Source organism: Pleurodeles waltl, chromosome 9 (assembly GCF_031143425.1).
Source record: "Pleurodeles waltl isolate 20211129_DDA chromosome 9, aPleWal1.hap1.20221129, whole genome shotgun sequence".
Classification (NCBI taxonomy): Eukaryota; Metazoa; Chordata; class Amphibia; order Caudata; family Salamandridae; genus Pleurodeles; species Pleurodeles waltl.
Genome location: NC_090448.1, coordinates 896725833 through 896797921, shown reverse-complemented (window position 1 = coordinate 896797921; position 72089 = coordinate 896725833). Strand labels below are relative to the sequence as shown.

The window sequence follows — 72089 nt, the reverse complement described above, 5'->3', positions numbered from 1 at the left end:
ACGTCTCAAATACAGCTCCTTCTGATGTTCCAGAATGCACCACTTTGAAGCGCATCTTGCTGCTGAGCACTTTGCTGATTACACGCGTGTGCGCGTCCTGCTGCCAGTACCTGCTTCAAACAATGGCAGTCATATTCTAGCCATTCTCCAGTTGTGACGTAACTGTAGGTTGCATGTGCATACCACACAAGCACTTGGGGCTTGCGTTCTTTGGCAGAATGTACACCGCACACCCTGAATTCCTTCCCACAGCACACACCATCCTCTTAGGTTGTTTGAAATACAAATGCACTGCATCTGAATGCTCATGCTCCTAACATTCTTCGAATGGGGTAAGAGTTAAGAATAATCATTTTAGGGCCACACACTACAACCCAAAGAGCAAATTCAGTTGAAACCCAGCCTGTTGAGTGCCCAGAGCAATTCACTCACTGCCAGTTATTTCTTCAAAATGAAGGCAAAGGCCAAATTAAAATACATGCTCAATTCCGTGGCAACATCTGGATCCTGTAGATATTGCACGCAGGGATCAATAGTGGATGCGCCAACTCGTCGCCAATGTTAAGAGAGTCCACACACACTGTTAAATTGTACCAGCTCTCTTTATTGCATTCACCACATACAGCACAGCCTTCTCTGGACAAGCCACAAACCAACTGATCCACTGGTTTTCCAGGACACCCCACAGTTCTGGATATGATGCCCCTAAGACTCTACAAGTTACATCAGAGTTAAAGGGGCTGAGACAGGTTACAACACAGCACTCCAGCAAATGTATGTAGAACAGTAATTAATAGTTATTCAGAAATTAAATAGTTTTTAGATTAGTCTTTGAAGAAACCCCAACGGGATCAGTTGTCCTACTATACATCTTAAACGCAGGTAATTCTTTCACATTACCATATATATTTTGGCTCACGTCTTCTACACGATCGATGAGCAATGTACACTTCATACTTTTTATCTTTCTTAACACATTGACCTTCAGTTACATCATTATATTTCAGCTTTCTCGTTTGACTGATTTGAAACATGTACAGCACCCATCATTCTAACTTTTCTGGTAGGTTGACAAGTCGAAACAGTGTTTTTGCCATCTTCTTACCTTTTTACTTGTTTTGGATACAGGGTCTCTTGTCTACATCGTTCGGTTGCGGTTTTAATATTCTCACACACAACTACTGCATGTTTACCTAAGCAGTCTGTTTTTGCACTTATATGACTCACCCTGGTGGTGTTTGTGGCTTCTCTGGAATAATTAAAATATGGCACCATTTCTCACCTATGCACCATTGTGGATATCTTTTCACATTTGGCAACTGAGCTCCATTTGACTTTGTCATGTCCTTATGCATTTGTTAACCATGCTCTCCAATAAGTACATACATTCGTCTCTTCGCAGCCTTGAAAAAGTCACTGTGTGATGAAAAAGATGCTGGCTGTTATTGCAAAGATTGACTGCGTGTTGTTACCATATGGACTGACTAGATGTGAATAATCTAAGTTAAGGAGGACATTTCTTTTATATAAATAAATCACGAGGTTACTACTAAAGAGGATCTTCATGGGAGTTTCTTCAAAGACTAATTTAAAAACTGTTTAACTTCTGAATAACTATTAATTACTGTTCTACACACATTTGTTGGAGTGCTGTGGTCTTAAGTAAAAGTGTAATGTGTATGGGAAGGTATTCATCACCTGGAAGCATATCACTCTAATGTAAAAAGCAAATACAAGAGCACCTGTTTAGGCGTGTGGTGTAACAAACAAGGAGCCCTGTGTATGTGAATAAAGTGTCAATATAGGTGTTGGGACATTTTTCAGATTTACACCACTTGAAATACAGGGATGGTATAACTCAACAGAACCTGCGTGTCATACCAAACTTCACTTTGCATATACATTAGGCACAGTGCAACAAGTTTGGCCATCACATTACAATCATTGCACAAAAGATTGATGCAGGAAATGTGGTGCCCCAACTTTAGGTGTATCTTGATTACAACCTAAAAAAACAATTGGCATCTCTCCATGTGGCAGTGCAGGGCAGTCCTCCCCCTGCACCAACATCCAATACCATTTGGACACTTTTTTCTTCTGCAGAGAAGTGCTCAGCAATTTTTCTTTCCATTCAGCGTGCCCATCCCCAAAGTTTCTGTGCTCCTGCCCAACTAATTAACTGATAATATTTGAACCTAGAAATCTTTATTCCCGTGAGCGGGAATAGTTTGTCCCAATTTATCAAAGTTCAGTCTTCTCGCAATTGGCCCCACTTTGTAATTCCAGCATCCCTTGAAGGTCTAGCTAATATGTCCTGTAAACATTCTGGCGTAACAGGGGAATGCCATATCAGGGCAAATTCACTGTAGTATAAAACTTTTAACACTCTCCTACCCTTCCCTGCATCTTCGCTGCATCTATGCTTTGCATGCCAGCCTCAAAGTCTTTAGCCTAATATTCTTAATAAAGTTTGGATGGCAGACTTTAAATAGAATATGTGCCCCTTTTTCCTCCAAATATTTTGTAAAGCCAGATAGAGGGGGGAAATCTGATGAAAGTCACCCCTTAATAGCAGCATTTACATTTTTCAATTGGAAGGCCCAATGATACAATTGGAAATCTGGCAAAGCAACCCCTCCATCTATTTTGCGCTTAAGCAGCTTTTTCCAAGCAATCCGCACCCCCTTATAAGTCCAGAAAAAAATACTCACTTCTCATTGGAGCTGGTTAAACCATTGTTCCTTTCTTGCCACTTATATATCGTATAGGAAAGGCTATCCTACATCAGGGGCATCTGACCCTCCATCAGAGGTGTCCAACTCAGACCTATGCAGAATGGAGTTGCAGTGAACCCATAAGAATGATTCCTTGGAAGCTGCTGGCATGTAGGGTAGATAATTATTTGAATGCAAAATTGTTACAAAACAATAGCTTTCAGCCAGTCTTGTGATCATTGTGAGGGCATATGTCCTCATGGCAGGGAAATTGCACTGTGGCCGAGCAGTTGTCAATCTGCATATCTCAAATGTTATTTATTGGATAGAGCACAGAATGCCTATATAATTTACGAGGAACCTATATAGCTCCAGTAGGTCTCAGGGCATGGATGCAAATGCATTGACCTATGTTTGGTCAGCAGGACATAAACACTAGAATTGCCATAATTTGACAACTCAATGCCAGCCTCATGGGCAGTTTCTTAACTACGGCGCATATTTCTCGCTCTTTCCAGCAGCGCAACTCAGCAAGCTACCTTTCTGCACTACATGAAAGGGAAAATGAAAGAGCAGGAATGCGCCATCATTTCCAATATACAACTCATTCTTGTCCCTTCCTAGTGGTGATGAACTTTTGGCTGCCTAGTACCAATGCAGGCTCCCTTGCGTCATGGGACAAGGGAGGCCGGCATGTAGGCAGAATAATGTTTGGGCAAAAAGGTGCACTTTCCTGCTCAGTCACAATCCTGAGAGGCATTTTCCTCTTTATTTGTGTGCTGCTGAATGCAGCATAGGTAGAAAGAGGTAAAACAAGGACAACTAAGAATTTACCTCCTGGTTAAGCCTCACCCAGGGAGTTGTAGCATTTTGAAATATTTCCAGGGTTGCCACCAAAGCTAAATCTGGGAAGTTGTCTAAATTAATGGGTCTGTGCATAGGGACACATACCCTACACCCATGGAATTTCTCCCTACTGCAGCCTAAGTCAAAGCAGCTGTTTGTGCTGCCTTGCATTACTCTAGCTTACCCAAGTTGTGCAGAGCCATACAAGGTGGCCTTGTGTATCTTAACAAAGCTCACTTTTGGCATTCCTTTGCCCCCTCTAGCATGGTGCAAACCCAACACAAAAACTTCATATATCATGCCCATGTTTTTTTTTTTTGCAATCAGATATCTGTATAAGTGGGGATCAATGTTTGATTTAAATGTGCAGTTGTATAACATGACCAAAGAGATTAAAATCACCCTATAGTGACCTCCATCTTGTAAGACTGGCATATTGTAATAGGAAATGTCATTGTAAGGAAGGCATATTGAACGTCCGTCTATACCACTAATAGGTGTACATATTTTTCTTTCTTTCATAACAATGTAAGTTATGTAAATAAGAGATGTCCATACAAAACATGGCCTAGTATGACATTAATTTTCTTACCCATCTTGCTGTTGCCTTGAAACGTTCAAGATATGGGTGCATCAAGAAAATAGCTGGTGGATTCAGGAAATTGGTGCGTACATACAAATTTGATAGGACAGCAGGACATGGGCTGCCTTTTCCATGCCCAAGGCTAAAACACACAACACCAGCAATGTCTGCCACTCAATTACCCACTCAGGCGTCCTCATAGACATTTACTTCTTTCTAAGCGTGTTGCATTATGCAGCACACTTCAAAAGAGGACACAACAAGAAGATTCATACATATGTCTCCTTGTTAGCCCTTCCCTGGGAAGCACAGCATTTTTGAAGGTTCCCTGGTCTATCCCCAATGCTAAATCTGTGAATGCAACTTAATTAAGGTGTGGATGTGTGGGAATACACATGCTGTACACATGTACTGCCTCTCTAGGCCAAAGCTGCTATTTTGACCTTACTTGCATTACTCAACATTTAAAAAGACGCAGAGGTCCATGCAAGTTGGCCTTGCACAGCTTGGTAAATGTAATTTAAGGTATTGTGTTGCCCTTGTGCCCCTTTGCATGGCACATGTGCAATGCAAATCAATTATAAATATGGGCATTAGTATGTGGCTAGTATTGGTTCCACAACCTGAGTCATGTAGTGATGAATTACATGTGTGGGAGCAGTGAGGTATACAATTATATAATTATGCTGAGGTTAGTATTTTGCAACACAGAAATGGATCAAAGGGGGAGTGAGTTGGTGTCACATACCTCACACATCCTTTTTGGAGGTGGTAAGCCTGTGTTATTTTGAATCATCTCAATGTGTGTCCATGAAGAAGAGGTTGCTTGTTGATTTACTCTGATGTCCAATAGAGGTACTATACATTGCTCAATCTACCATTGCAACAAATGTAATTGTAGTAGTTGCCCATTCAGTTTGATGTATTCCCCTCTGCTTTAAACTAAAGAATATTTCATTGTATTTTTGTAAGGTAAGTAAGAAGAGTTTAGAGATTGGACCATACAAATCTAGTCATCGTGTCAACATTGTTTATCATGAACCAAGTTCAGATTCTCATGTTTCATCATGTGATAAATATACCTTCAGCAAAGCATTAAATAGTGCCAAATCTCAATTTGAAATGATTCACAATACATTTAGCTAGAAATTACACTTCACATTTACATGTGTTACACATCAAAAGTGGTGATGAAGACATTGCCATTATCAAATATGGAGCTATTTGATGAGAACAGCTGGACAAGATCAAATACTTAACAAAAATAGGGTACTGTAGTGGGTTGCAAAGGAGGTGACTTGATGTCCCACAAAGGACAGATCATAAATTTGGCATGATTCAAAAATTGGGGAACTTCATCTTCCTCCTCAGATGAGTGTTCTGCTTCCAATGGATGCTGTGGTGTTGGAATAGGAGACAGATGGTACTTGCCTCTGAAATGCAAACACCCAAGGAAATAGATGTTATTCACAATTTATCAATGAGGTTTATGATGCCAATAAGACAGCATTGTAGTCCCGGACAAGGCTTACTGGTTGGACAACACAGTTACGACATTGCCAATGAAGGCACCTGTTGATGCTATGAAGGACTCCGTCTTGTCCTCCAAATGACTATCTAAGGTCTCCAGTCCTCTAACAGTGACTGGATGGATGAACTGATGGCTCCGAAACTGGCTAACAGATGTCTGGTGTCAGATGTTGAATGCTAGTGTTGTTGGTTCTTCTGCATCTTGACCCAGCAATGCCATCTAAGGAGACATCAATTACATGTATCCAAGAGCAGTTGTCAACATAGCCTTTACAACACCTTAATGGGGTTGAGACACCAACAGACTCCTTTGTGAGTGCCCACTATAGTCTGCACCCTCAACATGACTTCATCAACCATTCACTGCTGGACTCCTACCACTCACTATTGAAATGTAACTAGGGGGTCCTCAGAGTCCTGACTTGTAATATAATATGTTGATGGTCCATGTCTAGTCTGGGTTGGTTCATCTGGAGATCCAACAATGTTGTCTTCCCTTACCAAAACCAGAGGAGATGTTTCAGTGGTGTCCAGGAGTTGGTGGAAGATGTCTTTATCCATGGGGGGCAAGAGGGTGTCAACAACAGGTTGATCATCACAGACAGGCTGATCTTCAGGAGACGTTGTCTGTCCTCCTAGAAAGAATTAGGGATATGTTATAAATATTCCATGATTGGATCTGAAATAAGTGATCTGTCACACTTTAACATTATTTTCCTTCACTTTGAAATACACAGGGATATGAAGAACATTTGTTTCCTCCATTGAATATGCCCATGTTGTACTTTTGTCACTTTTCACATGTCAATACATCTACATTGATCTCACATGATCATTATTCACTAGGGGACATATTTCAGATATTTTCACGCAGGTCAACAAGCCACCTTGTAGCGACGCCCTTCGTGAACGGGAGAGGGCAGAAAGAGGCCCTTTGTAAAATGACATGGTGTATTCCTGCTCTCTGCCTGCACTGACACAAAAGGTGCTGCCTAGCACCAACACTAGCACCCTTGCACCATGTTGCGAGGGTGCCTGCATTTGCTTTAGGCATCGATTTTGGCACCAGTGCTGGTCGAGAGCTGTAGTGCACTATATATTGTCAAAAAATCCACATTAATTAATGCCCTCTAGCTTTCACAAAGCACAACACACCAAGCTGCCTTGCTGCACTATCTTGTATGCCGTTTGTGAATTTTAGCTCCTTAGGGCTCATATTTAACAAACATGCACACAACACTACATAGCAAGCCACCTTGGAAAGAGTATGAGTGTGGCATATTTTGCTTATTCATGGGACAATCCTTTACTTTCCTAGCGCAGTTTTGCCCGCCTAGCCCCATCGCAGGTACCCTTGCGTCATGGTGCAGTGGTGACAGTGCTGTAGGCAGGATTGTGTTGTGTGTATACAGGAGCACCTTCCTGCACAAAATCTCTCATGAGAGGCATTCTCCTCTTTCTATGTTTGCTTCAGAATGTAGCACACTTCAAAAGAGGAAATAACAAGGAGAGATATTGAGCTGTCTCATCATACCACCTCTAGTGGGGTGGCATACTATTCTGGTGCATTCCCAGGTCTAACTATATATGAAAATCTGGGTATGAGTCATAATTCATGAGTGGATGATAGGGAACACCCGTTCTTCATCCACGGCACAACTACCTGCTGCAAAGTAAAGCAAGGGAGAGATTTCTGCAGCCTTATGATATTATAGGGGCCATATTTATCAAGGTTTTGTGTCACCCATGTGGCACGCAAGGAGACACAAGAGTGACAAAAAACCTAAGTGAGATGTAGCAGCCCAAGCAAGGCCACCCTGCAAAGCTTGATAAATCTAGAGTGGAGCAAGGCAGCACAAATCACAAACAGCAGGGAGGTGTTCCATGGGTGGAGCATGGGTGATTCCCGCACATAAAATGTGGAAAATGCCTCTCAGGGTTGTTTTTGTGCAGGAAAGTGTCCCTTCCTGCACAAAACAACTTGAAAAATGACGCAAGGGTACCTGAATTAGCGCTGGGCTGCAAAACTGCACCAGTGCTAGGGAAGGACAAAAATATGCCATATAATGTTAAATAAGGCACATTCCTGCCCTTTCCCTTTTCGCAGAGCAGCAAGGTGGCTTGCTGCATTGTACTGAGTGAAAGTTTGATAAATTTGCCCCTCAGTTTCCAAAGCCACTCAGGGCCACGTAAGGTGGCCCTGCCTGTCCTGATGTAACAATTTATATTTTGTCTTGCACTTGAATCTCCCTGCATGGCACAAGAGCAATGCTAAAGACGGATAAATGTGCCCCTAAATTGTTGTCACAGCATTCAGATAGTTATTCCATGTATCTGCCTCTTATTTGGCAATTTATCAATTTGTCCTTGTACACTTCTCTGTGAAATTACACCCCTTCTTTCACTCACTCTATTCTTCTTGCTGGTCCTGTATTTCAGCACTGTCCTGACCTTTCAACTCCGGTACCACCTCTCTTGGAATGAGGGATGCCACCTGCTCCTCCAAAGGGTCCAAATCCTCCTGGACATTGGATCTTTCCCCAGTCCACATGGTCTTTAGATTCCGGGCCAATTTTTCCTTTGTCCTACATTCGTAGTTGTGCCACCTCTTAGATTGCCACATAGCATCCTTCTTTGCTAATGGCTATTTGGGGTTGACAAATAATAGATGTTTATTCTTTTTCATTCAAGCAACCTATTTCAGAAAAATCAAAGAAATCAATGGAAATAAAACAGACTAGGTAGAGAGACTGTAGATGGAAATCCTACTATCAGTATCCCCAATGATGTAGTCGCAGATCATCTTGGGGTGATATAGACCAGTGCACGGGGCCGTTGCTCTAAAAATGTGTGGTAGAAGAATTTTTGGTGAGCTTTTCTGGTGGGCTGTAAAACCAACATCTACCCTTTAAGAACCTTCAGTTCCTTAGAAATGCTGAAGGGTTTTTCATTCTTACAAAAAAAACAGCTTCTGCAGCATTTTGTGGAAAAATTGAGGTGGTTATTTAATGCCGATTAATTATTGTGTCTTGTACATTACTATGCTCTCTACAGTAATATACAGAAGAAACCTGGATATATGCATCTCTATACATACATATCTCCTAGTGGCTAGGTATGTGAAAAATCGCGAATGATTTTCAGTTGTTAATTTTGTGAAATCCTGAGAACATTTTCCACAATTATGCTTTCTGAGCAAAATGCTGCTTACTAATGCCTCATGTAAGTTTAGTAAGGTCTTTCGAAGTACTGGTAGCAGATTGGTTCAACAAGAACCTTTCTCTGAGCAAGACATTTTCTCACAACCATGTTTATTACGGGCAAACATTATATATGGAAATGGTTTAGTTCAAACCAATAAATTTCTCAAGTTTCGTGCTAAACAGAATACGGAAATTTCACAAATTTCACCAGCATAATTAAATTGTCAACCATTCCTCATTCTTATTCATTTATTGGCTGACATGCTTGACACAGGTGAGACTATTGTTTATTCAACGGTCTCACAACTTTCAATTTACGGTTTCACAAAATCAAATGCCCATTAATAGGAATCAAAAAAACTCTGCTCATTAAAACTCTGCCATTGTGCTATTCAATGTATTTTTCTATTCTACTTCTGCCTCCAGTGAAGGAAAAAGTACTCAATAACTTGCCTCACTGCCTACCATTCTTACCGGGATTTTGTTCTTGTGATGCATTGTTTTAACATCACCGAGCTAATTCCATAGAAGAGCAGATGTATGGACTAACTTTCAGTTCCATACTATCTTTTGCTACTGTAGAATTTCCCTGTCCAGAGAGACATAATGCATATGGTACCTCATATAATGAAAATGAGTGAAGTGTTCCTCTGTCCCTCTACAAATGAAATGAATGTCTTCTTCAGTGGGTGGTCTAGCAACAGCAGTCTTGAAATTGGTGCCCTACGGAAGCTGAACATTCATGCTGTAGCTTGGTGCACAATAAAGACACTGACAAATAGGATGATGACAGGCTTAGTTGAGATCCACTGGTGCACCACCAGGATACCGCATAGTACAATGGAAAGAGCCAACAGTTTGAGTGAGGAAAGTATTTGTCTGGTTTCATGAAGCGAGTGGTGGATGAATGCCCAAATTATAACCAGCAAAAGGGAAAAGTCCTAATTTATTTCAGTTAGCTTTATAACAATCTATGAGATGTGGTACCAGAATTTTATTGCCAGAATATCATCTGACATAAATATTTGTGTTCCAAATAGTGTCTAGATAGATACAGTCCCATTTCAGTAAATAAAAGAAAATCTGCACACAACAAAACACATTTTTTTGCAAATTATGTTTAGGACACAATATTTGTACCAAAAGTTATTTCCATGTACAACATTCTGATATGCAACTGCAAGTGTGTGGATTTTACAAAGAAAGCAAATAGAGGCACCAGCATTTTTTTTAAAAAAGGTGAGCGTTACTGAGAAGAGTGTTACTTCTAGTGTGATGTAACTTTCGAGGAAAAAGGTTTAGTGAGCAAATTCAAAAATAATGCAGGCTAAGCAATTCTGCATTGCTACACTATTTATTCTGGCATGCATTTTCAGCACATAGGGGTTTGGTTCTCATCTGAATGTTACCCAATCACCTGCAAGCTTTAATTCTGAAGCCCTTTTCTGACACTATAAATAGCCTAACTATAGGGGAACACTGCATCTGTGCACAACAGAGGACAAAGAGAAGGTAATTATTTACGTTACTTTCATTTATAAAATGTTTAATTTTCTTTGGATGCTTTATGTACATAATGCCTTCATATTACATAGGACAGTACTAGGTATGCCTACATTAATATTAGTACAGCAATGACTCAATTGATGTAAGCATGAAATGAAGATTCATCTCTGAAGGTGATAACCACTTGAGATTCAGTAACTCTATGTTGGATTTTAGGTGGATCTTTGGACTTTGGCATCTTATAAAACACACCTACACCATAATAGTTACATTAGAAAGAAGAACAACAGCCCCAACACCAGTTGGGTACTGTTAATCTATATACGGAACCCTGTGAGAAACGATGGTCAGTCCATCAGATAGTCAGATGTCTCCCAGAGGGGAATAGCGGTGGCATAGCTTAGTCAATAATGTTAGGGGAGGAGTGTACGATTTCCCAACAATTAAAGAGGTGGACACAACTAAAAAGGATAGAGCTGGCTGGGGACAGTGGATAGTGGGAATGGAGGTTATTAGGGATACCAGTTTTCTGCCCATACCCAAGTTCAGCAGACCAGGCTTAGGGTGGGTAGTGAGAGCCTGCCTTTAAGTAAGACAGGCCCAGTGGCAGACCATGCTTAAAGAAGAGACAAATCAGAAGGAATAGGCAAAGTGAAAGCTGCAAAATAGTAAAATTGCTGCAGAATACCTAGCAGTGTGCAGTGGTGATCTGCACACCAAGAAATCAGTTATTCATCGACCATTCTCCCTTTTAGTAGAAAATATAGGGGTGTTATCATAAATCTGAATTTCTAAAGGTTTTAGCCATATATTTATGTGCTAAGGATATTGCAGTTTGTTCTGTTTTATTGACGTATACAGTTGTCCATTATTTGGCTATATATGGTTGTTTCGTTTTGTGCTACATTTCCTAATTATTCAGCTGCATTTAGTAGGCATAACCTAATGTTTTCACAATGGGTATGTGGCTTGAAAACATGATGTCATTTGTCAGTAGAACTTGAAAGGATGTTGAACTGAGATAGCACAATGCAGACAACTGTATGGCTTTGACTATGCATAGTACATGTGAAGGTGACAAAACTGTGTCTAATGCGTACTGTTGTTGTAGGATGATGTGTGATTGTGGCTCGAGCTGGATAAACCACTGATCTGGAAAAAACGTTACCATCAGGGTGGCTTTTAGCTAATTGGCTGGCCTAGGAGTTGTCTCCTAACGAATGACATGAGAGAGGATACCACGATGCAATGACTTGAAGGGTGATAACAGAAAAAGTAGATGGAACCAGACTGACAATTGAGAAGAACAGAGACATACATACAATTTAAAACCCTCACTACCACCCCACCCCATGTGCTAAAGATGATGAGGGGCCTTTAGGTATACACAAAAGGAAAGGAGCAAGTAAGCGTGAAGGTGACACAAGGATATCTGTGACAGAGACTTTAACCACTAAACTATCATAATTAAAAGTGTAATATTACATGTAATACTCTAGTGCTGGTACATTAAACATCCATACTACTTTAAGAGGATTGAAACTGTGGTCAATGGTCTGGAACAGTATTTTGATGCCACAGTAGAAGGGAAAATAATGAAAATCATCACAATCCAATATGTTTCTCCTTTGAAATGTAAACATACACTAGCAAAAACAAGATGAAAACATGCCTAAAGTATTTAATAGTTTAGACTAATCCTAAATATTTTTTTTAAAGAAATAGAGGCAGAATTGCTATATTAAAGAGCAATTATACAGTGGATTGTACACATATTTTTATTTAAGTACCATATCTTGGTCTTTCCATAACCTCAGAGTACCTAGAACCTAGAAGTGTCCAGTATTTTTATATGAGAAAGGAGGCAGCCCATCTTGTAATTCCTCAAAAAACTGGGTACACTCACTGAATGCTCACAGTCATGGTTAGGACTCACAGCCAGATGCACCTCCATGGCACCAACAGACAGGAATGCAACAGTCAGGAACACAACAGTAGGTGTGATTAATACTTCTGAAATATGAGTACGGTAGCTTCACTACAAACCTTCCTTCCTCACAAAATAGGTATAGCACACCATCAGCAGTGCAAGCGTGTGTATGAATGTGGGTAAGCATGGATGGTTCTTCGGTGGAAGTGTGCATGTGTGTCCAGATAGCTGTGTATCTACATGGGTGTGTATAAATGACCTTGATGCTGCTGCATTTGGTGCTGCTCTCCATCTATACATATTTAGCTTTAAAAGGGGACTATTGAGTTTGAAAAGCAAGTACATCTACCTGCTAGGCAATGAAGCAAGATAAACCTCTGTAGTGGGGGAGCATCATTACAGAATCTCATCAAGATTCCTGATACTGCACAGTGACTTAGGGTTGCCTCATGTGCACTTACAAATCATGCCGTAGTAACGGAAGATTCTACAATGACCAATACGATGTCTCTGATATAACACTGTAATGTGTCACTACTGGCTGTAGAAGAAGATCATAACGGAAAGAATAACAGTCATCTCAGAATGATGTACGACATGCGTTTAACACATATGTTTGAGTTTGAAGGTCACATATGCAACTGTAACTCCAGCAATTGTGCTAACCATGTGCCTTGATTTGTCAGAACATATATATTATTTACAGCTCTTCAGAATGATACAACATAAAGCGCCATGGAGCTAATCATTGGGATGCTAATTAATGCATTAATTGGGGTCAGTAAAAACATCAGCTTTGTGCTGCTCTTTTCAGAGAAGATACAGACCCGCCAAAAACATTGGCCTTATGATCCACTGTTACACTCCGGAGACAGCTGCGTGACACTCCATGCAGAGCCTAAGAGAACTGGGTTATGAAGTGCGGGGTGCTTTAAAGACCTGACTTGGTATGCTGATACTACGCCTGATATTTCTCATACACACAGGAAGATTCAGAGAGAGGAAACCTGTGGCTGTAGTGAGGTACACAAAATTTAAGAGCTGAGTTTATTTGCTGAAGCACTGTATCGCAAGTGTCCAAGCAACACACACAAGGCCTGAGAGGGGCAGGAAACTCCAATGTTATGTGCTGATTGGATCACTCTGGTCATCATCTCAGGCAGCCAGTGGTTTAAGTAGTGACTTGGAGGTCTTATAAAGAGGCATGGCCTACGAAGTTAAGGGTGTGACCTAACATATGAAAACTAAAATCCTGTGCTTTGCAAAGCATGCCACCTGACCAGTATTTGAATGTCTTGTTATGAGTTTTATGTTGTTGCATTCAGACATATAACACAACATCGAACATACGCCTAAAACAAGCCTCGTCTATTGGCCGTGCAAATGGTAGTTAGCAGTATCAACACAATCATTTTGATTTGAATAATTTCGAATAATTAGAAATTAAAATTCTACAATCCTGAAAACGTGAGACTGAGACTTGATAAACATTAAGATCTGAGGAAGGTGAGGAGTTTCAATCACTTCTCTTTTTTTCATGCCAGTGTCCTCTGCCATCTCTCACTATGTGAGACACTTAGGGGCATATTTAAAAAAAGTGGTGCTGCACTGTGAGCAGCGTCACTTTTCTTGCGTCCTTTATCGCCCCCCCCCAACACCACCTTGCGTGTGCCGTATTTAAAATATGGCGCACCATGGCATAGGGTAAGGGGTAATTGCACTATTTTTCATGACGCTATTGATGTACTCTGCAGGAGTAGCGCCAAAATATAGGGGCCCATTATGACAATGGCATAATGTGCAGCGCCAGGCATAATGTATGCATAGGGAGCGTTCCCTCATTAGGGGGGCCGGAAAAGTGGCGCAAGGAAATCTAACAGATTTCCTTGCGTCATTTTGTATGGCACTTGTAATGCCTGTTCAGAGCAGGCGTTAAAGGGGGGCTCCCATTATTCATAATGGGCCCCTATGTACTCTGCAGGAGTAGAGCCAATACTTTGGCACTACTCCTGTAGAGTACATCAATAGAATCAATAAAAATGACGCTATTGTCCCCTACTCTGTGCCATGGGGAGCCGTATCTTAGATACGGCGCACACATGGTAGCGGTAGGGGGACGCTAAAGGGTGCAAGGAAAGTGGTGTTGCGCTGAGTGCAGTGCCATTTTCCTTAAATATGCTCCTAAAAAAAGTGATAACACAAACATGGTGGTCGAGCTCAGAGATCAGGACAAGTGAGAGCAGCCCACAGTATGCAACCGTGTATCAAAGTTTGTACTTTGTGGGACAATATATCGGAGGTAAGTACATCAGAGTCTTTACACCACATGTAGGTTTTCCAGATGTTTACTTTGCAGATAAGTAGATTTTTATTTGTTTAACTTCATCTATTTTATAAGTGTATAGGTGTATGTGCTGACATATGTTTATGTATGCAAATCTATACATACAAGATGAAGGAAATGACCATTGTTACTTGTTGTATCCCCAGATGTTTGCACTATCTGGTTTTGTTTTCTGTAGAACCCTGTGCACTTTATCCCTGCTAACCAGTTGTAATGTACCCGTGCTCTCCCTTTTAACGTGGTTGAATTGGTTGAATTGACATAACCCTCATTGGCATGTTTATCTTACCTATACGTTCTGGGTATATGGTACAATTGAACCTGTCAAGATAAATCCTTATGATAGGTCTAAGCTTTCATCTTAAATATAAATAGGTCCCATTTAAGTAGGCCTTACTGTCAATAAGGCAGAGTGGTATTTAAAAGAAGGACACCAAGAAATTAAATGTTAAACATTTACTTACAATAACTAGCACCTACATACTATTTTGACTGTATTCAAGGTCAGTTTTTCATAGAGAAACACTGGGATGCACTACTACATTTAATAAAGCCATTTGCAGATGGAGAACACCTAGAAATGCCATTCTTGGACTCTTTGTAATATTTCTTAAAAGCTCAATTTAAATATTGAGGAAAAGAAAGTTACATTTTCTTAAAGCCTCTGAAGGCTAATTTGCATTATGAACCAGTTGCAGCCTTCTGAGTGGTCAAACAATAAATGAGGTGTGAACATTGCTACCAGAGCACAGAGCAAAGAATAATGCTGGACTTGGAGAGGTGTTTCAGTTACTTTAACAAAATGTCAATTTGATCAGTGCCCAGGAATTTAATTGATTTCAAAAGGGTCGCTACTGACAAAGGCAGATGTCAAATGACATCTGCACAGGCTTTTTCTTTGCTCCCCCAGTCAGGCAGTCACTAATCCAAGTGGTGGGGAGGGAACTGCCAGAGCTAGTTTGAAGTGATGACAGAGGGGGGCAGTTGGTTTTTTTCCTGGCCACGCCTCTGGGGCGAGCACACAGGCTCTACACAAGGGGAGAAGGGTTTCACATCTTGGATTTAGACAGACAGGGCCACTGTAGGACAGTTTCCAGTATGGCACACAGAAAATGCTGAAAAGGTGGTAGCATAACCCCTCGGAACATTTACACCATTGGTTAGGGATGAGCCAGGATTTAACCACAAGCCACAATCAGGCATAAATGTGGCATCCTCTGTACCCTCCTCAGAATACTACCAGACCTGAGAAAGATCAGAAAAGGAATTAATCTGCTGTTTGAGACCAGAGAAGAGTGCTGAAGGGCTGGACAAATTGTTTCTTGTACCCAGAAGAAAGAAGTGGACTCCAGGGGTCATAGTTTTGACCTCCTGTTCAAGCTACAGAGACCTTTACTGAAGATTTCCAACTGACCCCTTTCACCTGGACCTGCTCTCGACCCTTGAGTGGTCTCTGCTGAAGTGAGTCCTTACCACCTAGTGCTATTCCTGAGATCCTGGGACCTGCGGCTCAGCCTGGGTAAACTTCTCCTACCACCTTCAAAAAGACAAACTTGCCAAACTAATCTGACCAAGATGAGCTGTCACTGGGCTGAAGATTCACAATTTTCACACTGCAGCAAATCAGTAGGACCTGGTGGAGAAGGTATCTGGCCATGTGGACCCCTTTTTGGCTACAGACTGGAGCCTTTCCCTGCTGAAGTAATCAGAGCTCCAAAAATGTTATGAAGTGTGTATGAAGGAATCTTGATCAGATGAATCTGTCAAAAGTATCTGGCCAGCAGGGGACATTCCTTGGGCATGAAATTTGAGTTTCTCCCATTCTCAGCTTTCCTGGCAAAAACCTTCACAGAGACTCAGTTTGAGGGCTAGCTGACCTCCTCAGCTGCTCTCGCCAACTAAAGATTTTTTACTTAAATTCTGAGACTAAGGGCCTCATTTACAAGGAACTGGCACATTGGCTCTGATACACCAGTTTCCTTGTGTACCCCGCACCCCCTAACAACACCATGGGAGAAATGTATTTATAATACAGCACACCATGGCACTCGTACTCGTTAGTACAACTGCATCACAATATTTGATGCAGTTATGGTGCTTTGCTGGACTAGCATCAAAAGTTTTGACATTAGTCCAGTCGAATCTGGTCCCTCTAGCCAACCACAGTCGCAGCTGGCCCCAAATTGCACCTAGGTCCTGGCCAACAACGACTAGTTGACTGTGTTTAGCCTTTAACACTATTTGGTGATATTCAAATTCAAAATTGTGAAAAATTCATAACACCGATTCCCCTTATTGGAAATTAGTTTTTTTAGTGTCTTTTTATTTATTACAATTTATGAAATTTTTCTAAATTGCTTTGGAATTCCTATAGTGCTGTGGTTTGACTTTAATATGGTCTTGGTACTGCATAAAAACTTTTACATTGCCTCTAAGCTTGTCTGCTTTGTTCCATAATTACCTGGGATTGAGGTCAAGTTAATTTCATGATTTTAGTGGTTCACCATAAAGGGTTGTGTTTATTGTTTAAGGTGGGTAGTCACCTGACATTAGCTAACAACCGAATTTCTTACATATATACATATACATAATTACAAAACATATACACATATATAATGATGAGAGAAGGTTATTTTTTTAAATGAATATGTTTGAATCAATTAAATTATTATAATTAATACTCGTAAATGTAGGATTGCCAGTAACCTCCTTGGAACACTACATTAAAATAAAATGTGTGTTATAGAATAAATATTAGATTAGGTAATACAAGATGGTAATATTCATTAATATGAACTATACATTAATGTAAAATTGTAAAATATTTAATTTAAACTCTGGGTATATGGTATTAAAAATGAAACTCTCCGTTTTAAAGAGTAGTAAGGAAGTTTTATGGTTCAGGTAGATTCTATGGGTGGATTGGGGTTTTTAGGGTTCAGAGATGGTTAGTTTTTTGGAGTGAAACAGAGTTCTTAGGATTGAAGGATATGTAATGTCTGGGTAGTAAGGAGTTCCTAGGGTTCAAGGGTGGGTAATGTATAGTTATAATAAGGCATTTTTAGGGTTCAGGGTTGGATAAAATTAAAGAGTAGAAAAGAGTATTTAGGGGTTAGTGATGCGTAGAGTTAAAGGCTAATAAGGATCTGTTAGGATTCTGGGATGGGTAGAGATAAGGAATACAAAAGTGTGTTTAAAATTCATGAAGGGGTAGTATATAGGGATTGTAAAAGTTTATAGGGTTTAGATATCTACAACTATACTATAGGAGGTTAAAAAATACTACCATACCTGCGTTGTACAGGCTGCACAGATGTAAGATCATGTAATGCAAAGGCGCTCCCAATGTAATGACCTTGATGTAATGTCATCACCTTAAAAATAGCGACTGATATTCACGAGCTAGAATTATGGCTCTAAACTTATTTCATTTGTGGCGCATAGAGATCAGATATGTATGCGATGTGACATTGGAGGGCATAATTTCAATCTTTCACGCAATACAGGACAGCAAGCAAAGTTGCTGCACTGAGTTGTGTGAAAGGGAGATAGCAGAAATGTTCAACATTTGCAAAGATATGGAGTATTTCTGCTCTTTCTTTGCACTAGCCCAGTGTTGAAACTTAGATGCCAATCAATGATCAACTTTAAGAAGAGTCCTGAGTGAAACATGTGTTGTACTTTAACATGAATAACCTGAAGCAATGTTGTTATCCCCCTGAAAAGACATTTCAGAACCTTTGCTTCCTTCACTTCCATCCATAGTAGTATTGGCCACCTGATGTGTTCTGGTTGAGAAGTAGCTTCCGAATTAGCTTGTTTGGAATCCCCATATGAAAAGCATAAATTTACACAATCCAAGTTAATGGCTCCTTTTATCAGAAATACATTTTGGGAAAAACAAGTAGAGAGATACTTTAGTTAGTATTGAAATCTGTGAACCAACCCTTTGCATGAGTCACAAACAATAGACCCCATGCTGAGATCTGAATCAACAAGGAGCCACTTAGTAGCTACTTTTCTCAGATGTTTTGTTCTTGTTCACTAATCGTTTCCCTTGGTCCCAATTACAAGAATCTGAAAGTGTTAGTCATGTTATGGGAATCTCCTGAGCAATCATTATTGCAAAGGAGTAGAGACATTTAGTTATATTCATAGATTTCTTAACAACAACTGCATTGTTTAATTTGTGTGGGTGATTGCATGTGGTGGGCACCGGCACTCTTCGCTGAAGAGCCAGACTTATTTTTATCATCAATCTTTGACCCAAAGAAAGAGCGAGAGAAAGGCAGAGAAGAGAAATATAGGAAAATAGTGATAAAAGGAGAAAACTGGAGTGGAAAAGCACATGCAAATTTGAGTTGATTAGACAGGATTTCTATGCTGGTGTAAGAAAAAGGCATCAGATAAAATCAAGATTAGTCAGCCCTCATACTCAGCAACCCCAAACATTCAGCAGTTATAGCAGTGGACTACTAAGTGAAAGTTTGTGAACCTGCAGGCCTAAATGTCTAAATGTACAAATTTGTCATGCAACAGTAGCATCTAAATTTGCTCTGCTGCATTCTGAAAAAGTGAAAGCAAATTGCAAGCCATAAATTCTAAAATTGGCCTGCTGCTGCTGTCATACTCTGTGCTGGTGAACAAACAGATTGCCTGGGATAAGATAACTCAACAGATTCACAATACTGTGCAGAAATTAGTGTGCACTGTCCACTACAGGATTTTTACAGTACGTACACTCATCCAATACAAAGTCCTATGAATAGACAATTTCACAAGATTTCCAGGCATCGGATGAGTGAAATGGCACTGCAACACTCATAAAAAGAGACTTTTTATGAGAACCAAACACATTTCCCTTTATGTGCACCTTCTTAAGTAGGCAATATCCCATCTGGATACCTTAGAAGACTGGCTTTGTGTCAAAACCCATGGGTGTTTGTGATGCCCCCGTCCCAGTAATTCCCCTTTGACACAAATCAACACAAAGCAACACAAAGATGTTTTGCACTAAAAAAGGGCCCTTTTCCAGTGCCAAGCACCTTTTATACTGGGTAGAAAATATCATGCACTGCTTTCTGCTGCTTTGTATAGCTTTGCATTAGTACCAACCTTTAGTAAATTTAGGCCACAGTATGAATACCATGAATGGGATTGGTGATCCGTGAAGGGATCGTGAAGGGATCGTTAACAGCTTTGACCTACTCAGTTGAAAACCTTGTGATGAAAAAAGGTAAAACTTTTAAAATGACTTCACTATTTCTTACTCATGGAGTACAAAGGGATGATTAGTTGCATTTCATTCAGCAGAAAAGTTGTTGTCTCCTATTTTACGTTTGGGCTGGTACCTAAGTACTCTCTGCTCTTCCTCCAGCTCCAATTACCCTACTCCAAAGTGCACACTAACTGTGATTTAAATCACCCAGGTGGTCTAGAAGCGATGCTTTGATTTTCTTCCAACTTACCATGGACTGTGCATCAGCCTAGGTTTTGTGTATAGAATTCATCTTATTTAAGGAGCAGGGACTAAGGTGGCAAATCATTAGTACAGTTTGTGTTTCCACTATTTTATATAACATATAAATTGGGTTATTGTTCACTTAAATCTCTGGAATTAGTCTCCCTTACCAGATCAGTTCATTTGTTTGTTAACTCCCAGCTTCTGTCACCTCGAAGTATATGACTGATTTCTCTGTCTGGCATGTTAAAACTATCAACACAGGTATACATGGCAAGTCTGTTCCAAAGGACATTAGGTACCAGAAAATGGATAGTAATAACTATAATATATAACACTAGGAAAGAACAAAACACAATGGTATCTAGCGCCATATTATAAAACATGTTATGATTATACTATTGAAACTAGAGTATCTACCCATTATATTATAGCGTTATTCTTCACGGGTGCAGTTAACGATTTTCTCTTATTCACAGCACTCAGAAGCACCACCAAAGTTGCAACTTTCCATTAATTTTTTTATTTTTATTTCTTTATTGCATTTATATTTCAAAAGTAGCATATTTCAGAAAAAAGGTACGTGCAAACTACACGTATACAGTCAACTACAATTCGCAACAGATAACATATGGGGAAGATTCGTAGGCAAGGAATACCCGTGTACTCACATTACAGAATTAGTGTAACAATTATGTATAGGCGCTCAGTAGTCTATTCCCATACACACATTTCTGATCTACATGCGCATACAGGAATGTGGCATGTCATGCGAAGTACTTTACGCTACGGACATTCACCACCCACAGCAGGGGAATTAGAGCTGAGCGGCGCATGCATCAGCGGATTTTAGAGGTCGATCAACATTAGCTCCCATTGTGACGTAAGAGGGTATTTGCGTAACCCCAACACATCTTCACGTCGAAGAGCAGTACGCTCCGCTCTTGCCCAGTCAGCGACTGCACCCATGCTTCATATGACGGTGGATCAGGGGATCACCATTTTCAGGTTATAAGGCATTTAGCTAATAAAAACCCTAGGTCCAGACAACGAGAAGTGGCCTTCACCTTTTTACCCCTTAGGGAACAGTCCCAGTATGCATGTCTCCCACGTCTGTGGTAAGGACCGGTCCACACAGTGCACCAAGCGCGCCAGACCAGAGTTGCGCAGAGTTGGGCACGACCACAGCATATCCAAGAAATCCGCTCCCAGACTCCAGCAGAGCAGGCAGGTGGGATCTGTGCTATTAAAGTGTCTGTTGATCTTCTCATGTGTGAAGTAGGCTCTCTGAATAACAATAGTATTGAAAGGGTGGAATCACATATTGTGAGGAATACACATGGGGGTTTCCAGCAGTCACCCATTCCTTGTCAGTGAAAGGCCTCCTCCTGTCCCTCTTCCATCGTCTGCAAAGGGCCACAAGGATACCAGATGTGAGCAGTTGAAGAGAGTCAGCCATCCAGTGTATCAAATGTCTCTTGTCTCCAAATACATGTAAGTACTGCAGTGTGAGGTGTATTTGGGGCTCCCTTGTGAGGTCGCCCCATGCACGTAGTAAGACATGCTCTAGGGAGCTATACAAGAGAAAGGTACCCGGGTGCAGACCAGTGGCCTCCATCAGCGTGTCATGGGTGTGGAGTGTACCATCCGTGTATAGGTCCCCCAGTGTGTGGCTCTGCGCCTCATGCCAGGGAGCCAACTCTGCAGGCGATGTGATACATGCGCCACGAGGTGTCCCCAATAGTGGTATAGCCAGTGCATAGGGTGTGATGTCCCTTGAGAGGTAGCAGCATCTACGGTAGCAGCGGTATGCTAGGTTTAGTAACATGGGCACTGGAGCGGGGGACTTGGTACAAGGGGGAATAAGTGAAGCAATTTATAGCGCGACTATGCAGGCAAGTCGGTAGCAGTGTCTGCTAGCTGTCGGGATGAGAACCAATGAGCCACCCATTGTAGCTGTGCAGCCATATAGTAGTGTTCCAAGTTGGGCGGCGACAACCCTCCCTGGTTTGTTGGGCGATAATGTTTAGAGAGGGCCACTCTACAGCGGGATGTATTCCAAATGAAATTATGCACATCCCGCTCTATGGAGCGAAAGAAGGAGGCCGAGATATATAGAGGCAGATTCACAAATTAATATGGTAATCGAGGTAGTTTTATCATCTTGATAAGGGCTACTCTGCCCATGACTTTCAATGGTAATGTCTGCCAGAACAACATCTGACGACGCAAACCCGACACGGCACGCGTCAGGTTCCCATCAAACAGATCAGATTCCCTATGGTATATCTGTATGTCAAGGTACCTGAATGTGCTAGATTGCCACACAAGTCCACGGGCAAAGATGTGAGGTCAGGAGCAGAAGCAAGTGGCGACCACAGAAAAACACAGGACAGAGACCTTCGCATGCACACTCCACAACAATATTATATCACTGGGAAAATCCGCTAGGTCTCTAATATACACTAGAAGGTCATCTGCGTATGAAGAGACCGCATGTGTACCATCGCCCTTTGGTATCCCCAAAACATGCCCCATCCTGCAGAGCGCCACTGCTATCGGTTCCACTGCAAGAGCAAAAAGCAGAGGGGACAAAGGGCATTCCTGCCGCGCACCCCTCTTAATACAAATTGGTGATGATATGTGATGCCCTGTTTTGGTACCGGCTGATGTGGGCGTGTATAATAATTTCACCAGCTGTATAAAATGAGGACCGAAGCAGTATTTTGACAGAACCGCAAATAGGTAGGGTTATTCCAGCCAAATGCCTTCTCCAGATATATCACTATGCAGCCCGCACGTGGCCAGTGATGGGGGGGCATAGCACAGCAGATGGAAAAAGTGACGTATGTTAAGGGAAGTCCTGCAGCCAGGCACAAATCCAGTTTGATCCTCATGTACTATTGCAGGCACCAGAGGAGTCAGTCGCATTGCAACGACTTTGGCCAGTATCTTATAGTCTGTGTTTAGTAGTGCCAACGGCCTGTATGGGTGTAGACTAGTGGGATCTTAATGGGTTTTGAGAAGGGAGACCAGGGTGGCCTCACGTAAAGTAGGAGGTAGATGGGCTAGAGTCAGGGCCTCATCATATAAAGTAAGCAGTTTGGGTGCAAGTTGAGTGGAGTATGTCTTATAAAATTCAGCCGGTAGTCTGTCAGTACCGGGTACTTTGCCATTAGCGAGGGAACGGATGGCCTCCTGTATCTCGGACAATAATGGAGGGCCATCAACCTCCGAACAGTGCTCAGCCATGATCTGGGGCAGAGGCAACTCTGAGAGGATTGAGTCGATATCATTTAGGGGAGGATGCTAGGCAGTGCTGTACAGCGACTCATAATGAGCATGAAATGCCTCATGAATAGAATCCTGCGTATACAGCAAGTCGCCCGACTGCGCACGAATAGACATTACCAAAGTAGGGGAAGTCTCCTGTCTTATCAACCAGGTGATTAGGACCCTAGCTCTGTCCGCTTTCGCATGTACATTAGCCGAGTGAGCTGCATAGTTAAGACATCGCAGGCGTTCAAGGAGTTCTGAATGGGTTTTACACATGGCCTGTAATTGAGGTAGAGAGCTGGGATCCCGCACCACCTCCAACTCTTGCTGCATCAGTTGCTGCTCCACAGCAGATACCTCCCTTGACCTCGCAATGTAGCCTTAAACGCGTCCCATTCCACTGACAAGACGAGGCAGTGTCTGCATTAAGATAAAAATAGTTTGTGACCTGCTGGCCAGTTGACTCATAGAACGCTGAATCTTCCAGTGTCGCAGGCTGCAGCCTCGACGTGGGAGCAGGAGGCTGGGCGGTCGCACCCTAGTCGAGTTGAAGGTATTGGGTGTTGTGATCAGAATGAGTACGCCCCAGGTAGCCAGTCTGCACAACCACTGGAATCAGGCTAGCCGTGCTCAGCAGCCTGTCAAGTCGAACATGCAGATCATGAGGGGCCGAATAAAAGGAATATACTCTTGTGGCAGCTTTATGATGGCACCAAATATCTGTCAACTGCCAATGGTGTAGCCAGGTTGCGAAAAAGCGGGCATTCGAAATAGCAGGGGTGCGCTCCAAGGGCGGAAAGGACCTGTCCAGATGGCTATCTAACACACAATTAAAATCCTCTCCTATCAACCAAGGAACATCGCTCCAGCCCGCCAAAAACCACTTGCGTGCGCTCAAAAAGGAAGCCTGATCCACATTAGGGGCGTAGATATTACCAATGAGGATATGGTGCCCACCCAGTTTCCCACAGATGAACACATACTGGCCGTCAGCATCTGCAACCTGCTCCATCAGATCAAATGGGACATCCGGGCGGACCCATATCAGCACCCCCGCATATGATGAGTAATTTGTGGAGTAAACCTGACATTGCCATTTTCTTCTAAGCGTGTCTACCTCTGAACTCGTTAGGTGGGACTCTTGTAACAAAGAGACATGAGCTTTGCAACGATTCAAATAGGCATATATGGCATGTCTGCGCACTGGGGTGTGCATGCAACGGGTATTCCATGTCATTACCTTAACGTGCGCTATCATATGTAGTGCTTTGCGCGTAATTGCCACAGAACTGACAGCGTCACTGATGCGCACGCAGGAGCAGAGCAATGTGTGGTGAGTGACATCATGGATTGCCTAGTGGGGAACAGGTTGTTGGGAGTGGAACAACAAGGAGCAGATTGTAACATTAACATAACAAATACCAAAAGAGTAGCACACTAGAACAAGTGGCAGCCCAAACCTAGTAATTGTAACTAAAACAGCAAAATAGTTGGCGTTAGAGTGGGGAGGACCAGATGAGGATCTACAGTATGTATCAGTAAGGGAACCACATTGTGCACCGCCTTACTGAGAGTCCAGCATTGCGACCACATAAGGAGCAGTTTGGCCTAACAATAACTGCAATTGCATGAAAACAAGTGTGGAAATCGAAATACTTGAATTCAGATAAAAGTGTCTGATGTCTGCGGGGTTATCTCCTGGGGAATATGTGAATTGTGCACAGATGGCCACGTGGCAATAGAACTCCCTCCATCGGAGGAGGGGGAGCCTGGGATGTCGGGGCTGGAGCAACGATCCGCTACCGAAAGTGCGGCGGCCTGCCGCAGAGTGCTACGTCGCTCCTGAATTCTTTGCTCCAAGTCTGGAACTGTGGAAAGGTCTCTGTCAATTTGCAGCTTCAGTCCTCGCTGCCCCCTATGATTCTGCCGCGCAGTGTCCACCCCTGATGATTCCAGTCTCACAGCAAGGTTGGTGCTTTCATCGGCATTCTCAATCCAGTGCCATGCTTCCTCAGGAGTGACAAAGAAGTGTGTGGTGTTGGTGGTTTAGCTGGGAAGAGGAGAGAGTAAGTGAATCCCATCTCCCTGAGTCACCGCTTTACTGCTAGAAAGTTATTACGTTGTTTCTGCACCGTGATCGTGTAGTCGGGGAAAAACATCACTTTGGTGTTGCCCACCTGCATATCTGCCATTGAGAGGGTCTCCTTTAACACTATGGGCCTCATTCCGACCGTGGCGGTCATAGACCGCCAGGGTGGAGGCCGGAGGTAGCACCGCCAACAGGCTGGCGGTGCTACATGGGCAATTCTGACCGCGGCAGTAAAGCCGCGGTCAGAAAAGGGCAACCGGTGGTTTCCCGCCGGTTTACCCCTGCCCAAGGGAATCCTCCATGGCGGCGCTGCTTGCAGCGCCGCCATGGGGATTCCGACCCCCTTCCCGCCATCCTGTTCCTGGTGGTTGTTACCACCAGGAACAGGATGGCGGGAACAGGTGTCGTGGGGCCCCTGGGGGCCCCTGCACTGCCCATGCCACTGGCATGGGCAGTGCAGGGGCCCCCTAACAGGGCCCCATTAAGATTTTCATTGTCTGCCTTGCAGACACTGAAAATCGCGACGGGTACCACTGCACCCGTCGCACCCCTTCAACTCCGCCGGCTCCATTCGGAGCCAGGCTTCATTGTTGAAGAGGCCAAACCCGCTGGGCCGGCGGGCGGCCTTCTGGCGGTCGCCCGCCGGCCCAGCGGGAAAGTCGGAATGACCGTCGCGGTCTGTTGACCGCGGAGCGGTCTTCCGACGGGGTTACTTTGGCGGGCGGCCTCCGCCGCCCGCCAAAGTCGTAATGACCCCCTATGTCTCTGTCATGATAATGCAGGAAACCTATCATGATTGGTCGTGGGTTGGCCCCCGCTGGAGGTCGCCGACCCGGCACCCTATGCACCTGCTTGATGAAGAACACGGGAAAGCGTGTCCAGGGGGAGCACACTGCGCAGCCAGTCCTCAACATACTTCACTGGGTCCTGTCCCTCAGTTGCCGCTGGTAGGTCTACCAAGCGAACATTATTTCTGCGAGATCTGCCCTCTGCGTCCTCTGCACGCTGCTCCAGGTTTCATACTCTGTCCGTTAGCACCTTCAGGTAGGTTTCCAGATTGTTCACTCTGGGCGGCAGTGTCGTGACAGTTTGCTCTATTAATGCCACCCTATTTGCCAGCTTTCTGTGATCCACATGTAGTAGACTCAAATTCGAGGTAACCGTGTCTATCTTGGACTCCAAAGAGGTCCGCGTGCTGTCAATGGCCAGCAATACAGCATCTAACTTGTCCTCCAATGTGCTGGGACTTTCTGTGCTGGCCATAGCAGTCGTTGCTTGTGGTGGGAATCCCCGGGTTTGAGATGCAGGCGGCTCCCCCCCAGTTTGTTGCCGACCCATGACGTGCCACGTATTACCTTTGGGGTGCAATGAAGTAGTACACAAAGACCGATGCCCACCAGCCAGGTCACTAGATGGGCACAGCACTTGTTAGGGTGCCCAAGTAGGAGGGCCAGGCTGTCACTGATGTTCTCCACCAACCAGGGTTGGAAATATAGGATTGTTACCACCACACCTCACATCCAGGTGCAGTTGCTCACCTCAACCACCACAGTACCACGTCTCAAGTATCCCCACGAGTGCCGCACTGCTACACCAAGCAGCATGTTGTTGGCAGTGTCAGGTAAGTCGAACCATGTGGTGCTCGCAAAATCAGCTGGCCCAGCAGATCACAGCCAATGCCCTTATTATAATGTCCAGGACCACTACATCTCACACGAACATCAGTGTGTCCCCGGTAGGGCAGTGCAAGTTAGCCAGGTCACCTACGGTCACCAACCCAGGACACAGGTTGGGATTCTGCACGAGCAGCTCCGCATCTAGGAGCTGCCTTGATGACCCCAGTATTAGGCCACGATCGGTGTCACCATGCAGATCACAGCCAATGCCCGTATTATAATGTCCAGGACCACTACATCTCACACGAACATCAGTGTGTCCCCGGTAGGGCAGTGCAAGTTAGCCAGGTCACCTACGGTCACCAACCCAGGACACAGGTTGGGATTCTGCACGAGCAGCTCCGCGTCTAGGAGCTGACTTGGTGACCCCAGTATTAGGCCAGGATCGGTGTCACCATGCAGGCAGAATCCCATGCCCCGGTTTCAGGCATCTCTGGGAGTCGCTCATCTTTCACCACCGCAGCAGTGCTATCACTGCCAATGTTGCGTTTCCAGGCCCGGCGCGGCTCTTTCTCTGCACGTGCCGCTAGTTCCGTGAGGGCCTCACCGTTCATGCCGATGCACTACTGCGTGACACAAGTAGACCCGCACAGCCTCACACCTGATGCACACTGTTTACTACCGCAGGCGGCCTCAGTACGGGTCCACACAGCTATCAGGCGTCATCACGGGCCTAATTTAGTCTTCCGGTGGTTCAGCGCTCAGCACGCCATTTTACCGCCCCAGGGTGCCACCATCGTTGCTGGTGGCCAAAAAACAGAGACAGCACGAGGCGCTTCAGTTCCTCAGCGCTTCATGCTCATCTGTTGTGGCAGGCACCCCCTTGCCTAACGGTCGTCTTGAAGCAGGATTAATTGGCAGTGCAGCGGAGCTACCCTAGCTTGCGTCCGCCATGTTGGCTCTTCTCGCAACTTTCCAGTGATGTTGTTAATTAGTGAGTCATTACTTTTTTTAAAGGCTGCTATTTCTCCACTGTGGAATTGTACACACTATATACCTCCACAGTATTGAAAGGCAGTCGGATGTGCGAGAGAACACTTCTTTCATTTTTTTCCAAGGGGAAAACCAGTTTCCTTGTGTTTTTTTTCAATTGACACCTGAAGGGGATGACATTCTATCCCTTCACTGGAGTAAAATTGCAACAGCTTCCAGGTAGGAAAAAAGTCATACAGGAGAATGTGAATGCCCATATTCACAATGTAGTGGTATTTCACAAACTTACAAGACAAATCGGTTCTAGTAACAAGGCCTGGGAAAATTGTTAATTGTGGTGCCATAATTTGCAAATTTCACATCACCCTTGTTAAATGAAATTCCCAAAATGACAGGCCTACACCATGTTGCGTAATTACACTGCATCTGGAGCAAAATTATAGCATAGACAGACACACAGAAACAACTCGAACCACTAGAATGTGAGCATCTGTTGCTTGCAGCACGCAAGTTTTTTGCCCTGTTCTTGAGGGTGAAAGATACATTTTGCACTAAAGTATAGCGCTAAACGCTGGATTTGCATTTCATGTGATTTTGCGGACCTTTTGCGAAATTTCATGTAAAAGAATAAACATATCAGGGGATTTTTGACCAGCTTTATTTGTAAGGCCACCCCCCACCGCCCTCATAGTCTTTATTAATGCAAAATTGTAACCTCTCATTAAGAACAATTATGCCCTAATAAATGAATTTATGGCTGCTAAATCATAATTTTATTAAACTCTGGCTTTGTTCACGGGCCTTACATCTTGTATATTGAAGGATGTGAAGACGCTACCAACTAACCACATTAGCCACAATTACAAAAGCACTCCCATTAGTTCAGTACTTCTAAATAACCCAGACACAAAATCCAATCCAAATCTTTAGTACAAGACATCGCCTCCCATATAAACTTAGGGCCAGATGTAAGTAGCCTTTTGCGCCTCGCAAACGGCGAAAAACGCCGTTTGCGAGGCGCAAAAGGCCTCACACGATGCAGAAACACATTTTGCGAGTTGGTACCGACTCGCAAATAGGAAGGGGTGTGCCCTTCCTATTTGTGAGTCGCACCGCAATGTAGAGTTGATTTGTGACCGCGAAAGCGGTCGCAAATCAACTCGCAGTTACCATCCACTTGAAGTGGATGGTAACTCATTCGCAAACGGGAAGGGGTCCCCATGGGACCCCTTCCCCTTTGTCAATGCTCACAAAATTATTTTTTCAGAGCAGGCAGTGGTCCTATGGACCACTGCCTAATCTGAAAAAAAACTAAACAAAAAGGTTTCGGTATTTTTTTCTATTTGCAGCTCGTTTTCCTTTAAGGAAAACGGGCTGCAAAGAGAAAAAAAAAACTGCTTTATTTAAAAGCAGTCACGGACATGGTGGTCTGCTGTCTCCAGCAGGCCACCATCCCCGTGAGTGCCTAGACTCGCTATGGGGTCGCAAACTGCGACCCACCTCATAAATATTTATGAGGTGGGTCTTTGCGACCCCATAGCGATTCGCAGAAGGTGTCTGAGATACCTTTCTGCATTCCCTTTTGCGAGTTGCAAATTGCGAGTCGCTGAGACTCGCAATTTGCAACTCGCAAAAGGGAACCTTCCTACATCTGGCCCTAAATTCCTCCGTAATGCTCAAACTCATAGCAAAACATGCATAAGTCACATATATAAAACACAGGTAATATCTGCAGCTTGACGTATCTGTTACTGATAAGAATGCGCAACATGGAAGACGTAGGACCGAATCGTGATGGGCTCACTCAGCTCTACAACCTTCTACGATCAATAGTTTTATTAGACATTAGTAACAACTGATGTCAGTGCTTTCACATAAGACTGATTCAGCTGTATGCTTAACTTCCCTTCTGCCAAAGAAAAACTTCACCTGTATTCAGTTCAACACACCTCTTCTCAGTTAGGGCACAATGCAAGTGGTGCTTGTGGACAAACCAGAATGTACCTATGTGGGGTGTTCTGTAGTACCAGTACTTTACCCCAAATGCTTTAAGTAGTAAAATAGAATGGAGTTGGCAAATATAAACTGTTATTATAAATATGCAATGTAAATAATAAAAAAGCGCTACCAATTTTCGTAAAAAAAGTTGCCTTTCCAGTAAGGCTCCAACGGGGTAATAAATGTATGCAGCCGGATAGGATAGTAGCTGAAGTTGATTGTTATGGGTGGTGCAACCAATCCACTGCAGGGTTGTCTACAGTTAATGTACATGTTTTGCCGCTCATACGCTCACCCCATGTCTGGGTCACAGTTAATGCAACTGTATCCTTGAGGATTCTGGGGCATATTTAAGAGTCCCTAGAGCCACCGAGCATCACTTTTCGTGACGCTCCGGTTGGCAATGCTCTGCGCTGTATTTACAAGGCGGCGTTACGCCACTTTTTGTGGCTCAATGCCACCTTGTTAATACAGCCCCTTCACATGCAATACTTTGTGTGGAAGGGACGTGCAATGGGTGTTGCTGTGGGCGTGCCACAGAAACACCCATGACATTTCGACGCTGCCTCAGAGTTTCAATATTTCATAAACCTAAGTCAGTGCCAAAATCTAACGCCACCTCAGAGGTGGCATTAGCATGGTGCAACGAGGAGAAATGTTTCAAATGTTTTCATTTCTCCTCGTTTTTTCTCTTTCTATGTGTACTAGAAAGAGCAAATTGCCATTTAAGCTTGTTTTTGTGCAGGAAGGTGTTCCTCCCTGCACAAAAAACAATCTCCCCCTCAACGCAGTCATTCTTGCACTATGGTGCAAGGGTTGCTGCGTTGGCGCACGGCAGCAAATTTAGCGCCGGTGCAGGGGGAAACACAGGGGTGCACCGTATTCTAGTAAATACGGTGCATCCCTGCATTTTGAAAATGGTGGTGCGCAGCGCTGCCAAATTTAGCACAGCGACGCACACCATCATTTTCTGTTAAATCTGACCCTCTGTTCCGTTTTGCAGGACATCTATAGAACATGTTGCAGGAATTAAAGTCCTTCAAAAAGAATGTTACTGGCAGTTCTATCCTCTGGTGTGTTTTGGTAGGGTGGTGCACACTATACAGATCTAAATATTGCTGCATCAGACTCAGTATTGATTTGAAGGAAAAATACAACTGCTTAAAACTGATTATAATGAACCCTGTGGAAAGATGCTTGGGAGGAATCACCTATTGGGTGGCCAAGAAAGATGCCCACTATCTAGGCAGTATCTGGCATCCATATAGACTCCCTTAAGTGTCTAAATTCGAATGCATGGTCTTCTGTGTTAGAGGTCACAGAGAGGCTAAACAGGGTCATTGTTGCATTTGTTTGTTTTGGCAGTTTCATTTTCACCAGTGGAAGTGAAACCGGTTGATTGGTATGAACAAATGATTTTTCCTGAAAGCCATGAACCTGCTTAGTGACTCGCTTCTCTAGTAGTTTATAGGCATATGGGTGGTCTGAAATTTGTTTGTAGAGGGAAAAGATGTAGGGCCCGATTCACAAAGGTACTTATGTGTAGTAAAGTTACGACTACCGAGTCTCTGCACTCGGGGTGGATTCTCGCTCAGGGTGGAATCTTTAGCAGTACTCAGTGCTGAGATTTCACTTTGAGCGCAGAGATTCTGCCACAAGTGCAGAGACTCTGCACTCGTAACTTTACTATACATAATTACTTTCGTGAAACGGACCCTAGAACTCTAATACTGAATTTGAACTTGGCCAAAAAAATCAGAATCGTGATATTGGGCAAGTCATTGAATCCCCTTCGCCACAAACTGCATGTATGTACGGGCCTGATTTACAAAGATAAACTTAAATATATGTGTGTAAATTTACTCTTTTTCAGTGTTTACAATAGTGCAATGTGATACTAAGTTTATGAGTGTGGAGACTCTGCAGTCAGGGCAGAGAACTCACACATAAAACGATAGGTAAGGCCTATCTCTCAGTATTCACAAACTTACTATTAAATGGCAGTTTTGTGAATACTGAAAGAAAGATTAAACTAACACAAACATGTAAGTTTGTCTGTGTGAATCAGGCCAACAGTGTAATGTAAATAGACGTGGTGAACAAGTGACCTAGGAAGTGAGTTCAATGTACAGCACTGCCTATTTCAGATGCCATAATTACTGCACAATTAAAGCATGCGAAGGACTCTACCGTTCCTGGTAGTAAGGGCTGAGCTCTCTAAAAAACTAAATGAAGTTTTGGTGTGTCTGCACCGTGGGGGATATAACTAGAGGATGGGTTGAGTGTTATAATCCCATTCTACATAATCCCGCTTCTGTTACCAATTTTTGGTAGCATTGTTCCGAAGGGTTCTAGTTCACTATGTGGTTTAGTTCGCAATGGAAGGTATCATGCTACTCTTTATTAATCCTGCCTGATGCTCCATGACAGACTTTTGTGCTCCATGTTCTGTTGTCTTCGCTGTTGGCTTTCCACCATTGTCATACTCAATTTGAATTGCCCTCTTCAAAATGCAAAGTTATAAATTGTACCATTTGCTCACTGATTTTTTACATTATTCCAGTTATTTGCCTTTAGAGTGGGGTGCCAGTTGTTTTCGTTGATTTCCTTTAGTTTCCTCCACCTGATAACCTTTGGTTGTGGCTTGATATGAGTGCCAATGCCTTGCCCCATGATTCCCATATAACAGGTGACCAGCATGTGGACTGATCACAACAGAGGCTGGTCTGTTGCCTTTAATGTTTCTTTAGATGTGTGAAGATAAGGGTCTGCTTTGGTGAGAAGGCGGTGGGGAAGAAGTTGAATAATTCAGTTAATTCCTAAGGATTTTTTTTTTTTAAATACCTCTGGAGTGAACTTGTTCACAGAAAACGTTCTGGAATAATACTAGCAAAGGGAAATAATTTTAAAGAACTCAACCGAGAAGTTGTCGTAACCAGGTCTTAACCTTCTGTGTAGTGAAGGTTATCAACACACCAAAAAAAACACCCATTTTCGTTATGTCACCCAATAGCTGTACTCAGAACTTGACAGCTCTTCTACACACTCATTCATAACCCTACCTCCTCTCCCAGTTACTGATAACGGTAATTTTGTTCTCAACTGGTGATCTAAGGCTGTGCAGCATACTTACCAGCCTTCAGATACTTACAATCAGTGAACACTTCGAAATATGTTGTGGGTGCCAGAAAACTGGACAACGCTGAGCCCTTCATTAATATGAAACGTAGGCTGCTTTTTGGATACACCTGACAATATTTAAAACAATTATGGAATACAATAAATATGCTGATGGAAACCCGATGACAGACAAATTGCAAATTAGCCTATCGAGGGAGATAGTTAAACTAATACTGTATTAAAAGGGATTATTTTCAAATATTTGAAAAGCAACTGTGTTAACGTCTGCCAAGTGTTTCAATCTTATCATCTAAGAAAATTATGCCCCGGGCTTTTATCTGTTTAAGGAAAAACAATGGGAGACATGTTCTCTGACAATGGATTTTGGATTTTTTTTGCAGGTTTGTCACCACGACGACGTCATGGGACCTATCTTCTATTTTGTGTGCGCACTAGTAATGGTTGCCTATGGTTCAGATGAAGTCAGTCAGTCACAGCATACACATGAAAAAGCCCACGTTGGCAAAAGCACGCAGAGTCCCAAAATGATATCGGCAAGCCTGCGTTTCGCTTTCGATATTTATAAGCACAGTGCATCAAGATGCCCTTCAAAGAACTTCTTCTTTTCCCCTTTGAGTATTTCTACTGCCTTTGCCATGTTATCCGAGGGGGCCAAGTCGAAGACCCGTGAGCAGATCATTGAGGCGCTTGGCTTCAACCTTACAGACATTGAGGAAGAGGAAATAAACAAAGGCTTTGAACACCTAATCCTCTCTCTCCCCAAGAATGAGAGCAAACTATCAGTGACACTAGGGAATGTGGTCTTCCTGAAAGACAAGCTAAAGCTACTTGAAACTTTCAAAGGTGCTGCAAAACACCATTACCAGGCAGAAATACTGACGTCAAACTTCGACAGCCCAGAAGACGCTACAAATCAGATTAATGATTATGTAGAAAAGCACACTAACGGGAAAATTGTGGACTTGGTAGATAGTTTGGAAGAGAACACCAATGTGGTTCTTGTGAACTACATCTTCTTCAAAGGTAAGCATCACAACATGTTCTAATGTGTATCCATCATGTTCCATTATCTCATATTAAATGCATAAGATAGCATTAGCATTGCTTGGTGTTCACTTGTATAATCTTGATGGGAATGCAAGGTCTATAACTGCTTTCCACAAGAAATAATGAACAAAGCTATTTAATAAACTGAGTTAAAGATTAATAACAACCCATCAATGCGCATAACTTCAACTGAATTTGTACTGTCCTAGTCAGAATTTTGGAGAGAGCATCTTAAAGTACTTCCTGATGCCCTTCTTAGCCATACATAGGTGGCTGACCTTAAGTGATAAAACGCAGCTTATCATACGCTAATATATCTTTTTATACTGGTGTTTCATTGCCATGACATACCAGCACCAAAATCTACAGCTCCTACCTATTAACAAGGAAAAAATCGTCATATGGTTTATACAATTTTTTAGGAATGTGCAGGTCCGAGGTTTTATGGTGAAAACCATTTGGTGTCAGACGCATGTACCAGAGGATTCAAATAGGAACTTTTTGATTCAAAGGAACTCAAACCTTATTTCTGCCCTTTACAACTGTGCACTATCATCTCTTAACTACAGAGCTTAGAAACAGTAAACACATTATATTAAGTGCTGTGTAAAAACAAGGTATTATTATTATTATTATTATTATTATTATTATTAATATTATTATTATTATCACATTATTATTATTATCATCATCACCCCCATATTTGAAATACTACCTCTAATTGCCAAGAGGGACATTTTATTTGCACCTGGCAAATGACCTGGCCTCCCTCCAGTGATAGTCATTTTGATCTGCGACAGTGCAGAATACACCCACATTCCTTACCATTCATAAAAGTGACCAACCCTGCCACAAGCACCCAAAGAGAAACAGGAAACACACCACTGGTGTGTCCAGCTCCAATGTTAACCCTCTCCAGAACACTGAATTGATTCTGGTGAAAGACCTCAGTGATGAATCCTGCAGGTACACTTTCATTCTTATCTACCTAATTTCTCCCTCTGACTTACCCAGTGCTATAAATCTCTGAGTATTATTCACAGTCGGTTTTCCATAACCTTCATCAAGCAATTTTATAGTATCCCCAGCTCTCCACTAATTACACATTTAATCAAACCTGAGTCACCTCCCAGAGAATAGAGATTAGCATGGATCAATAAACTACTCATGATAGCTAGTGGATACATGGACAAACATGAGCCCCTTCATTGGGTTTCTTCCAGCTCTCTTTTCTGACAAAATATGTATTCCCCAACTTTTCCTCACGTGATCTTGAGGTTCAGCAGCTTGTGCCCAAAGGGTTAACAAAAAGTCATAGGCTTAAGTGCTCTTACAACCATCTTTTGCTAGGACAAAAACAGGTCGCCATAAAAATTATGCGGAACATGTAATTCCAACCCACTAGGACACCAGGCTGACAAACCTTCTCTTCACCAACCCTTCAGATATCGATTTCCCATTCTTAAGTAAGGGAACATCTAGACTCGATTACAGATACTCGGGATAATAAGTGTTATATCCTTTGGTAAATTAACATAGCAGTAACAGAAAAAAAACTTTAAAACAAGGAAAGACAAACGTGCCTATGAACACTGAAAGGAATGTTCTGAGTGGTGCTCATAGGATTAACAAAATCAATGTAGTACAAATCTGTTTTACTGTTTTTTTAACCATCTTCTGTCTTTTTCTTTATCTCTTCTTTGCAGCAATCGTGACCTTTTGCTCATTACGCTTTTCCATCAACCAAATGAATCAAATTTGCCAATTTAACAATCACTTCTGAACATCAAACGTACCTTCAGTGCCTTTTACTAAGGACTGTTGTCCGTTCCTAGGCACAATCACAATAAAGAACCAGCAACAGTGATATCAACAGGGCTTCACATGTCTATTTCTTATCTACGTATTATTTGTTCATTTGACAAATCATCCCTTTAATACCTTCAATTAACACTTCTCTTGTACCTGCCTAACAGGATGGATAGAATTTACTCCTATGTTTTTATAGAATTTAGACTTTTCCGATAGTTAATGCGGAAAATAGTTCTCTGAATCAAGATAGATGGGGGAAAGTGTGTTAACTTAAAGATCTTCCTACTCAATTGACTTAATTCTAAGATCTCCTAACCAGTGGATTTGAAAATGTTTTTAACAGGTAGACAACTTTCAAGATACCAATGTATTGGTGGTCACAGTTCTTCAAATTCTCCTGCAAAACCTATGGCCTTTTCTCCAAGTTTCTGTGAAGACGGGGTCCAAGCTTGGGAAGTTAACCATCAACTTTATTCAGAATTAGCACAACAGATACAACACACTATTAGGGCAGGATTTACATAGCAGGAGTTCCTCCCTTAATGGTGTAAGTCTAACTGTGAAAAACTCTCTCCCCACATTCTCAAATCCTCCTTGTCTCTACCTCTGTGATGTGCATCGCTTGTGCAATTCAAGAGAACGTTGTACTTTCACACAGTGATCTTAGACTAAGTAACGTCATAACAGTTTCCATTCTTACTAATTAAAATACTGGATAAATATTCATCAATGAATTAGCTTTACAAACTCATTTACAGCCACTTGGCAGCCCACTAAGCAGCCCTTTCAATGTGGCTATGGACTCCAGTCCCGTGGAAGTGGAATGTTCCCTCTTCTTAGAGGTCCCCACTCTCCTGAATTCATGATAAGTCCTGTTTAATTCCGGTAGGAATGCATCAGTTTACCTCATTCTGGTAATTCCTATCTAATGGCTGGATTTTATAACACCTTGCTGATCACCTTTACTGATGAGCTTATTCCTTATAACTTCAAGGCAAAACAGCACCTTTAAGTCCCAGAAAACACATAATTTATCTCCATGCACTTAACATTTTCAATAGCAGTGATGCCCAGACGAGATGCCGGCAGAAATAATATCAGATGGACCCTCCTCAATTCATCGGTCCCAGTAACAACATTCCTGGCTGTGCCAGGACCACTGAAATTGTGTTTTTGGTAGCAGAGCCAGTGACAGTAATGCCATACAGAATACTGCAAACTGCTACACACTAAGGGCCTCATTTACTAAGAAGTGGCACAGTGCGGCACTGCACAAAATTTTGCAGTGCCGCTCTGCTTCACTTCAGAAAAGCAGGTATGAGCAATATTTAATACAATACGGTGCACCCATGTGTTTTTTCCTAGCACAGGCACTAAAATTAGCTGCCTAGTGCCAACAGAGCCACCCTTGCACCATAGCGCAAGGGTGCCTGCGTTGCAGGGAATGATTGTTTGTGTGCAGGACAGTGTCACTTCCTGCACAAAAGCAATTAACAATGGCTATTTGCTATTCCTATGTGTGCAGCATTGTGCAGCACACATAGGAGTAGCAAACAATCATTATTTAATGATTGTTTATGTGCAGGAAGGAACACCTTCCTGCACATAAACAATAATAATGGCATTTTGCTCTTCCTGTGTGTGGTGAAGAATACAGCACACATAGGGAAAGCAAAAACAAGAAGAAATAAAAGTACTTCTCCTTCATGCACCATACTAAAGCCACTCCTGGGGTAGTGTTAGTTTTTGGTGCTGCCTCAGGTTTATGAATCCTCGTAAATCTGGGCCAGTGTCAAAATGCAATGGGTTTTGCAGTGGAACGACCAAAGCAACACACATTGCATGACCCTTTCACACAAAGTGATGCTGGTAAAGGAGCCGTATCTACAAAGTGGCGTTAAGCCACAAAAAGTGGCTTAAGACTGCTTTGTAAATATGGGGTGGGGCATTGCACCACTGGAACGTCAGTAAAACATTTTTCCATGTAAAAAAGGCCTCTTTCAGAAATCATGAAACAGCCCTTCTAACTGCACAAATGTCCTAGATCGTCTGCAGATTACTGACCAATCGTACCCAGTGTCATTACATCTCAAAATAATCATCACAATGGGGGTCATTACAACCCTGGCGGACGGTGTTAAAGCGGCGGTAATACCGCAAACAGGCCGGCGGAACAAAAAAGGGAGTTATGACCGTGGCAGAAACAGCCAACATAGACAGCCACTTTAACACTCCGACCGCCACAGCGGTACAGACAAGCAGCGCGGCGGTCACCGCCAACAGACAGGCGGAAGACAAAGTACCGCCCGTATTACAACAGGCCAATCCGCCACCTTTTCCGGGGCGGATTCACCGTGGATAAAAACACAGCAGAAACAGCTTTTGCAATGGGAAAACGCTCACCTTAACACACTCCACGAGGAAGGAGGGCACCATGGAGCCGGAACTCCAAACACTCCCTGCGATTGTCTTCCTGCTTCTTTACGAACATCAGCAACGGCGGCGCCGAAACAACGGTGAGTACTGCACCTACGACATAGGGGAGGGGGGAGGCAAAAGTCAGGGACACACACACGCAACACTCCCACCCCCACCCGACCCTCGCACACTATAACACACACACCAATGCATTTCCACACATCACAGTAACAACCCACAACCCCCCGGAAGAATGCAAAGACAAAAAGGAATTCAGTACAACCATTGTAATGTATCAAAATACAGTAAGCTCATATATACATAAATATATACACATTCCAAATATATACATCATGATTAGTAGTGCAGGTATGCACAATTCAATGTCCGTGGACCACTGGGCCCAAAATGCATGGGCGAGGCCCACACACGATACCTGTCCAGAAATGGAGAGAACACTACAGGGGCATCAGGTAGAAATACAACAGGCACCTCAGGGGGAAGGGCAGGGGGGGCACTTCAGCTGGATTACAGCACCACGCCAGATCCACGACAGGGCTCCATGCCCATTGATGTATCCTGGGGAGTGCAAAGCCACAGTCTCACAAGTCTTTGCAGTGGGTGGTTTGCCCACTGTACCATCCTGGGGAGTGCAAAGCCACAGTCTCACAAGTCTTTGCAGTGGGTGGTTTACCCACTGCTCTATCCTGGGGAGTGCAAAGCCACAGTCTCACAAGTATTTGCAGTGGGTGGTTTGCCCACTGTACCATCCTGGGGAGTGCAAAGCCACAGTCTCACAAGTCTTTTCAGTGGGTGGGTTGCCCACTGCACCATCCTGGGGAGTGCAAAGCCACAGTCTCACAAGTCTTTTCAGTGGGTGGTTTGTCCACTGTACCATCCCGGGGCGTGCAAAGCCACAGTCTCACAAGTCTTTGCAGTGGGTGGTTTGCCCACTGCTCTATCCTGGTGAGTGCAAAGCCACAGTCTCACAAGTCTTTGCCGTGGGTGGTTTGCCCACTGTACCATCCTGGGGAGCGCAAAGCCACAGACTCTCAAGTGGATAACAGTCTCCACTGGTTCTGGAGGGGGACTGGTGCCCAGAGTGCTTCATCCTGTTAAGGACTCAGGTGGTGGATGCTGTCCTCCACTGGTTCTGGAGGGGGACTGGTGCCCAGAGTGTTTCATCCTGTTAAGGACTCAGGTAGTGGATGCTGTTCTCCACTGGTTCTGGAGGGGGACTGGTGCCCAGAGTGCATCACGCTCCCCGTGATGGTCCCAGATCCGTCACTGCCCCAGCCGCACATGGGCTAACGATGCTTGAGTTGGCGGTGCTTGCCCTGTTCAGCGGTGCTTGCCATGGCAGTCTTTGTCCTGTTCAGAGGTGCTTGCCCTGTTCAGCGGTGCTTGACTTTGCAGTTTCTGACCTGTTCAGCGGTGCTTGCCCTGTTCAGCGGAGCTTGCCATGGCGGTCTTTGCCCTGTTCAGCGGTGCTTGCCCTGTTCAGCAGTGCTTGCCATGGCGGTCTTTGCCCTGTTCAGCGGTGCTTGCCCTGTTCAGCGGCGCTTGCCCTGTTCAGCGGGGCTTGCCATGGCAGTCTTTGCCCTGTTCAGCGGTGCTTGCCCTGTTCAGCGGTGCTTGACTTTGCAGTTTCTGACCTTTTCAGCGGTGCTTGCCCTGTTCAGCAGTGCTTGCCATGGTGGTCTTTGCCCTGTTCAGCGGTGCTTGCCCTGTTCAATGGTGCTTGCCCTGTTCAGCTGGGCTTGACTTTTATGTCTCTGACCTGTGCAGCAGTGTGTGCCATGGCGGTCCCTCATTGCCCAGCGGGGCTGTGGCTGCCGGGGCCCTCCTGGGCACTGACTCTGGCGGTGGTCTCCGGACCAGTGACGATTGTGCTGCCCTCCTGGGCACTGACTCTGGCGGTGGTCTCCAGACCAGTGACAATTGTGCTTCCCTCCTGGGCACTGACTCTGGCGGTGGTCTCCGGACCAGTGACGATGGGGCTGGTGGTGGCGTCCTGGCCAGCGGGGAGGATGGCGGCCCTCTCCACCGTGCTGCTCTTCCCAGACTTGGGCGACTTCTTCTGCCCCTTCCCCACCTTGGGAGGAGTCACAGCTGACTCAACACTCCCCCCGGGACCCTTGTGAGCGGCTTTGCCGGCAGGAGTCTTCACCCTCTCCCGTCGGGCACTGTCCAACTTCTGGTGCTTCACAGGGGGTGGACTGGCAGTGCTTTGGCTCCGTGTCACACTGGCTGCCCTGGTGCCAGGTGCACTCCACATACCTCTGACAGGCACCACTGGTACTGGACTTTTTTTGGCTGAGGTGCTAGTACGGGACCTATGAATTGGAGGGGGGGGTGGTGGGACAGAGGTCAAGGTTGCTCAGGAAAAGTTTCTGACGAACACTGGGACGGGTAGCTTGAGGGGGTCTGGGAGTGGAGGAAGAGGAGGTGGTTGTAGGAGGTGTAACTTTAGATGATTTGGGTGCAGGTGCATGTTCTGGAGGCTGTCGTGAGGTGGATGGATGTTGGGTGTGTGTGTGCCTGCGTTTGTGTACTTTGGGAGGGGGCGTCACAGACACACTGGGAGAGGACACAGGGGACGTGTAAATGGTAGTGGGGGTGGTGAGTGCAGGTGAGCGGGGTGTGGTGCTGGGTGTTCTGGTGCGAGTCCTAGTGGCTGTAGTGGTAGTGCATGCAGGTGAGAGTGTAGACGACACTGGGAGGGAGGAGTGAGACGACGAGGAGGGGGACACAGTGGAGGCAGTGGATGTTGCTGTGTCTGTATGTGGGTGATGCTTGTGTGAGTGCCTATGGGATGTGTGGTGCCTATGTTTGCCTGAGCTGCCCTTGTTTGTTGACGTGTGTGCAGGCTGGTCTGATGGTGTGCTTGGGATAGGCTGGGGTACAGGGGATTGGGTCTGGGTGAAGGAAGTTGGAGGGGGGAGGCTAGACACAGGGACAATGGCTGCCATCAGTGCTGAATCCAGAGATTGCAGGGTTCAATGATGGGCAGCCTGACCAGAATGAATGCCCTCCAGGAATGCATTAGTGTGTTGCAACTCCCTTTCTACACCCTGGATGGAATTCACAATGGTAGACTGCCCAACAGTGAGTGACCTGAGGAGGTGAATGGCCTCCTCACTGAGGGCAGCAGGGGTGACAGGGGCAGGGGCTGAGGTGCCTGGGGCGAAGGTGATGCCCACCCTCCTGGATGAGCGGGCACGGAGCAAAGGCTGAGGGGCTGCTGGGAGGGCAGTGCTGGTAGGGGGGGTGGCAGCTGTACCTGTAGAAGTGGGGGGCACAGATGGGGCCGCCACGACAAGGGAGTTCCCATCGGAGGACAAGTCTGTGTCGCTGGTTGCTGATCCGGTGACCGCTGTCAAGCTCCCCTCGCCCTCCGTCCCACTGGTGTATTATGAGTCGCCAAAGACACCCCCGCTTCTCCGAGGAGGAGCTCAGGGTCATGGTGGAGGAAATCGTCCGGGTAGAGCCACAGCTATTTGGCTCACAGGTACAGCACACATCAATAGCCAGGAAGATGGAGTTATGGCGCAGAATAGTGGACAGGGTGAACGCCGTGGGACAGCACCCAAGAAATAGGGAGGACATCAGGAAGAGGTGGAACGACCTACGGGGGAAGGTGCGTTCAACGGTCTCCAGGCACAAAATCGCGGTACAGCGGACTGGCGGCGGACCCCAACCTCCTCCCCCACAACTAACAACATGGGAGGAGCAAGTCTTGACCATCTTGCATCCTGAGGGCCTCGCAGGAGTCGGTGGAGGATGGGACACTGGTAAGTCAAATCTTAACTATCATATCCCCCACCCTACCTGCATGCTATCACACACCCCCTCCCTCACCCCCTCCCCTATCACTACAACTCCTCACTAATCTACCCATGACACCAACCACCCATCCCAACACCAAGCCCTGCATGACACAACTAAGCATGGACACCCATCACTAAAGCATGCCCACTGCACATACCCAGTACACCCCCCAACCATCACCACACAAACCCACACACAGGAATGCTTGCACTGGGGTACACAAACACCCACCCATTGCACACCATTACAGACACACATGCAATAATCATGCTCTTATGCCCCTGCAGGAACCCGAAGGACCGTCACCACACCAGAGGGTCCAGACAACACCACTCCACCCCCAGAAGAGGCCCACAGTGACGATAGCAGCTCTTCCCTACTGGATCCTGATGACCAGCCCGGACCATCGTTGGCCTCGGGACAGTCGGTTCCCCTTGCACAGGCACAGCCCAACACCGGCCTTCCACCCTCTGGTAACACCAGCACAGCACCCACCCAGCGGGCCCAAACCTCCCAACCCAGGACAGGTCAATCAGCGGTGTGTCCACCACTACAGGGCACCCAGGGTAACCCACCACCCCAACAACAACAGGGACCTGGGGGCAGTGGTAGTGGGCACACGGTCCAGGGGACGGAGGCACAGGAACACAGGGGAACTGGGAGGGCTGCTGTGCGACAGGGGGTGGACAGGCCAAGGGAACCCACTCTCCACGAGGCCCTCTCCTCCATCATGGGAGCATACCACCACTCCCAGGAGACGATGGCGACGGTCCTGGACAAGTTGCAGGAGACCCTGCGCCTGCAGGACGAACTGTATTTGGGGTTCAGGGAGGAGCTCAGGACCATCAGCTCTGCCCTGGGCACCATCGTAGGGGTGCTGAAGGACATACAGCAGACCTTGAGGGACACTGTGGCACTCCAAGGGGCCCCTGACACTAGCATGGACGATGAACTGCCCACCACCTCCGCCGGCGCTAGTGGACAGGACGCCCCGCCACAGGACCAACACACCAGCACCCCACCCCCTGCAGACGGACAACCACCACGCAAGCGGTCCCTGAGATCCAGGAACAAGACAGAGCAAGATGGCAAGACCCCTGCCAGGAAATGAGACGACTCTGATTGTCACCCCACTGTCCCACTTTGTTATCCTGTCCATACTTAAACTGCCCCAGCTCCACTTCCTATGCCCAGATGGGCAGTGCACCTGTGAGACTAATAGACTGGACTCTGCCATGGACATTCCTCCGCCATCACCCATCCTCATTTTACAACCCCCCCTATTTCTGAGCACTTCAATAAACACTCTTGAAACACAAAACAATGTGGAGTCAGTCTGTGATTTAGTAAAAATGTATTATCAATGACAGTGTCATAATGGGTGTACCATTGTAAAGCTAACATACCTATGTCACACATCACAAGCCCTTGAAGGATGCAAGCAGTTGACACGTAGGTAACCACACCTGTGAAACCGTAATGGGAGGGTACAACTCAGTTACCAAATAGTGATTTAAATCGAAAAACAGGATAGATGTAGACGTGTGAAAGTTAATGTAATGCTAATAATGAAAATGTTCTCACCTGTGTCTCACTGGAAATATTGCTGTATGACTGACTCCCTGTTGTCGTTGTCTTCTTCATCAGCTTCATCCTCATCACTGTCCACAGGCTCCACAGGCTCGACAGCTGCTACAACACCGTCATCGGGATCATCCTCCTGCAGAAAAGGCACCTGGCATTGCAAAGCCAAATTATGGAGCAGGCGATGATGATGTCGCACACCTTCTTCGGTGAGTAGAATAGGGATCCACCTGTCGTATGGAGGCACCTGAACCTGGCCTTCAGGAGGCCAAAGGTGCGTTCGATCACCCTCCTAGTCCGCCCATGGGCCTCATTGTACCGTTCCTCTGCCCTGGTCCTGGGATTCCTCACTGGGGTCAATAGCCAGGACAGGTTGGGGTAACCAGAGTCCCCCAGTAGCCATACACTGTGCCTCTGGAGTTGACCCATCATATCAGGGATGCTGCTATTCCGCAGGATGTAGGCGTCATGCACTGAGCCAGGGAACATAGCATTTACCTGCGAGATGTACTGGTCTGCCAAACAGACCATCTGGACATTCATCGAATGATAAATCTTCCGGTTCCTGTACACCTGTTCACTCCTGTGGGGGGGTAACCAGAGCTACATGGGTCCCATCAATAGCACCTATGACGTTGGGGATATGTCCAAGGGCATAGAAGTCACCTTTCACTGTAGGCAAATCCTCCACCTCAGGGAAAATGATGTATCTCCTTACGTGTTTCAGCAGGGCAGACAACACTCTGGACAACACGTTGGAAAACATAGGCTGGGACATCCCTGATGCCATGGCCACAGTTGTCTGAAAAGACCCTCTTGAAAGGAAATGGAGCACTGACAGCACCTGCACGTCAGGGGGGATTCCAGTCGGATGGCGGATTGGTGACATCAGGTCTGGCTCCAACTGGGTACATAGTTCCTGGATTGTGGCACGGTCAAACCGGTAGGTTACGATGACATGTCGCTCTTCCATTGTCAACAGGTCCACCGGCGGTCGGTACAATGGAGGATTCCGCCATCTTCTCATATGTCCCAGCAGACGGTGCCTACGAAGGACAACAGCGAAGAACCAGTCATTATTCCTCCAGGTATGTACCCACAGTCACACACAAGACTACACCACTCACAAAACCCTTCCTGTATGTGTGTTGAGTGTAGGCCTAGTTATGTGTGACGCAGTAGGAAATGAAGCCATGTGGGCCCCTGAAATGGCGGTTGCCTGACCTCTAAAGTGGGACAATGGGATTGTGGGGTAACTGCGCTGGCGTTGCACACCGTTGCGGTAGGCGGTCGCAGACCGCGGCGCAATGCTGCATTGGTTAACATTGGACCCTATGGGTCCCAGGAGCCAATGAACAGGTGCGCTGGCGGTGATGATCAGCACCGCTGCAGACGTCACCGCCGCGGACGTCACCGCCATTTTCTATTTCTTCAATCACTAGATACCTGACCTTCGACAGGAGAGGACCTACACTGCAAGTGCTGCTGTGACCTCGGTCTGGAAGCGACGATGGCTGCTGCGTCTGGGGTAAGGGCCCCTGCCTTCACTGCACAGGAGTTGGAGAAACTGGTAGACGGGGTCCTCCCCCAGTACACGCTACTCTACGGTCCTCCAGACCAACAGGTTAGTACACAGGGAGCACGTTGTATGGGCTAGGCCTGGGTGGAGAGGGCTGGTTGGAAGAGGGAAGGGGGCAGAGTTCATAGAACATTAATGCATGGGAATGAATGGGCCACATGGCCAGAGTAGGGAGGGGGCCACTCACAACGACGGTGCATTTGGTAATGACTGTTCCTCTTTCCTTGTGCATGTCATGTAGGTCAGCGCCCAAGACATTTGGCGTGCCATCGCCAAGGAGGTCCGGACCCTGGGGGCCCACCAGAGACGGGGCACCCACTGCCGTAAGAGATGGGAGGACATTCGCCGCTGCAGCAAGAAGACGGCGAGGGTCAGCTGGGGATGGCTACCAACGTGGGAGGGGTGCCCGTTGCACCATGACCCCCCTGATGTTCCGGATCCTGGCGGTGGCCTACCCGGAGTTGGATGGGCGCTTGAGGGCATCACAGCAGACACAAGGGGGTGAGTACAACCTCATTCTGCGGACTTTGTGTGCAGTGGAGGTGTCTGGGTGGGGGAGGTGGGCTGTGGGTGTCCCTAGGCCAGGGCGAGTTAGGTAGGCAAGGCCCCTCCGTAATGTAGGCCATGTGGCACTCTACCCCACCTCAGCAGAGTGCCAAGTCGAGGTATAGTTGCCCCTGTGGCATCCATGTGCGCAGATGTCCACCATTGCCATATAGGCCATATCCCAGAAATTGCATGTGCAGAGGGCAGGAGCACGGCGTAATGCAGGGGGCAGCTGCGTTTGTTTTGTCCGCCAACGGTAGCTGTATGCCATGCACTAAAACCCTCTTTCTTCTGTCTCCCCCCCTTTTTCTGCTCTCCCTGTCCTTTTGTACATCAGCATCAACAGGCGGAGGTACAGTGGCACCGGAGCACGAGGGAGCTGCATCCCACATGGCCATGGAGGGCCACACCACAGACTCTGAATGCACCAGTGGGACGGAGGGCGAGGGGAGCTTCACGTCGGCCACCGGATCACCAAGCAGCGACACGGACTCGTTCGACGATGTGGGCTCCCTTGTGGTGGCGGCACTATCTGTGCCCCCCACCTCTACAGGTACAGCCACCACCTCCCCTACCAGCACCGCCCTCCCTGCAGCCCCTCAGCGTTCGCCCCGTGCCCGCTCACCCAGGAGGGTGGGCATCACCTTCGCCCCAGGCACCTCAGGCCCTGCCCCAGTCACCCCTGTTGCCCTCAGTGAGGAGGCCATTGACCTCCTCAGGTCACTCACTGTTGGGCAGTCTACCATTGTGAATGCCATCCAGGGTGTAGAACGAGAGTTGCAACACGGTAATGCATTCCTGGAGGGCATTCATTCTGGTCAGGCTGTCCTTCAGTGAACCCTGCAATCTTTGGCCTCAGCATTGATCGCAGCCATTGTTCCTGTGTCTAGCCTCCCCCCTCCAACTTCCTCCACCCAGACCCAATCTCCTGTACCCCATCCCATCCCAAGCACACCTACAGACCAGCATGCACACAAGTCAACACACCCAAGTAGCTCAAGCAAACATAGGCACCACACACACCACAGGCACTCATGCAAGCCTCAGCCACATACAGACACAACAACATCCACTGCCTCCACTGTGTCCCCCTCCTCCTCTTCTCCCTCCTCCCTCCCAGTCTTGTCTACACACACACCTGCATGCACCACATCTACAGGCACCATGAATCGCACCAGGACACCCAGCACCACAAGCCGCTCACCTGCACTCACCACCTCCACTGCCATTTACACGTCCCCTGTGTCCTCTCCCAGTCTGTCTGTGACGCCCCCTCCCAAAGTACACAAACGCCGGCAATCAATCACCCAACATCCATCCACCTCACGACAGCCTCCAGTACCTGCACCCAAAACACCTAAAGTGACACCTCCGACAACCACCTCCTCTTCCTCCACTCCCATACCCCCTCCAGCTACCCATCCCAGTGTTCATCAGAAACTGTCCCTCTGTAAAGTTGACCTTTTTGCCCCCACTCCCCCTCCAATTCATCAGTCCCATTGTAGCGCCTCAGCCAAAAAGCCTCCAATACCAGTGGTGCCTGTTCAAGGTTTTTGGAGTGCACCGGCCACCAGGGCAGGCAGTAGGACCCGGAGCCAAGGCACTGGCAGCCCACCCCCTGTAAAGGCTCTAAAATTGGAAAGTGGACGACGGGACCGTGTTATGACTCCTGGTGGGAAAACAACTGACATGGGTTCCAAGGGGATTGGAGAGTCAGCTGTGACTCCACCAGACGTGGGGAAGGGCCAGAGGAAGTCTCCCCAGCATGTTGTGAGTGTCACGGCGGAGAAGTGCGCCATCATTTCCGGCGGTCGAGACACAACCGCCAGCACCGTTGTTACTGGTCCAGAGACCACCGCCAGAGTCACAGCCCAGGAGGGCCCAAGTATCGTCACTGGTCCAGAGACCACCGCCACCGCCGGAGTCATTGCCCAGGAGGGCCCAAGTATCGTCACTGGTCCGGAGACCACCACCGGAGTCATTGACCAGGAGGGCCCAAGTATCGTCACTGGTCAGGAGACCACCGCCAGAGTCACAGCCCAGGAGGGCCCAAGTATCGTCACTGGTCAGGAGACCACCGCCACCGCCGGATTCAGTGCCCTGGAGGGCCCCGGCTGCCACAGCCCCGCTGGGCAATGATGAAATGTCATGCCACACACCAATGTCCAGTGTAGAGAACGTCATGCCACACACCAATGAACCGCCATGGCAAAGCACCGCTGAACAGGGCAAAGACCGCCATGGCAAAGCACCGCTGAACAGGGCAAAGACCACCATGGCAAAGCACTGCTGAACAGGGCAAAGACCGCCATGGCAAAGCACCGCTGAACAGTCCTGAACCGCCATGGCAAAGCACAGCTGAACAGGGCAAAGACCGCCATGGCAAAGCACCGCTGAACAGGGCAAAGACCGCCATGGCAAAGCACCGCTGAACAGGGCAAAGACCGCCATGGCAAAGCACAGCTGAACAGGGCAAAGACCGCCATGGCAAAGCACCGCTGAACAGGGCAAAGACCGCCATGGCAAAGCAGCGCTGAACAGGGCAGTGCACCGGGTAGGAATGAAAGAACCGCCACATCAGGCATCCTTATCCCATGTGCAGCTGGGACAGTGACAGGACACGACCTTTCACGGGGAGACTCATCCAGGATTGAACAGTGGGCAACCCACCCACTGTATGGACTTGAGAGACTGTGGCTTTGCACTCGCCAGGGTTGAACAGTGGGCAAACCACTGACTGTATAGACTTGAGAGACTGTGGCTTTGCACTCCCCAGGATGGCACAGTGGGCAAACCACCCACTGTATAGACTTGAGAGACTGTGGCTTTGCACTCCCCAGGATGGCAGAGTGGGCAAACCACCCACTGTATAGACTTGAGAGACTGTGGCTTTGCACTTCCCAGGATGGCATAAATGGGCATGGAGCCCCGTCGTGGATCTGGCTTTGCAGTCATCCGGCTGAGGTGCCCCCCCTTCCCTTCCCCCCGAGGTGCCTGTAGTATTTCTATCTGATGCCCAGGCAGTGTTCTCTTTGATTGTGGTCAGGTATCGTTAGTGGGCCTCGCCCATGCATTTTTGGACTGTTGGTGCACGGACATTGTTATGTACATATCTGCACTACTTCTCGTATTGTATATAATTATGACTGATTTTCAAATATATATCTGTATATTTTTGTATGACATGTATATTGGCACATAACATTGATTGACTGATTTTCGCTTTGTGTATTCATTCTTCCGGGGGGATTGTGGGTTGTTACTGTGATTTTTTGAGAATGCATTGGTGTGTATGTTGTTATATGCAAGGGTGGGGGTGGGGGTGTTTGGTGGGTGTCCCCCTAACTTTTGCCTCCCCCATGTCGTAGGTGCAGTACTCACCGTTGTCTGCGGCGCCTACGTAGCTGTTGGTCGTAGAGGAGCAGAAACACAAGGGCAGGGAGTATTTGGAGTTCCGGCTCCATGGATTCCTCGTTCCTCATGGGATATGTTCAGGTGAGCGTTTTCCCATAGCAAAAGCTGTTTCCGCTGTGTTTTTATCCACGGTGAATCCGCCCCGGAAAAGGTGGCGGATTGGCAGGTTGTAATACTGTGGGCGGTACATTGTCTTCTGCCTGTCTGTTGTCTGTACCGCCGTGGCGGGCGAAGTGTTAAAGTGGCTGTCTTTGTTGGTGGTTTCCGCCAGGGTCATAATTCCCTATTTTTTTCCGCTGGCCTGTTTGCGGTATTTCCGCTGCTTTAACACCGTCCGCCAGGGTTGTAATGACCCCCATTATGAGTTTGTGGGGAATAACATGCAGATTTTGGTGTTTAATGTGCAAAAAGCTGCATGATATGCAAAAATAACATATAATTTCCCCTGTTAAATTTCCGCAGGTTTCACCTTTCGAAATTTAACGAAGGTTGAGGTATTTAATGCATTTGATAATTATCGGATGTGTTAAATAACACTTAACTCGTAATTCTGACTTGTGCATCAATGACCCACTTGAAATCAGGCCCAAAGTCTGTATTTCTCAATCTTGTTTTGAAGGAGCGTTGATACCTCTTTGATAGGGTGGTCTTCTAGATTGTATCCTGCACCATGACTGTAAATCAGCAAAAGGTTTTGTTACTCACTTAGCTACATGGTTCATAATATGTTCATTGATGTTCAATGGAACTAGAGTTTTGCTATCCAAGTTGTACTATTGTTATTGAACTTTCCATTGAATTCCATTGCAGGGCATAAACATCTGCATTTTGGGGTTTATACAACGTCTATGAAAAGAGACACAGAGCTCAGGCTAGTCAAGGCTGAGACTCATAAAATATACATCTTCTACATTAAAATATGCAAACCGTACTATATGTATTCTATTAACAAGTCTCACCATAAAAATCTGCTTCGTGTTTTCAGGGAAATGGAAGCATCCATTCAATGCATTAGAAACCAGTACCGAGAAGTTCTTCGTGAACGAGAACACTACAGTGGAAGTTCCCATGATGATTCAAACTAAATATTTTAACGCTGTATTCGACGAGGAGCTACCTTGCACCGTGGTTAATCTGCCGTACAAGGGAAATGCTTACATGAAACTTGTTTTGCCTAATCCTAGAAAAATGAAAGAGGTGGAAGATGCTTTATCAGCAAATACATTCACAAGATGGATTCACCAATCAAACCTAAGGTAGCACAAACGTTAGACTCGGTGGAAAATTCAAGAGACACATTTTATGGAACTGTAAGGACCAAAGTCACCTGGATACATGTTACTCTATTTTATGATATTTAGTTTTTTTCTAGCTGTGCTTATCTTTGAAGCAGGCCCCAAGGGTAGCAGAATACGTTATAGAACTGAGAAAGTAACAATGTGCACTGTATTCTTTTTTCTTTTTCTTACTGTATTGGTTAATTTGTCTTTTATGTTTTTAATGAACTGAAATAGAGGCTTAATGAAGGGGTGAAATATATACTTAGTAGGACAATAAACCAAAAGGAACTATGAACAGAATGTCTATTGTATACACTATATAGGTATGAATTACAGCATAGGTCCTATACAAAGAAATATGAACAGCGAGCGTAATGGAGCAGCAGCTATGGGACACAAAAATGCAGGAAAGAAGGACACCAGCTTGATAGCTAGCACAGAGGTAGGCAATTTTGAAGACACAGATAAGAGTCTCTCAATAGATTGACTGGGCCCAGGAAAGACATACATGGATTCTTGAGGAAGGAAGCTCAAGATTCTTGTGGCACACCACAGAAACGTTTTGTCTTTTTTTGCAAGATTGGTGTCACCAGGAGAATTTCTGAGCTCCATGGTAATCAGACCGTTCCCGGGATGTTCAATCTCTTTACCGATCTGACAGTAGAACCAATGTTCAGTATTTTAAGCAACAAGCAGAACATTTTGTAAATTTATATCGGTTCAGGTTTACTAAGGACTTGCAAGGCAACCCTAGACCTTAACTGGCATTTACTAAGCTAAGCAAAGAGACCATGCATGGCTCTGAGTGGCTAAGTACATCTACGATAAAGCAAGAGAGTACATTTTCCTGCCTTATTTTACCTTGTGGTAGGGAGGTGTTCCATGGTTGGAGTGTGGTCATTCCCACACATCCACTCATGGATTTTGGCACATTTGTGGATTTACAAACAGTTGTAAACTATGCCTTAAATGGTACACCACCCAGATCCAGATGTAACACAGGAAAATAAGCGTGAGATTTATTTGCCATTGACAGGGCAGTAGCTTTAGAAGTCAGGAAGGGGTGGACACAGACCTTAGGCCACTCTTTCAAGCTTGGAAAGGACTACGTAGAACCTCCGGGCAACCTAGCTCAGGATAAGGATACCCTTCCCCACCACCAAGGCCATTTTGTTCCCTATCAGGGCAGAATACACATCACACCACAGGAAAGTCATTCACAGTCATGTGACTCTGGACACAAAAAGGCCCATTTGTACCAGACACCCTTGTGCCATAGTGCAAGTGTGTCTGCTTTACCAACAGGATTGTTTTTCTGCAGGAAGGTATACCTTTGAATAAAAAAACAATCCTTAGAGGCATATTCTTATTTCTATGTGTCCACAAGGAAAGAGCAAGCAATGAGGAGAATATATATTTCTCCTTGTTATGTATCTGTGTGGTAGGCACACCATTTTGGTGCATCCCAGGTTTTCAAATCTGGGTTTCCATCTAAATACATGGGCGAATGCATAGGAATGTCCTTCTCTACCCATGTTACACCTACTTGATGCAAAGTGATGCAAGACAGCTCTATGCGCTGCTATGTGTTACTTCTATTTACTAAACCATGCAAAGCCATGCCAATTCGCCTTGTGAAGCACAGAACATGTTAAAAATAATTTTGTGTCAGACTGTAGTAAAAAAAATGACACAACCCTGAAGCAAAATCATAATAAATTTGGACCCTGTTCTGTGGCATTGAGCTTCTGTAAGTTCACAGAACTCCTCTTGGTCTTCCACAAAGATATCCGCCAAACATTGTGCCAAACCAGAGTGTGTAAAGAGGATGGTAAGCCAGAAGACATATTTGGCAACAGCATGCCTCTCAAAAGAATTGCCCATGGCATAGAAATCACTGGGTCTTCTCTCACTGTCATCAGGAAGGTATCTCCCTCATACACATTCAAAAGTGCATGTGAGAGTGCAAGGTTAGAAGACGGGCTTTATTGTTTGAAGGAGTTACCATCCACCCATAATCAGGCTCTAAATCCAAAGGTGCCTTTGCTCACCAAGTGTAACCACAAGAAGTCTAAAAAAATGCAGCCACTATATAGCCTCCTTTTAGTCAATAGACACAGGAACTGATTTATAGTTGTTTAGTTATGGCAAATACTCAGATTTCCAGAAAGAATGCAATAGCAAATGATAATAACCACACCATTATGCTGGAAATGGAAAATCCTTAGAGGGGCTCTCCTATGAAATTCGGAGTATTTTCTATTCTCACTCACTCTAATTCAGGTCTATTGTTTTGTTTCATCGTTTTTGAGCCATTGACTTAAAATATACAGGCGCTCATATGAATGGATATTTCTATTGACCATTACTACAAAAATTAAATCAGCTGAATCAAAGTTTCTCAACGTTTCCCTTATTATTTGTCCTCTTTGTGGCAACTGAGTAATACACATTTGCTTTTATGACCGTGATGTGGCAGGACTTGGACCTTGCAGTTCCTCTTCTTAATTTATACTGCTTATTTGAACAGCCAATACTTCCACAACTGTAGCATCTCCCTCAAAGGAAGGACTTTGCTTAGAGGAGGTCAATAACATTAACTATGACACGAACTCTAAATGTCCCATCCGCTTTGTATTTCCCTGCCTCATTTTGAGAATTATAAAGATGGTATACTTGATGGTGTTGCTATCAGCGGCTCCACCATTAAGCAAGACAAATCTAGAAGACCTGGTGATGCTAGCAATGGAATTGGACTAGCTACTAATTTTGAAAGGGCACCTAGATACCAATTGTTGTGGCATCACTTCAATGTAAAGTCACCTGTATTGCATGGGAATCTATCAAAATGTCGAAGACGTGAAAGGAGAAAGCTGTTACACTGCCCAAACAAATATGAACTGAGAATGGCTTTTCGGTTGACTTTTGCAGAAGCTCTGACAGTCGAATGGAGCACAGACAAGTATCTTTGCAATACATTTGAAGCACGAATTCAAACTTCTGGAAACTTGCTTTTGTCAATCCAAAACACACCATCAGGGAGAACACCAAAGCCATTGAACAGCGATACAACCTTTAGTTGATGGTGTTAACAACTCAGAGTAATAAGCTTATTAGTGTTTATCTCTCTCCCTTATGTTGCTTTATAGCCCCACTTTCATTAAACCATTACTTTAATACAACAGACATTCTCTACAGCAGCATTTGGTGTTTTTTTCTTAATTAATGTTATTTAATTATGCATCCCAAAATACTGTTCACCGAATACATAATCAGAGAACTCTTTGCTGATCTTGCTAGCTTGGTTATGGTGTTATTGCCACAGATGAGGAAGCATGATGGTGAGTGATAAAATAAGTTTTCTTCCTGTGGGCACTGTGTTAAATCACAGTCTCACTTGAATCAGTTGCCAAAAAAAACTCTGCACCAGATTACAAGGCCCTTGCTCCACCGGAGTGTCACTTTTTGTGATGCTCCAGTAGTGCTGTGCATTGCGCCACATTTATAAGACGGCGCTAAGGCACTTTTTACGGCTTAACACCACCTTGTAAATATGGGCCCCCTTAATGCAGTTTTCTGCGTCAGAGAGTCATGCAATGGGTGTTGCTGTGGGTGTTCCGCCACAACACACATTGCTCTTGTTGCTGCCCCAGGCCTACAAGAAGGTGTAAATCTGTGACAGTGCCAATAACTAACGCCAGGCAAGGGGTGGTGTTAGCATGGCACAACGAGGAGGAATACTTGTATTCCTCCTCGTATTTTTCTTTTTTCATGTGTTCTGCATTCTGCAGCACGCACAGAAAGAGCAAAAGGCCATGAATGATTGTTTATGTGCAGGAAGTTATCCCTTCCTGCACATAAACAATCATTCAAAAATGACAATTTGGTACTTCTATGTGTGCCGTATTCTGCAGCGCATACAGGAGTGCCAAATCACCATTCTAGATTGTTTATGTGCAGGAAGGGACACCTTCCTGCACATAAACAATCAATCCCCTAAGGCAGACACCCTAGCACTATGGTGCAAGGATGTCTGCTTTGGTGCTGGCAGCGAAATTGAGCGTCATCGCAGGGGGAAACACAGGGGTGTGCTGTATTATAGTAAATATGGCGCATCCCTGTGTTTCTAAAGTGATGCAGTGCAGTGCTGCCAATTTTGGTATTTAGTAAATCTGACTATCTGTGAGGATCTTTGGATTGTGATATTTTGGTTTCCTGAGTGTATAGATTACACAGGAGGAAGCTGTGTCACAGAACAATGAGCTTCTATTAATTCCCTGTAGACAAAGTGTATAACCCCAACAGAAATACTGGACATAGTTAACCAGCAGTACCTCCCTGGGGAAGTAGCACATGCTGATATGGTGAAAAGGTCACCACAACAACTAGTAGTGGTGAAGTAAATATTTAGAATAGCACCCTGTCATCTTTTATACTGTTATGGGAATAAGTAAGTAGTGAATCAGAAGGCCCCCCAAAAAGGTTAGACATTTATTATAGGACACTAAAACATGTTAACCCATACCATGGGCAGAGGAGGACATCTTGTGCGAATGGATCCGAGCCTAAAATTAACGTTCCAGAAGGCATCAATTTCCCTAATGTTTTAGCTTAATCAACCATGACTCCTACAAATAAAGTGAGGCTATCAGACAACCCTTGCATACAGACCTTACGGGATCAAAACATTAAGATGTATAGCGTTAAGGTGGCATGTCATTGCTCACCTAAATAGATGAACTGGGTAGATACCAGCATAAATTGAAGGCAAAGTATGAAAATACATCCATCTCATTTTTGCATACTTTCAATATTTCAACTTATTTATTGTGAGAAAGTATATAGTAGTCCATCACAAGGACCTATTTTTGTGAGGTTTCAGTCGTTTAAACCTGAGCTCAAACCCTGGTAGCAGTGGCACAGAGCAAAAAGGCATAAGTCAGAAAAGTGCGTAAAGCATTTACAGTCACCAAAACAGTTAAAAGTCAAAACCACAACACAATAAAAATCCCACTCCTATTTATAAACATAGAGAATATTGTAATAAACAAAAAGAGACCAAAATGACAATAATCCAATAACTATAACTAGTGTCAAAAATTGCAAAGCTCCAGTTGTGTGCAACTGCTCGTGCGATATTGGGGCACAGCAAATTGATGGTCAATCTTAGATGATCACCGGGCAGATACAGGGACTGGGCTTGTCCTGGTCAAAGAGTTACCTTCTGTCTTAGAAACAGTTCTGGAAACCAAAGGTTCTGTCGGCATTCATGCAAACAGATGGGAGGCAAAGCAGGGCTAGACGGCCATGAGTTGCAGGAGGACGGGTTCCAAATGCAGTTATTAACAAAAGAGGGGAAAGTTTGGGTTCTCATATCTTGGCAGCCTTTGATATTGATTGCATCCTTATCGACTGGAAAGTGAAGGAAGCTGCAGGATGATCCGAACCAGCCTTGCCGTGGACAGAGCTCGGCGTTGAGTGGACAACATGGCAGAAGCAATGGTGAGCTAAGGCTCACCCACAATTCACTATTGGTGGATCGGCCGACAGGTTTGTCCCAGGCTCACAACTGTTCTCTAGAGCAGAATTTTACAAAAAGTCCTAACTTTTACGGTTGGACAGGAGGTATACACTCTTTCACCAACCAAGAGAGAGTTCCAGGAACAGCACTGGGGGGTCAGGACTCACTCCAGCAGAAGCCACTAGCAGAGTCCAAAGCTCATCCAATTATAATTAGTCAGCTGGGCTCTTTTAGGAAAAGTGGGCTTCTTGTAACTTTTGTGTTGCTGTAGCTTAACAAAAGGTCATCCAATTGACCCTTGGAGTCCACTTCTTAGTCCTGGGTACAAATGGGAGCTGGTCGATCAAAAGACTCAACAGCAAGTGCAGTCCCTCTGCTGTCTTCCACAGGTACAGTACTATTCTGAAGAGTGTGCCCATGGATGCCAATGTTGTGCCTGGCACTAGCCTGGTGGGGGTTTCTGTCCTGGCCCGTCCTGGAGAAATAGGTAAAGAAATCCCAGGATATCCCTACCTAGTTTTGCAGCAGTTCCTGTGCGCCCTAATGAAACTATACAATTGTGCCCCTCTCTTCCTAAAACCAAGATGGCAAAATCTTGCCCCCCTTGTTGAGAGCACCTGTGTTCAACCTACAGATGTGGCAGGGAAATGAGAAAACCCTTCAATCTAGTCACTAACAACCAGCTTTGGGTGCAGTTTCTCACCCACTAGGATTGGAGCCTGGCTGGCTAGGAAGACAATAGAGGGGACAGGCCCAGGTGTGTGCTACATTTGCCAGTGACAGAGTCCGCATCGTTTGCTGGTCAGGGAGGGACAAGACACAGCCCAGAGGCCATCCTGCAAAATGAAGGAAAACACCTTTCCACTCACATGCCTTTTGACCACTGTCTGGGAGTAATCCACATCTCACCACAGGGGAGCCATCAGCAGTCATGTGACACTGGACACTGTCAGAAGGGTCCTTTTGGCTTAGACAGGAACTTCTTAAAAGTGTCATTTTCAAATTAGCAATATAAATGTGACTTGACTATTACTAACAAAATGAGCCTTGAATCATTCTCTAGGTGCTCCCAAAATGAAGTTAGGCATTATAAGTTTTTATAATGTGCCCCAGTATTTTCCAGTAGGAGCGCCTGCCTTTCGAGACTGAAAAACAACTTTGCAGGTTTTTCATTATCAGGGTATTTAAAACACATACTGTACATTTTCTATTTTAAATACCATACAACTTGCCCTGAGGTTCCTCACCCATGTCCCACCCTAGCCCATGAGCCTCTGACACAAACAGATGCATGGACCCTTGGCACATTGAACGGATGGCGCCAGCCATCCTATTGCTACTTTTGCTCAGCTGCAGCCCTTCCGACACACCTGCTTCCCCAACTTCACTCTCTTTCCCTTCACCCCCGCCACCCGCATACCCGGCAGTGCACTCTCATCATTGCTAGGAGGGTACATGTGCTGCAATAAGTTCCCTCCTCACTAAGGTCATGCCCATACCTTGCTTACGACAGCCTGAAGTTAGAATATTCGTTTTTAAGTTAATAAATACATTTTGTGGGTTATATGATAATTAAGTCTGAAAATACTGTTTATAGAGCTTTGTTTACAAAGGCAATGCAAATTTTGTGTTAAGAGAGGGTTGTTCTATTTCGTATACTGAATGAGAGTAAAACATTTTGAGCACACATTTCTAAAAACTGTTCCTGGTGTTCCATTGTTAAGACTCATTCCCAATACTAGAAGAACAATGAGAAATTAAGTGCCAGGCATTGTACCTTATCAAGCGAGAGGTTGTAAATCAAGATGAAACATGCAATGGGATATTCATTTGTGTATCTGTTAATTGGGTTCAAGGTCCATTTCATCTGAATCAATCTACATTACATTTTCTAGGTCATTTCCTTCCTTAACCTGCCAGGGTGGCTTCTTACACAAAGTATAATGGTTCTTAATATGATATTAAATGGTCTTCTGCCAAGAACTCTGCATTTCATTCTTCCAAATCTGAATTTAATTGATCATAAACCTAATTTGTTATGCTCTATGAGCCAATTACGCTTCTGGCTGGAACTATTTACATTATAATTACAAAAACCATCATTACTTATATGCAGGTCACAGAGTATGTGACTGATTTTTGCAATGCCATGCCTAACCACTAATGTAGCAGAGGAAACCTGTCTGCCAAACCAGCGATGGACTGCTCACCAAATCTTCTGTTTCTTGACATTCTTTGGGGGGGAGGGGTCACTCGCATGGCTTCTCTGTGCGCGGAAGGAGTCACAATGGATGAAAGACTCTTTGATCTCGCAACCGAGACTCAATCTGACTCAACTTGACCTATGACCCATTATTCCACTCTACAGCTGTCCCCTGGGACTCTGCCTTCTTTCTTCTGATGCTGGTCCATCCTGGAGCAAATATGGGTCCTAGGATTTTACCACCAAAGTAGGGATATATTCACCAGCTCCACATTTGAAGTCTCATAGGATGTTCTTGAAGTATTCTTTCAACAAATCAAGGACGTATGCAGTTTGCTGCAATATCTATGTGGATTAAATTACATTTAGTTCTGGAGGAAGCACCATTAAAAATGGTTGTGGACATCAGTCTTAAATTAGATGGTTGACCCACCTCCATCTTTGCTGGGTGCTCACCAACAAACATAGGGCCACATTTATGAAAAGTGGTGCATCATGTCATGATGTGCCACTTTTCTTTCCCCCATTGCACCCACACCACCATGTGTGCGCCGTATTTATGATACAGTGCACCATGGCCTACGTTAGGGAACTACAGTCAAAAAACATTGATGTTAGTTTGGCGCTTTGCAGGTTTAGCGCTAAACATTTTGTTGCTAATCCTGCGAGGTGAAAGGAGGCCCATTGAAAACAATGGGAGTGTCATTTTAATACCTGCCTTAGGCAGGCATTAAAAATTATGCTAAGCATGGCACAGTGGTATCTCATAGATTCCACTGCACCATTTTTCTGGGCCTCCTACCGCCCAAACACCCCTTGCATACATTATGCCAGGTGCAGGCATAATGTGGTGCAAGGGTTTACCAAGTAGAGCAATGCATTCATTGTGCAACTTTGTAAATATGGTGCGACGTTTTTGCCAACCTAATGCCACATTAGCATAAATAAATGACATTAATATGGTGCAAGGTGGCAGAAGGGGCTCATAAATGTGCCCCATAGTATTCCTGATGAGCTGGCAAGAGGGATACAGCCTTCTGATACCCTCTAAATGGGTGGGGAAATGGCAACATAGGCTACAGGGCACCCTCTATTTTTGTTAAATGTTGATTGCTGCTCTTTTCTAAATCAGGCCTGTGTTGAATAAGGCATAATACTGAAGTTACCTATGCAGGGAGTGTATCTTAATTTGTTTGTAAAGAAAATGCAGAAATACAAACATCTCAAAGCAAAGGTAATTTTTTTTTTTTAAATTGAGGGAGGGTCAAGCTATATATTTACCAACAAAATTGGCCATATTTATTGACTGAAAACGTGTACTTCAGGATTCTGACACAGGATGGTGTGTACAACTGGGGGAAATCAGAAAATGTTGTCCTAATATATTTTATTTTAGATTTTAGGCAGGGCACATGAGAGCAAAACAATGTGTTATTGAAGGCTGTAAGCTTCTGCCTGGGAGCTGTGAAATGTCCATATATGATTCAGGTGGACCCAGCCTGTGAGGGAACATTATAAAGAGTGGGTCCAGAGTTTATAAAGAGTGTAGATACCCATAGTTTAAAAAATAGTTTGTGGAGTTACAAGCTTTCAGGTTTCACAACAGGCTTCACAACATCACACCCCCGAATTTGCACACAGTATACTGGTGCGCTATACCTTGACAACAGAATATCAGGTATTGTACTTACAAGACTGTTGAGTGCTATTTCATCATGGCGCGTTTTAGGGATAGATGGGTTGAGATCATCTCACTCCATCTATTCCTGAACACCTTTGCCTGCTCCTAGTCTATAGGAATTTTCTTTGAATCCTTTATGGCCGGTTCAGTACTGTGCTGGTTAGGACCAGCTTTGCACTAGCACAAAATATATACACACAGTACCACTGCCCTTTAAGGCTTAATATTTCTCCAACATACATGGATTTGCTCTGCTCCTAAGTGGGGCACACTGGTGTTTACCTATGTTAGTGTTCAATATTAATCAATGGCCTTATGCAACATAATACAATGTTGTAGTGCTAATGGCCTCACAGCACGTATCTCTTCTTTTCCCTCTGTCACAGGCTTGTAGAACTTTCCCTTCCCAAGATTTCAATAGCAGCATCCTTCCCACTGAAAGATACTCTACAGGAGATGGGAATGACAGATGTATTCACTGACCATTCAGGTCTGTCTCGGATTGCTGAAGGAGTATCTTTGAAGTTGGCCAAGGTAAGAAGAGATATGGGTAGCAGCTTAACACGTTGGTGTGTAGTTGGGTAGAAGGTCTTTGTCACATTACAGATTAAGAAAATTGGCCAGATCCACAAAAAGGATTTCGCCCATTATTTCTATGTGTTAATAATTTATGTTTCAAATGACCAAATATATTTTGCCATAATTGATTATTGTCAAGATTAAATTGTGTCTAGCACTATAATCTAAGAAAATATCTACAATTACTTTTAGTATATTATACAATACTTCAATTTATTAGCACATACATAGGATCAAATATATAGTGAAATACATTCCTTACATATACTTATTCATTGCTTTCAGCAATGTAACAACATGTACAGCCCCTATTTTGACAATCTGGGGCTTAAATTGCATTGCACAGATCTCTACATTATTGTTTCTTTCTTATCCATATCTCTGCCCTGCGGTCCACTCGAAAGCATTAAAATGCTGTTAATGCATTTGAGGGAAGCTCTTTACAAACATCTCAAAGTAAATAAATGTCTAGAGGCCTGATTATGTGTCAGGCTAGATGGTATTCCTGGGTTGGATACCACTTCCTCAGAGAAGCTTTTTTTGCAGAACCTGGATTTTCTAGGCCCAATTTTACCAACTAAACAGTCTGGTGCATGTCCTGCCAATCAACTCATTGTGGCATGGTGGAACTACTAGCATAATATTAACATTGTGGCTAAATTAGAAAACGTCCATCACTTCAGGATATTTGGTGGAGGTCAACCATGTTCTACATAGTTTCTCATTTATTAGCCACTAATTTTCCTACCTTTGAGTGTGTGTTGAAGATGCTGTGATAGCATTCATGAAACTGCAGATCAGGATCTGAATTGTGCTCTAGTCTCAGTGTGTGTGTGTATTGTAGATTAGTTCAAATTCTAGTTCAGGTAGAGTGCTCAGAACTGTATAGGGGATATCCTGGCTAATTGCAATGTTGTTGGTCTGGGTATGTCATGCCACATCTCTTTTACAACTTCATGACATCATCTCGTTAGAACTGCAACAACATCATCAACAATGATAAAACTGACTTTGTGTAATCTAATGATTATTCCACCCTACCTTCTTCTTCTGATGAAGATTCTCTTCTTGGAAGATGCTCGGACCCAGACCAACATGAAAAGCTAGACCATCGCTGTTTTTCCCTTGCCTCCTTTACCCTTTGTATTACCTGTTTCCAAATTCATCTTTCAGATAAAATTATCAGGGCTATTCATGAAGCTAACTTACACCTGTGGGTATGTTACACATATAAATTTACTCTCACACTTTTGAGAACTTTACTACTTTTGATACATCGCTATTTACAAGTATAAAGTAATTCAAAAGATTAAACTTACATGTCCCACCCCTTGAAAGGTGGATGGAGCCAAATTTAAGAGTGTAAACTACTGCAGCGAGAGGGAGCCGTAGTAAGGTCAGCACCAAACATGGCCCCTAAACATTTATTTACTTTGCGATATTTGTAAAGAGCTGCAAGCAAATGCAATTCAGTTTTTTATGTTGGTGTCACTATCTTGTATATACCATGTCAGATTCATGGGTGAACTACCGTGATCAAGGCTATGGACGAAATGCGTTGGTTGGACTAATTGCATGAATAAACTACACTTTGCATTCAGGCAGTGTCCGTGACTTCCTTGATCTTTGGATGTGTGCAGCGTTTTTTATATCTACATTTTAATGTTAAAAATGTAAATATGCTTGCAAAACAAACATCATTTTACGGTAACATATTTTAAGAAATAAATAGTAACACGTATTTCTAATATAAATTACATTAATTTACATGAATTATATACCTAACATTTTGTAATTTTTGATCCTTAATAACTAAATATAAACATTTTACTTTTGTTGGATTTTTTAAAATAAATATTTAAAAAAAGAATGTTAATTTAATATATTTAGATTAATTAACTATTCAATTCAGAGCAAGATAAATGGTGTGGATCATTGTATTTTGTTCTACATGTAAAATAATTATAAAAAATGTGTTTAATATTTATTTATTTGGAATGTAGAACACAATTCAAAAACACTCTACAGCACAAATAACTTAATTTAAATGTAAAATAAAAATGCTTTAATATATCAAATTAAATAAAATCATATTTCTAAAATGAAAAACAAATCCTACCAAAAGTACAAAATAAAAATATGTGTTATTAAAATCAGAAAAAGATGCTGTAACTGAGGTTCCACAGCGTGCAAATGCATAACACTAAGGGCCTTATTTAGAGTTTGGCGGATGCGTTACTCCATCACAAACGTGACGCATATCCCATCCGCTGTATTACGATCTCTATAGGCTGTTATGGGATCGTAATAGGGAATATGGGAAATCCATCATGTCCGTGGCTGAGTAACCTCCTCCGCCGAACTCTAAATCAGGCCCTCAACCAACAATTGAGGAGTGAAATTGTTTCTCATGTGGAAGTGGGCATAAACATTAGATGCATCTACCTATGTTATAAAGTTTTATGGTCCCCATTCTAATCAAGTTTAGACATTATGGGGGTCATTCTGACCTCCGCGGGCGGCGGAAGCCGCCCGCCTGGCGGGAACCGCCAGAAGACCGTACCGCGGTCGAAAGACCGCGGCGGTCATTCTGATTTTCCCACTGGGCTGGCGGGCGACCGCCAGAAGGCTGCACGCCAGCCCAGCGGGAAACCCCATTCCATGAGGATGCCGGCTCCGAATGGAGCCGGCGGAGTGGAAGGGGTGCGACGGGTGCAGTTGCACCCATCGCGATTTTCAGTGTCTGCTTGGCAGACACTGAAAATCTTGGTGGGGCCCTGTTAGGGGCCCCCAGGGGCCCCACGACACCCGTTACCGCCAGCCAGGTTCTGGCAGTCAAAACCGCCAGAGCCAGGCTGGCGGTAAGGGGGTCGGAATCCCCATGGCGGCGCTGCCTGCAGCGCCGCCATGGAGGATTCCCTTGGGCAGCGGGAAACCGGCGGGACACCGCCGGTTTCCCGTTTCTGACCGCGGCTGTACCGCCGCGGTCAGAATGCCCATGGGAGCACCGCCAGACTGTTGGCGGTGCTCCCGTGGTCGTTGGCCCTGGCGGTCCATGACCGCCAGGGTCAGAATGACCCCCTATGTCTCCACATCTCAGTTCCTGCAACAAACAGAAATCAGACTTACTAAAACCGGAGACAAACAGCTTCTCCCTTTGACCCCCATCACAATAAATACTAAATAGTATTCACCAATGACAGTAACATCTCAGGGCTCATTTAAATATACCTATTTACCTTAGCACACCATTGAAGGCCACAAACATGCACAAATGTTGACTCTCAAGAAGCATAGAGCCTGATTATGATCTTAGCGGATGCAATACTGTTAGAGCGTCAGACCTTAATAAGTAAACTTACAAGGGGACATGAATAGGTCGATGAACCATTTGACTCGCATTTAGGATGTTCCCACCATATCTGAAATAAACCTGCAGCAAACTGTTTTTCCACCATACCATGTGTTGTCTGATTTATTTAATCCTTTGTCTGCTAAGTAGCCATTTACCAGTGTTTGCCGGAGAGGATTGCCGATATCAGCCCTATGGCAATGCCCGCAGCACACGCAATGCACCCTTGTAAGAGGACAGTCCATTAGTGCTACATTCTGGCACACTCATCCCACACTCTACTCGCCAGGATCCCTGTGAGAGTCCTTCACGTCCGGCGCTCTCTCCTCATCATTTCCTGCTCCTGGTGGGCTGGGGCTAGATACTTAAACCTGCCCTATCCAGGTGATTTCCTTTTTATTCCCCCGCTGGACAGACTGTCATATCAAATGAGTATTAAGATGGGACACCTCTTCCATGGCCTTTAGTAACTGGAATTCAGAATGAGTCATGAAGCACCTTTCAAGACTCAGAAAGCCATTTTTGAATCACAATAATGTGTTCAGGAAATACAAAAACATAATTTTACTGTCACAAACTGTGATTTTGTGAATCACAAGGTTGGCAACTACAAAAAGGGCCTACTTGATTGAATGCCTAATGAATCTTTTGATGACAAACGGAAATCACTTCACACTTTGGCCTCTTGATTTGGTGTGTCACTAGAAGCTAGGCAGCCCTATGGAAGCACTATGGATATGCATGCATTTAAAATATAATGTTGATTCATGAGATAATATTGTTTTATTTTTGCTGACTTTAAGTGAGCGTAGAAGTCAATCTGTTTTCAGATGACAGCTCAAAAGGAAAGAACTTGTTAACAGGACCCAGGCGGAGATATGACACCCTTTTATATAAAAATATTTTGCTGCCAAAGTACTGAAGGTTCTCATTTATTAGTGATCACCATTTTGGGCACTATTATTTTGATAATTTCACTTAAATGACAAGGTGCAATAGGATGAATCTAGGCTTGCTGAAACACCTCCCTTTGTGTGAAAAGGAGCTAGACTAGTGAAATACTCCCCTGGGCCCATAAAACCTAAATAGTCTTCACAATCTATCGGGATGGAAAGGCAGAATGGTGCGGGCCTGAAGTATGTAGCATGTGCACTTCCAATCACTGTTGTATCACAAGTATCACTAAGAACGATGCCTTCTCAGACCCTATGCTGGCCCATCCACCATACACCCAGACCCTCTTCCTCATTATGGACAGGCGTGGGTTAGAGTTAATGATAAAGAAGTTGTAAATGAAGCCAATGGAACACAACATACAGTGCCTGAAGTAGCCAGAAATATGAAAGCATACAAGGAGGGGACAGAGGAGCCATACGCTGTAGGACAATACCATTCCCATGAATTTATGAAAAAGTAGCACATTCAACTATTAGAGTAAAACCATTTCATTCTTTCTTTTCCCCTATTCTTTGGTTTGAGGTAATGTTAGTGGGGGAAAAAATACAAATCAATATTTCAAAAAAATCTCCATAAATCCTGTCCTATCAGAGATAAAAATGGCCAGAGCAGACAAGGTGATACGCATTTAATAAACAAATGTGTCGTTACACCAATCCTGGATAAGGAATGAAGCTTAAGTCTTGCTCTCGAGTGGTAGAAATAAATTATAAAAGAGAGGTTGAATACAAGCTCTAGCACCGCCTAGTACGCAGGCTGTCACGTAAATAAAAGCAAGCCTGGAGCAAAATTAATATAAGTTATTTTAGTGTACATAGGTATTTTACGCAGAAGCCAACTCTTGAATATCTTAAAGGGAGTAGGAGTTCTCTAATTGAGGGGAAATTTGCAAAAAAAATAGCATTGAAAAAAAGGCCATGAGTAGAAGGGGTCGGATTTGAATTTGCAGTGAGTTCTTTACATCAAAAATGGAAGTCTGCAGGACACTGAGACCTAGCGGCTTCTGAACTGTCCTGCAGAAGGTGTTAACCAGCAAGAGGGTTAAGTGACTGAAATATTTAGTTATGACGTCTCCTGTGATCTGCAGACTTTTAAGCAGGGTCAAGTCCACTCATCTTTCTCATATTGATAAATTCAGGGCAATTAAAATGAGGTAATAGCAAAATATTTTCTTTATGGTGTGTATAAGTTTCAAAAGTGTGGTGTGAAACCCTGGGTTTAATAGGAGTCATTTTTTACAGAACTATTCTGAAATAATTTCCAAATTTAGTACTTATGGGACCAAAGCAAGGCTGCACTCAGTAAAATAAACATGGGAGAAATTAATGGTTTAGAGTCAGGCATTTTTCAGCAAGGTTGCAAAATCACAGTGTAGAGCAGATAGTTTGGCAAGCGCCTAAAGTGTAGCAACGGATCATGGTTGGCTCGCTCTAGCATTGTATAAGGAAACAGATATCTTTCTCCACTTCCCTAGGCTGTACATAAAGCTTTCCTTTCTGTGGACGAAGAAGGTACAGAGGCTGCTGCCGCCACACTTGAGGAAGGGGTCCCAACTACCATTATCACAGAAGCGAATTTCAACAGGCCGTTCCTCCTCTTCATTTGCAGCCAAGAAGACCATCACATTTTCTTCATGGGAAGGGTTGAAAACCCACTAGAAAAATAATTAGAGGGCCAATGCCTGGTTCGGTAAGTACTGCATTAACCAAGGATTTTGATGTGTTTTTTTTAGATATAACATGCAGACCCTCATGCCTCTCCGAACTCTTTGCATGGTATTGATTTATAGAATTAGACCATATATGATATTTTACTATCTACATACTATCAGGATTTCTCACTAAAGTAAGAAAATGTTGGACTTTTTTGCTTATGCAGGGTCAATCTTTTTGCCTCCTTCCTCCTATTTTTTCTGACCTGTTGCTGTTGGCTTTTGAACTCTGAGCACTTCACCACCGGTAACCAGTGCTAAAGTGCATATGCTTTCTGTGTAAATTGGATTGTTGATTCGTTTATCCATGATTGGCACATTTGATTTACTCGTAAGTCCCTAGTAAAGTGCACTAGAGGGGCCAGAGCCTGTAAATCAAATGCTACTAGTAAGCCTGCAGCACTGGTTGTGCCACCCACATAAGTAGCTCTGTAATCATGTTTCAGACCTGCCACTGCAGTGTCTGTGGGGCAGTTTTAACTGTAAATTCGACTTGGCAAGTGTACCCACTTGCCAGGCCTAAACCTTCCCTTTTCTTATATATAAGGCACCCCTAAGGTAGGCCATAGGTAGCCCCGAGGTCAGGGTGCAGTGTATGGTTAAGGTAGGACATATAGTAATGTGTTTTGTATGTCCTGACAGTGAAATATTGCTAAATTCGTTTTTCACTGCTGCAAGGCCTGTTCCTCTCCTAGGTTAACATGGGAGATACCTTTAAAATTGATTAAAGAGTAGAATCCCTTTGGGAGCGGATGGACATGTGGAGTTTGGGGTCTCTGAGCTCACAATTTAAAAATAAATATTTCAGTAAAGTTGATTTTAAGATTGTGTGTTTGAAAATGCCACTTTTAGAAAGTGAGCGTTTTCTTGCTCATACCATTTCTGTGACTGTGCCTCTTTGTGGATTCCCTGTCTGGGTCAGTTTGACAGTTGGGCTGGTTGCACCTCACACTAGACAGTGACATAAAGGGAGCTGGGGTGTAGTCTGCATTTCCTGATGAGCCATCTGTACTAAGAGTGATAGGAGGAGTTGTCACTTACACCTGAAAGGGCTGTGCCGTCCTCAAACAATGCAGTCTCCAACCCCCTGGTGAGTGTCTGGGGCCTGGCCTGAGCAAGGCAGGATTTCACATTCAAAAGAGACTTTACTTTGAAGTAGGCCTACTTCAAAGGAAAAATTGGGTATAAGAAGGGCACCCAAAACCACAGACTGTGGAACACTTCTGGAAACCAAGAGGAACCTCTGCCTGGAGAAGAGCTGAAGAGCTGAGGAAGAAGAACTGCCCTGCCTGTGACTGTGCTTCGTGGAGCTATCCTGCAGTTGCTGCTTCTGCCAGAGTAAGAGGGCAAAGACTGGACTTTGTGTGCCTTCCATCTTGTGAAGATCTCGAAGGGCTTGATTTAGAGCTTGCCTCCTGTTGTTTGAAGTCTCAGGGACAGTAAAGACTTCTTTCTGCCAGCACCTGGAGTCTCTGGAGAGACTCCTACTCTGCCCTGTGGTGCCCATCCAGTTCCTGGGACCCTGAAAGGAGAAGCCTAAGAGGAAGAAATCCATGCCCAGAGCGCTGTGCAGGGAAAAGATCGACGCAACTCTGATCTGCGGCTGAAGAAACGACACACTGCAGGCTCCGCGGCTGAAAATCAATGCTTGCCGGAAACGCGACCGAAGAAGAATCAACGCACGGAGCTGGCGAAACAACGCGCCGCATCGCTGACGGAGGCTGGGAGATCGCAACCCGTGCTGCGTGGTTTTCAGATCATTGTGCATCTGGATTTCTGACGCAAGCACCGCTGCGCGTGTAAAAACAATGCAAGGCCTACCCGGACCCAAGAGTGCTGACCGGATCGACGCATCGCTCTCCTGCGGAGAGAAGAAATTACACGCCCGACCCGACAAAAGGAGAAACTTCGCAAGGTCTTGCTCTTGAGTAAAATCAATGCATCGCAAGCCCTTTTTGATGCACACTCGCCCATGCAGGGTTATTTTTGATGCACCGAAGGTACATTTTCACAGTAACAGTGTTACTGTGTGTTTTAAACTACATAAGGACTCTTTTTGCTTTTTCATTGATGACTTGTGTATGGTGGATTTTTGTTGTTCTCCTCTTTTTTGGTTAGATAAATATGTCCTATTTTTCTAAACCTGTGTTGTATCATTTTGTAGTGTTTTCATTAAGTTACTGCATGTGTTGGTACAAATACTTTACACCTAGCACCCTGAAGTTAAGCCTACTGCTCTGCCAAGCTACCAAGGGGGTAAGCAGTGGTTAGCTGAGGGTGATTCTCTTTTACCCTGACTAGAGTGAGGGTCCTTGCTTGAACAGGGGGTAACCTGACTGTCAACCAAAGACCCAGTTTCTAACAACAATGGTGATATGTTTCAGCAGTTGCAGACAAAGCTGTATGTGCACTGCCGGTACAGGAAAAAATCATGGAACCTTGTTATCATGAGGAAAGAACCTATAGCTACTACTTTGTGATAGCTCCCACTCATAGCTTCCATCTTAAGAGAAAATATTTGCATTAATGAATTATAAGATTAATATTAAACATTCTGTATAAACAAAAACATTCTTGAGGTGCTTGTTGGTGTTTTGCCAAAGAAATGTGGCCAAAAAGTGATATGTAGTACTTCATTCAACCCAGTAATGCATGAATGCAGTGTAACAATTAGCAGCACTGGTTCACGTCATTCGAGACGATGATAGGCGCCATCCTAAATGTGATTCACCGTCCACTTAAATGATCTTAGAGCTAAATGTGGAAAGTAATGAAGGCCCTTCCCAAGGTGTGAGGGGGGTCCAGTGTTGCTGTTCAAAGATGGTGCCATGATAAAGGTAGAAGTTGCGCTTTCATTTCTAGAGCAAATCTTTTGAGGCCATTTGAGGCATAGTGAGCTTACCATTAGTCACATAACATAATATGTAAGGATGACAAGGAAGTGGTATGATTGACAGTTATGGCAAGGCATTATTAGCTATGTATCAGCAAGTGAATGTAGTTCACTGTAGGAAAGTACCATCTTGACTTGTCATGACTTGTCATTGTCATTGACTTGTCATGTTACCCCCATATTTCATGTATGTATGTTGTTTTAGCCCTTGTGTCACTGGGATCCTGCCAGGCAGGACCCCAGTGCTCATAGTATGTGCCCTGTATGTGTTCCCTGTGTGGTGCCTAACTGTATCACTGAGGCTCTGCTAACAAGAACCTCAGTGTTTATGCTCTCTCTGCTTTCTAAATTTGTCACTGCAGGCTAGTGACTACACCCACATAATTCCCTTGTGTATGGTACTCAGGTACCCAGGGTTTTGGGGTTCCAGGAGATCCCTATGGGCTGCAGCATTTCTTTTGCCACCCATAGGGAGCTCAGACAATTAATACACAGGCCTGCCACTGCAGCCTGAGTGAAATAACATCCATGTTATTTCACAGCCATTTTCCACTGCACATAAGTAACTTATGAGTCACCTATATGACTAACCTTCACTTAGTTAAGGTTGGGTGCCATGTTACTTAGTGTGTGGGCACCCTGGCACAAGCCAAGGTCCCCCCACATCGTTCAGGGCAAATTCCCCGGACTTTGTGAGTGCGGGGATACCATTACACGCATGCACTATGCATAGGTCACTACCTATGTATAGCATCCCAATGGTAACTCCGAACATGGCCATGTAACAGGTCTAAGAATATGGAATTGTCACCCCAATACCATCCTGGTATTGGGGGGACAATTCCATGATCCCCCGGTCTCTAGCACAGAACCCGGGTACTGCCAAACTGCCTTTCCGGGGTTTCCACTGCAGCTGCTGCCAACCCCTCAGACAAGATTCTGCCCTCCTGGGGTCCAGGTAGCCCTGGCCCAGGACGGCAGAACAAAGGATTTCCTATGAGAGAGGGTGTTACACCCTCTCCTTTTGGAAATAGTTGTGAAGGGCTGGGGAGGAGTAGCCTCCCCCAGCCTCTGGAAATGCTTTGAAGGACACAGATGGTGCCCATCTCTGCATAAGCCAGTCTGCACCAGTTCAGGGATCCCCCAGTCCTGCTCTGGCACGAAACTGGACAAAGGAAAGGGGAGTGGCCACTCCCCTGACCAGTACCTCCCAGGGGAGGTGCCCAGAGCTCCTCCAGTGTGTCCCAGACATCTGCCATCTTGGAAACAGAGGTGTTGGGGGCACACTGGACTGCTCTGAGTGGCCAGTGCCAGCAGGTGACGTCAGAGACCCCCTCTGATAGGCTCTTACTTCTCTTGGTAGCCAATCCTCCTCTCTTGGTAGCCAAACCTCATTTTCTGGCTATTTAGGGTCTCTCCTCTGGGGAATTCTTCAGATAACGAATGCAAGAGCTCACCAGAGTTCCTCTGCATCTACCTCTTCGACTTCTACCAAGGATCGACCGCTGACTGCTCCAGGACGCCTGCAAAACTGCAACAAAGTAGCAAGACGACTACCAGCAACATTGTAGCACCTCATCCTGCTGGCTTTCTCGACTGTTTCCTGGTGGTGCATGCTCTGGGGGTCATCTGCCTTCACCCTGCACTTGAAGCCAAGAAGAAATCTCCTGTGGGTCGACGGAATCTTCCCCCTGCTAACGCAGGCACCAAAAGACTGCATCACCGGTCCTCTGGGTCCCCTCTCAACCTGACGTGCATGGTCCCTGGAACACAGGAACTCTATCCAAGTAACTCCCACAGTCCAGTGATCCTTCAGTCCAAGTTTGGTGGAGGTAAGTCCTTGCCTTCCCACGCTAGACTGCAAACCTGTGTACTGCATGATTTGCAGCTGCTCCGGCTCCTGTGCACTGTCCCAGGATTTCCTTCATGCACAGCCTAGCCTGGGTCCCCAGCACTCTGTCCTGCAGTGCTCAACCCTCTGAGTTGGCCTCTGGCATCGTAGGACCCTCCTTTGTGACTCTGAGCTGTCTCTGGTTCACAAATCTTCCAAGTGCCTGTTTGGGTACTTCTGTGGGTGCTGTCTGCTTCTGTGGGGGCTCTCTGAGTTGCTGAGTGCCCCTTGTGTTTCCTCCTCCAATGGGCGACATCCTGGTCCTTCCTGGTCCCCAGCAGCACCCAAAAACCTCTACTGTGACCCTTGCAGCTAGCAAGGCTTGTTTGTGGTATTTCTGCATGGCAACACTTCTGCAACCTACATCGTGGTGTGGGACACCTTCCATCCAAAGGAGAAGTTCCTAGTCCTCTTCGTTCTTGCAGAATTCCAAGCTTCTTCCATCCAGAGGCAGCTTCCTTGCACCTTCATCTGGGGTTACCTGGGCTCCTGTCCCCCCTGGACACTATCGCGACTCTTGGACTTGGTCCCCTTGGCTTGCAGGTCCTCAGGTCCAAGAA

General features: G+C 44.8%; 1 protein-coding gene across 1 annotated transcript; it reads left to right on the top strand.

Annotated features, from left to right (window-relative positions):
* Nucleotides 1-33754: 33754 nt before the first annotated feature.
* On the top strand, nt 33755-66700 carry LOC138259756 (alpha-1-antitrypsin-like). Its single transcript, XM_069207643.1, has 4 exons — nt 33755-34253; nt 50447-50717; nt 60533-60680; nt 66509-66700. The coding sequence occupies exons 1-4, from the start codon at nt 33755-33757 to the stop codon at nt 66698-66700; spliced, it is 1110 nt and encodes a 369-aa protein (XP_069063744.1).
* The last annotated feature ends 5389 nt before the right edge of the window (nt 66701-72089 follow it).

Excerpts from the sequence above, each read along its gene's own strand:
- LOC138259756 (XM_069207643.1), top strand. The coding sequence starts at position 33,755 with ATGATATCGGCAAGCCTGCGTTTCGCTTTCGATATTTATAAGCACAGT. Across the intron at positions 34,254-50,446 it reads GAACTACATCTTCTTCAAAG|GGAAATGGAAGCATCCATTC; the intron begins GTAAGCATCACA and ends TCGTGTTTTCAG. Across the intron at positions 50,718-60,532 it reads ATTCACCAATCAAACCTAAG|GCTTGTAGAACTTTCCCTTC; the intron begins GTAGCACAAACG and ends CCTCTGTCACAG.